Source organism: Carex rostrata, chromosome 11 (genome assembly GCF_964058835.1).
Source record: "Carex rostrata chromosome 11, lpCarRost1.2, whole genome shotgun sequence".
NCBI lineage: Eukaryota > Viridiplantae > Streptophyta > Magnoliopsida > Poales > Cyperaceae > Carex > Carex rostrata.
The window spans coordinates 3,586,671-3,658,759 of NC_135928.1; the positions used below are offsets into that span (position 1 = coordinate 3,586,671).

Sequence of the window (72,089 nt, forward strand, 5' to 3'; positions counted from 1 at the left end):
AAAAGTTAAAACCATAAATACCAAATGCACTTTTGAAGAAATCCAAAAACAACATTAGCATCTGCATCTGCATCATTAAATCTCAAAAGATTTTAGTAATAGTACGTGTCAATCCACAAAATGAAATACATCGCTATCGCAATTAATTCAAAAAGTTTTGGGGCGGCAAGTGAAATGATGCACTCAAAGGTCCAAAAATGCCAACTGTTGCTCATTTCTTGGCATTTTGCTTCCCCCGAAATTGACATATTTTACCCCTCCAGATAAAAAATCACAATTCACTATCCCAATGTATGTAGAGGATAATTTGATTTTTTTTTTTTTTAAAGAAACATATATCATAATTATCTCTTTTTAGAGGATAATTTGAGCATTTTTTTAAGAAGTCTCGATATATTGAAAATAAACTACTTGAATAAATAGGAAGGAGGTGCCAACTTAAATATATAGACTTGAAGGACTTCTTTTTATCATCCTATTTTGATTTTTCTCAAGTGCAATTTTACTATTTTTGTGTATTAAGTTGTATCTATCAGTCCCTTTTATTGATTTGGCCTGTGGGTTGAAGCCCTCCACATGTCCTTCTCAAGCAAAGGAAAATTAATTTCTCAACTTGTAAAATATTTTCAATTGTTGTTGTACTAGAATCGTACAGGGTCACGCTCAAAACCAAAGCTCTTTACCTATATATACACCTCCAACAATTGAGGGATGCTATGCTTATTCATACCAAAAAAAATTATCACATGCACCACAGTCATCTGTGTTTGTAGAAGGAAAAATGGCTTCCAACGCAACGAGAAAGGCAGCGCGAATCATAACAGAGGTTGCGCCGTCACAATTCACCTCGATCATGAGGAGCAGAAAGGTGAAAACAGTGCTTGATACAATCAAAGAGGAGGAGAAAGATGCTAAATTAGAGATCCAGAGCAAGTCATTTTTTAACAGCTCATCGGCAGCTGTTGTATACATGAGAGATCTAAACTAGAGAGAGAGAGAGAGAGAGATTCATTATTGTAAAATAATGCCATGAGCAAATCCTGTTGTATTAACAATATTATACTGATAAAAGACATGGTAATAATCATCTGGAGCAAAATTATTTGAGTTTATCTACCAACAAAATACCATGGCACGTCCCGAAGTAGTTAGTGTAGTTGTATTCATGAAAGATCTAAACTAGTGAGATACAGAGAGGTGGGAGGGAGAGAGGTTCATTATTGTAAAACAATGCCATGAGCAGATCCTGCAGTTGTAATTACAGTATTATATTTGATAAAAGGCATGCTAAAAATTATCTGAGTTCGCCCACCAAAGTGGAGCTTACACATTCCGAGCAACGAATCCGAATTTCGAAGCAATCTCAAGTAACAAATTCGAATTGGATAGTCCCGATCCAAAACCCAAAATTTGGGTTACTTTAGGGGATCCGGACCCCAAAATGCAGCATGTGCATGAACCCTGTCACAAAATATTGAATTCAGGATTCACACTTTTCATATTTTATACATAGTTCACACACGTGTCACCATGCTATTGATGAACAGCTGAAGACAATTGCCACAAGTGAAAAAATCAATCCACTGTTGATAAAGCCCATAAATGTAAAGCTAATTATCTACTGGAGGAAAATCTATTGTTTATCTGTTAAATTATTTTCATTTAGATACATACATGCTGTCAAGTTTCGCTTCAAACAGGAAATTCAAAAGGCCTTGTTAGATATAGCCAAGTTTATAAGAATTTGAAATTTTCTTAACGACCATTTAGAGTGATCCCTCGTATAATCATAAATCAAAGAGACCAAGAAGTCGCTAGCTATTTGTTCAAATTGGCCTAAAGCTATCTGGCTTGTACAAAAATTTAATGCCAAAAGGAGATGCTTTAGCACATTATAAATTCACCAATTAAGTGGATACGTTCCGAGTAAAGAATCTAGGAGCAATTCACCCTTAAAAAATCTAGTGGACAGGTTCCGAGCATACAAGGCACCTACACTTGTAACTATAAAATGGTATTACATAAGCAACACAGATGTCAAAATTTTGTAACAAAATTTTCAAAGACTAAAGAATAACATGAATCATCCCTAATAGTTGAGCTCATGGCCAGGATACAATTTTCACTAGCAGATATACAATAAAGAACAACTTGTGCAAGGAAACAAAATTGGTATACATGGTAACACGACTCGTTATATTTGTTTAATCAGGACCGGCCATCCTCTACCTGCCTAACAAAATCAAAATCATGGAATTAGTCCCAAGGAGAAACACTATTTGCCAATTTAACAAAAATGCAGCTACAATAAATCAAAGATAACTACAAAGTGCACCAGAGCTAGCAGTGCCTGCACTCTTAATAGCGGGTGCTACCACGACCACCATGACCACCACGACCACGGCCACCGCCACGTCCCCTGTCGCCACCGTGTCCACGGCCACCGCCACGTCCCCTGTCGCCACCGCCACGTCCCCTGTCGCCGCCGCCATGTTTTCTGCGGTTGCCCTGGCCACTGCAGTGAAAACGTATAAAAAAAATTAAAAATGATGTATAAAAAGGTTAAGAGTTAAGAGCCATTCTTACTACAGATCCTCTCAACACAAGATTTTTGGTAGACGCAAGGAAACAATATATGCTCAGACAGGTACAAAGATAAGATATTTTATTTGATATTGAAATATCAAGCAAAGTATGTCAAAGGACTCAAAACGAAAGGATTGGCATACCATAGACTGTAAAATCAGATCCATGTTAAACAGGTAATATAAAGAACTTTCTAGTGTGCAGTACTATAACACAATAATAGTACCTCCTGTGAGTAGAGGAGACTTTTCGGGTGCCCATGTCAAGTTTTATTTCACGGCCCATGAATTCATGCTTCATTTCAAGCGCCTACAAGCAATTTAGAGCAAACCTATTCATCATTTGCAAATTAATTATAAAGTTAATCAAATTTGCAAATTAATTATAAAGTAATCAAATTTGCAAATTACAAGCAACGGCCTGCAACTTGCAACAATCACCTTTTCAGTCATTTAACACCAAAAGAAAACAGTGTGTAACTGGCCTGATTTCAATTTTTAAGTTTGTACTTCTAAATTACATGTTAGCATAAGTCAGGCAGAACCGGTCAATATATAACAGAATATATGCCTAATAGATACACATGCCTCCACCCTGATATAAAGTTTTGAGAAGTTGGGAAATGGAGAAATATTAGGTTCTATTGGCAACATGAGAGAACATAGTAGATGGTTGATGACTACCCAAAATTCATTGTACCTTTTGCTCCAGGCTAGTTTTATTTCTCATAAGATTATTGTATAAAATTATACAGGTCAAGTTTCTATAACAAGTAAACGAGTTAATTAGATTACTCTTTTAGCAGCTTCTTCAGTGGCAAATTTCACATGACAATATCCTCTGGACTTGTCTTTATTTTTAGGCAATCTCACTTCAATGACCTCTCCTGCCTCTTTAAAGAAAGCAGCTCTACATTTTCCACAAGAGAAAGTCCATAATAGAGTTATTATTGTGTATCAATCAATCACAAATTACGCACACACATTCCTCAGTACACCAACAACAACAAAAAATGATCATATATGCAACAAAAATGGAAAGTTGGAACTACCAATTGCGCCCTCCTTTCCAATAGAACAAGTGAAATATCCACTTTTTTGTTTTCTTTTCAATTAACTATTGAAGGATTATGGGGGATAATAAAGAAAATTAAGAAATTCACTTCAAAATTGCAAGTGCCCAAATGACACTAAAAAATTCAAGTTGACACAAAACTACTAATTTGCTTCACTTGAATGGATTGGTCGCATGTGAGTTGCTTATTATGTTGATAGGTTGACACTCCACTGTACTAAGCTATGCCATCAGCCTAAAATTGGGTCTAAGAGGTCAACACTTCTTCAAATTTTGCGTGATCTCAACAGGACAACATTTTCAAAACCTTAACAAAATTTTGCAGTGACATATATGGGAAAATTTCTAGGTTTGTAATGTTGCATTATATATTTTTAGTCAAATAAAAACATACATGTCATGTTCGATAGCTATAGACGGTAAGTTTGTGACACGGATCGTAGCCATTCCATCCTCATTTTGATTCCCAACAAGTGTTTTAGGCTGCAAATTTATGTTATATTTAAAATGAGAATTTCCAGGTTCACATTTTAAGGTCAGAAAAAATGGGGAATACTGTAGGGGAGCAAGGGGAGCATTACCTCATTCTCATTAGATTTGGCTTTACCATAGGATTTATCCAGTGAAGGTGTATCTTTCATCATCACAGCAGTATTCTTTATTTTTCAAATAAAAAAAAAATAACAATAGACTGCCCTGATTAGAAATTTTGTAGTGGTTATAAAGAGAGACATTAAAATTTAAGATTTTTTAAGTATAGCCAGGTTACACACTAAATAGTTTTTTCATTACATATTTTAAGACTTGAGAATAACTAAAAGAACACAAAAACTACCTCATCTTCTCCCATGTGGATTCTTGATTTTTTTTCCCTGTTTCATAAACATATCTTATCAATTTAGCAGATGTATAAAGACATTGTAGTTAAGACCCTTTTCTGCAACACCAAATCCCCTTGTCATGAGATTATTGGTAGATGAAAGGAAACAAGATACACATGGACAGGTGTACAGGAAGAAAATATTTTATCCGACATTGAAACAATTTGTCAAAAGCAAGGATTGTCATACCATAGACTGTGATATCAGGTCCAGGATAAACTGGTAATATGAAAGAACCTTTTATTGTGCAGTAGGATAAGAAAAATAGTAGTACCTCCTGCAAGTAGAGGAGAAATTTGGGATGCCCATGTCAAGTATTAGTTCACGGCCCATGAATTCATGCTTCATTTCAAGTGCCTACAAGCAATTTAGGGCAAACTTATTCAAGTCATTTGCAAATTAATTATATAGTCAATCAAATTTGCAAATTACATGCAATGGCCTGCAACTTGCAACAACCACCTTTTCAGTCATTTAACACCAAAAGAAAACAATGTGTAACTGGCCTGATTTCAGTTTTTAAGTTTGTGCTTCTAAATACATGTTTGCAAAGTTAGGCAGAACCGGTCAATATATAATAGAATATATGCCTAATAGATACACGTGCCTCCACCCTGATACAAAGTTTGGAGAAGTTGGAAAATGGAGAAATATTAGGTGCTATAGGCAACATGAGAGAACATAGTAGTTTTGCTGACTACCCAAAATTCATTGTATCTTTTGTCCCAGGCTTGTTTTATTAATCATAAGATTATTGTATAAAATTATACAAGTCATGTTTTTTATAATAATTAAATAAGTTAGTTAGATTACTCTTTTAGCAGCTTCTTCAGTGGCAAATTCCACATGACAATATCCTCTGGACAATCTCACTTCAATGACCTCTCCTGCCTCTTTAAAGAAAGCAGCTCTACAATTTCCACAAGAGAGGAAGTTCATAATAGAGCTATTGTGTATCAATCAATCAATCAATCACAAATTACGCACACACATTCCTCAATATACCAACAACAAAAAATTCAACAACACACTGATGGAAACTACAATTTCCACAAGAGAGGAAGTTCATAATAGAGTTATTATTGTGTATCAATCAATTAATCACAAATTACGCACACACATTCCTCAGTATACCAACAACAACAAAATTGACCATATATGCAACAAAAAATTCAACAAAACACCAATGGAAACTACCTCACACATCAAATCCTGTAAAACATTTTTTTTTGGTAAAATATTCTGTAAAACTTATTTGTACCCTCCTTCCATAGAATAAGTAAATATCCACTTATTTGTTTTCTTTTCAATAAACTATTGAAGGATTATGGGGGAAATAAAGAAATTTAAGAAATTCACTTCAAAATTGCGAAGTGCCCAGATGACACTAAAAAATTCAAGTTGACAGAAAACTACTAATCAGCTTCAATAGAATGGATTAGTCGACACGTAAGTTGCTTATTATGTTGATAGGTTGACACTCCACTGTACTAGGCTAGGCCATCAGCCTATCACATAATTAGCTCTACAGGTCAACACTTCAAATTTTGGGTGCTCTCAACAGGACAGCACTTTCAAAACCTCAACAAAATTTTGCAGTGACGTACATGTGAAAATTCCTAGGTTTGTAATGTTGCATTATAATATTTTTAGTCAAATAAAAACATACATTTCATCTTCGTTAGCTGTAAACGGTAAGTTCGCGACGAAGATCGTAGCCATTCCATGCTCATGCTGATTCCCAACATGTGTTTTAGGCTGCAATTTTATGTTATATTTAAAATGAGAATTTCCAGGTACACATTTTAAGGTCAGAAAAAGATGGGGGAATGCTGCCGGGGCGCATTACCTTTCTCATTAGATTTGGCTTTACCATAGGATTTATCCGGTGAAGGTGTATCTTTCATCATCACAGTGTATTCTTTATTTTTAAAATAAAAAATTAACAATAGACTACCCTGATTAGAAAATTTTGTAATGGTTATAAAGAGAGAGACATTAAAGTTTAACATTTTCAAGTATAGTCAGGTTACACACTAAATAGTTTAAAGTATTACATTTTAAGAAGTAAGATTAACTAAAAGAACACAAAACTACCTCATCTTCTTCCTTGTGGATGCTTGAGTTATCCTTCCTGTTTCATACACATATCTTATCAAACTAGCAGATGTACAAAAACATTGTAGTTAAGAACCTTTTCTGTAACACCAAATCCCCTTGTCATGAGATTATTGGTAGACAAAAGGAAACGAGATACACTTGGACAGGTGTACAGGAAGAAAATATTTTATCCAATATTGAAAGAATGTCAAAAGCAAGGATTGTCATACCATAGACTGTAATATCAGGTTCAGGATAAACAGGTAATATGAAAGAATTTTTACTATGCAGGAGTATAAGAGAAAAGAAGAGAACCTTCTCTTTTCTGGCTTGGCCAACTGAACTCTTAGTTCACAACCCATGAACTCTTGCTGATTCATTTCAAGTGCCTACAAGCAGTTCAGGGCAAACATATTTAGCAACAATTACCACTTCGGTCATTTACTTCAACAAAAAAATCACGTGCCAATTTTACTTTACTTTGTGCTCACTAATATGGGTTAACAGAATCGATTGGAAAATTGGAAACAGCCAATATCTAACAAAATATATGCCTATTATATACCAGTTACCCTGATATTACGTGAATGTAGTTGGAAACTGATGAAATATATGCCTAATAGATAAATGTGCCTCCACCCTGACATACCATTTGGAGAAGTTGGAAAATTGAGAAATATTAGGTGCTATTGGCAACATGAGAAAACATAGTAGTTGGTTGCTGACCATCCAAAATTCATTGTACCTTTTGTTCCAGGCTGTTTTATTTCTCATAAGATTATTGTATAAATTATAAAAGTCAAGTTTTCTATAATAATTAAACAAGTTAATTAGATTACTCTTTTAGCAGCTTCTTCAGTGGCAAATTCCACATGACAAAATCCTTTGGATTTGTCATCCTTTAGCTGCTTCCATCTAGCCAATCTCACTTCAATGACCTCTCCTGCCTCTTTAAATAAAGCAGCTCTACAATTTCCATAAGAGAGAAAATTCATAAAAATAATTATTGTGTATCGATCAATCAAACTATGCATAAATTCCTCTGTATACCAACAAAAAACAAATTGACCCTCCGCAAAAGAAGATCAATGCAACACCAATGGAAACTATGGCACACATTGAACCGTAAAAACCAATTTTTGTTTTATTTTCATTGAATAAGTGAAATTAGACTGGTGTTAACTATTTCTTTTCCTTTTGTAAATATGATCAATGAATAACGGAAAAAATAAAGAAAATTTACTGTAAAAATTACAATTACCCACATAGGTTAACACTTGACTCTACATAGGTTGATGCTTTAATAGAATGGATTGGTTGACATGTGAGTTGCATTATTTTATTCACAGGTCGACACTCCACTTCACTAGGTTGACATGTGAGTTGCATTATTTAGAGGCAGACAATTCTCCAATTGGGTGATTCTTACAGGGAATGCCTTGAAGAGCTCGACAAAATTTGCAATGACTTACAGGGCAGAATTTCTAGGTACACGATATTGCATTACAATACTCTTACTTAAATAAGAACATACATATCATCTTCATCAACTTTGGACGGCAAGTTTCCAACAAATATCCTAGTCACTCCATGCTCACTTTGATTCCCAATAGGTGTTTTAGGCTGCATTGATACCTCTTCTTCCTTAGACTCTGAGTATGTATCTTCCTTTGTGCTAGTAGATTCTTCCTCCTTAGAAGGTGGCGCCTGCACCTTTTTAACCTCTGCTTCAACCTTCTGCATTGACAAAAACACAAACCACAAATTAAGTTTGCCCCAAATGGAACACTCGGTGTGGTTTTTCGTTCACAAAATTAGGATTTGGCATTTATACCTCTTCTTCCTCAGATTCTGAATATGCATCCTCTGTGCTAGTAGATTCTTCCTCCTTAGGAGGTGGAGTCTGGACGTTTTTAACCTCCGCTTCAACCTTCTGCATTGACAAAAACACAAATGACAGATTAAGTTTGACCCAAATGGAACACTCGGTGTGGTTTTTAGTACACAAAAAAAGGATTTGGCATTGATACCTCTTCTTCCTCAGATTCTGAGTATGTATCTTCCTCTGTGCTAGTATGTTCTTCCTCCTTAGGAGGTGGCGCCTGCACCTTTTTAACCTCTGCGTCAACCTTCTGCATTGACAAAAACACATATCACAGATTAAGTTTGACCCAAATGGAACACTCAGTGCAGTTTTTAGTAAACAAAATTAGGATTTGGCATTGATACCTCTTCTTCCTCAGATTCTGAGTATGTATCTTCCTCTGTGCTAGTATCTTCTTTCTCCTTGGGAGGTGGCGCCTGCACCATTTTAACCTCTGCTTCAACCTTCTGCATTTACAAAAACACAAATCACAGATTAAGTTTGACCCAAATGAACACTCGGTGTGGTTTTTAGTACACAAAATTAGGATTTGGCATTGATACCTCTTCTTCCTCAGATTCTGAGTATGTATCTTCCTCTGTGCTAGTAGATTCTTCCTCCTTAGGAGGTGGCGCCTGCACCTTTTTAACATCTGCGTCAACCTTCTTCCTTTTAGCACTTATCGTTTTTTCAAGTGCTTCTGCTGCTTTCCTCTTTTCTATTTATTTAGTACATAATAACAAAAGGGTCATTTAAAAATTCTAGTAAGGTTAATGCATTTAGCAAAATTCAACACTTGGTGAGTTGTAACTTATAACACATTTTTTGTTACATACGCCTTCCCGAATAGGAGCTTTTGTACGCAAACTGATTCTATGAACTGCTTAGAATTAAAATGTGGGGCATAGAATGCTGGAAAAAAATCTTTACAATGTAAATGTATTAAACAGAAAGGCATTTATTTTGATTGATAAACCCATCACGTATGTTGAAAGGAATGTTTCAAATAAATGTGTAAAAAACAAAAAAAAAATGGTGCCAATTTTATGAGGAACTAGAGAAATCAAACCATTATTTCCAGACTTCTCTTTACGCCTCACAACAGGTGCAACTGCAACCTAAAATACAACAAAATAACAATATTGTAGATGAACAAAGAACTGATTATAGTAAAACAAAATAACAACATTGTAGATAAATCCATCCAAGCACCTGTTCGTTGGCGGTTTTGCTTCCCTTGCCCATTTTTACACTTTAAATTGCAAAAATAAAAGAATCTGGCAATAAAATTATAAAAAAGTTAAGATTTCAATATCATAATTTGACAATTAATCGGTTAATAAATAAAAAAATATATCAACAGCTTTAAAAATATTGATCAGATAATTAAAATGGACAACTAATAACTAGCAACTCTGCCTTTGAAGTTAGAAGCGAACTATATTCTTAAGAGTTGGTACCAATTGCAACCAAGAAACAAACTAAGTTATCTTGAGAAATAGAGATACTTCTGAGAGATTTTTTTTTTTGCCCTTTGAGGGATTAATAACTGAACAAAATATGATCATGAAAATCCTCAACCGGACAACTAAATCAGTAACCCAGAAACTCAAAACAAAACACCGATACCCGGTGTGCGCGTGTGAGGAGAGAAAGAGCCTCTGCCAAGGTTTCAGAGAGAGAGAGAGAGAGAGTCTTACACGGTGAAGTTCGAGATGCACAGGAGATGGAGGGCGCGGCGGGGGGCTAGGGTTTTAGAAGGTTACTTCCTCTCCAATATCTAGCTCGTAGGTGATTTATGTTTTCATTGGATGAAGCAATGTCAGCCGTCAGATCGAAACCTACGGTCCCAAAGAATTCGCATCCCCTCAGGTTACCTGACTGAGTAGAATTGAATCGGACGGTCCGAAAATGAAAATTTTAACTCGGCACGCATCTCAAAGCACAAATAATACTCCCCCCTAATGCTATCCCGATCACCCACCGGCAGAAATTAAATCTACACCGTCCATTTCAATTCTGTTGAGTCAGGTACCTGGGAGGATACGGATCCGGTCCCAGAATTTCACCGGACTACTCTTTTGTCGTATTAGTCATTTGATTTGTTCCACTGAGTTACTCAACTTTTTATTTATTTTCCAATTAAATCATTCTATTATTTATTTTATCTAAGATGTTAACGAAATATATTTATGTTGTTATGATTTTTGCCTGAATATGTTTATTTGGTTAGTATTTTAGATAGAATGAACATATTTTGTTAGCATTTTGAATGGAATTGACATATTATGTTAGTATTTTGAATGGAAAAAATATAGAGTGACTTGATTAGAATAAACGAAAAGTTAGTGACTTAATTAAAATAAATCAAATTTAAATAACTAATTCGTAACAAAGAACAAAGTTTAGTGATTTTCAGCAAAATTTATCTGTCTCAACAACAATATCGGTCAATTTTACAACTTTGTCATCCTAAGTCACAACCCGAACATCTATTTGGATCGGATCTATATCCTCTCAAGTATTGTACGAAAATGTCCCTCACTTTATGGTTTGAGATTAACTGTCAAATGCTTTGGAATTCGAGCTAGCGCAAAGGGCAACCTTTTTTTTTTATAAACATGAAAAACAAAAACAAAATATCAATAATGAGGAACAATTTCACAATATTTTGAAAAATAGGAAGAACCTTATGATTTGTAACGTCCAGAACACTGTAGCTGGACGTTATAAACCATAACATTCAGTTAATCTGATTGCTAATGATCTCTAATTAACTAAAACACTGTAGCTGGGTGTTATGGTCTATAATGTCCAACTACAGTGTTTTTGGTTAATTAGTGATCATTAACGATTGAACTAATTGAATGTTATGAACTATAACGTTGTTTCTATTTTTCGAAATTGTACCCTATTATAAATATTTATTTTTTATTTTTCCTATTAATAAAAAAAAAGCAGAAAGGGCAGTATTATTGGGATTTGAGATTCGTACAAAGTTAAAAAGAACGGTCTGAATCCACTAATTGTAAAAAATTCCCTCGGACACTTGAGAGGATGTGAATTAGTTTGGATCATTGACTAAGTGAAAGAGAACGAGAGAATAAACAGGAAAGGGGAAGAGGTTATTATATTTATTTTTTATATAATTAATTTTACTTTCTTCTATTATATTTAAATTTTATTCGTCAAATAAAATTACTGAGCAATAAAAGACAAGTTTAAATTTTAGAGGATGATAAAAAATTAATCTTTATTGTATTGACCATCCCATCAAATTTTCAATTAAATAAGAATTACTCATAAAATTTCATTTCTCTAACCTTCTCTTTTTCACGGCTCCCACACTCCTCTATCCAAATAAAATAAAATGTAAAGAAAATTTCCATCCAAAGTAATAAAAAGTGAAGGATTGAGAATTTCTACATTTTTCTGATAGTATAGTACTGTAGCTCAGCTAGTGGAATAGTCATAATTTTTTTTAAAAACAGACAAAAATCTTGATAAATTTGGTATTCCTTCAATTATGACCTCTATAATAAAAGCTTAAAAAGTGAAGGATTGAGAATGTCTATATTCTTTTAGTTACATCTTTTATATTTCAACCATACTTCATATTTTTATTTTTATTTTTTAAATTTAAATAGTCGATCTGAATTGATTAATATGATCTCCATATTAAAATAATGTTGCGTGGTTATTTGCCGTGATTTTTATTAATATCCAACTTTAAATATAAATATTAATTTTTAATCAAGTTTTTGAACATTTTATAAAAATCCCCTATCTGCTATATTATATAGCGGGTTAGATTTTTATTCCGATCCGCTATATAATATAGCGGATTGGAAAAAAAATTTAACCAATTAGACTAATTGAAATGTTTTAGATATATATTAGAAAGTTTAAACGCCTATAGCCCTAAATTAATTTTCATTACAAAGAAGTTTAATTACATATATTTTATTTTATTTTGTGGTTATTTTTCACCGAAGACCCTAGAAATTTAATCGCCAATAGCCCTAAATTATTTTTTATTACAAAGAAGTCCAATTACATATATTTTATTTTATTTTGTGGTAGTTAAGAGTAATTTAGCGTAGTTAAGCGTAATTTAGTATAATTAGCGTAATTTAACGTAAATAGCGCAATTAGTGTAATTTAGCATAATTTAGAGTAATTAGCATAATTAGCGTAATTTAGCGTATTTTAGTGCAATTAAACCTATTTTAGTATATTTAGCATAATTTAGTATAATTAGCGTAATTTAGTGCAGTTAAGCATATTTTAGTATAATTAGCGTATTTTAGTGTAATTCAACGTATTTTAGTATAATTAGCGTCATTTAACATAATTAGTGTCATCTAACATAATTAGCACAATTTAGCGTAATTAGCGTGATTTAGGGATAACGGTGATTAAACTTTTAGGGTCTTCGGTAAAAAATAACCACAAAATAAAATAAAATAGAGGAGGGTTCCAATGCCTCATTTTTTTCATACTTCATCATATCTCATATTTTATAATTTTGTTTTCAAAGTCCAAATTGTCGATCCAAACCGTTCAACAAAATATTTATACTAAAATATGCATGGAGATGAAATTTTATATTTTTTGGAATTTTTTTCTATTTTTTAAGATAGGTACAAAATCACTGTTTTTGAACCGTTCAAAAAACAGTGATTTTCTACCCATCTTAAAAAATAGTAAAAAAATTTCAAAAATTATAAAATTTCATCTCTAACCATATTTTAGTATGGATATCATGTTGAACGGTTCAGATCGACAATTTAGACTTTGAATATGAAGAAAATGAAGATATAAAATATGAGGCATGATGAGGTATAAAAAAAATGAGGCATTGGAACCCTCCTCAATAAAATATATGTAATCGAACTTCTTTGTAATAAAAATAATTTAGGGCTATCAGAGATTAAACTTTCAGAGTCTTCGGTGAAAAACCATAAAATAAAATAATATATATATAAAAAAAATTCCAATCCGCTGCATTATATTGGATTGGGAATTTTATTTTATTTTTTATTTTTTAGAAAAATCCCGATATCTGATCTGCTATATAATACAGCGAATTGAATATTTTTATAAAAAGCTCAAAACTTGGTTAAAAGTGGATATTAATGAAAAAAAATGTCGGGGTTATTTGTGTGCTTTATTTCCGAGTATTTTGAATATAATTAGAATCGAAATAAGAGTAACCATCATAGATAAAACTTGGCAGAAAGAAAAGAACAAAAAATCAGCGTCCTTTTTACACTTTTTTTCGTATTTTTTGTATACAGGCATGTTTAAAAGACAAATATAAATTGTGATATCCAAAAGAATTAAAAATTATTAAAGGGTACAAATTATGAAATTTTATTCTACCATTAAGGTACTTCTTTACCCCCCAATAAAAAAATGTAAATAAAAAACAGAAACTAAAAAAAGGGCAAAAAAATCTACTTACATAACTACATCTGGATCCATCACTATAAATATCAGAACCAAAAATTTATGTTCAATTGTAAATCTCAACCACCTTGGAGTGTCATCTCAAAGCACTGACCAGAAAGAGGATCAATTCATTCTACACTCCGTGCAGATTTCGCAACCTGCGACTCTTCAGTCATTTCTTTGTTTAGATATTTCATTTCAGACCAGCTTGAACTAAAGCAGCTTCAACAGTTGCCGAAGCTTCCTCAAGAGTTCTGTTCTTTTTGACAGTGCTGAAGGCCTCAATTATATCTCCCTCTTCCCAGTTGTTAAAGTCATCAACTCCGATACCACATTCTAGTCCGACGCTCATCTATTGAAGAGAGAGAGAGAGGAGTCAAAATGTACCAATGATCAAGAAATGAGGTTCAGGCTCCTGGATAAAAGAAAGATACCAAAAAAAAAAAAAAATGGTTCTTCTAGGTGGTAAAAACATGCTGCATATTTATGAGGTACAATAACTTGTCTTTCATCAAAATCAATCATACAACACCAATTAGGTGGAAAACATATATTAAATGGCTCAAACACAAGTAGACACTTGAAAAAAAAGACTTTGAATGTGAGAAAAATACTAACCTCCTTCACATCCTCTTTAACCCGCCTCAACGAGTTGATCTTTCCTGTGTAAATTGTTTCCCCTTTTCGTATTACATGTATATCACAATCTTTGATGAGTTTTCCCTCAGTAATCATGCATCCTGCAGCCTTACCACTGCCTCTGGTAAATACTGCTTGCACCTCCGCCATACCTATCGGTATTTGCTCCTGATGACACAGCAAATTGTAAGAATAAGCTCCTCAAATATAGAATTACCAAAATAAAACTCCACCAACTTCAAATCCATGAAATAGAACACATAAACTATGCAAACCTCCGGGACACAAAAAACAAGAGACTAACTATGACCATGTAAATAAGTGAACCACTTGGTATGATAAAGCGATGGTATGTACTCCATGAATGAATAACTTGTGCAAAATGAAATGGTACAATTATAAGCAAATGAATGATAATACTAGTGCAAGAGTAATGACACAAATGGTCCTTTTACAGTATTCATTGTTTTCCATTTGGTCCTAAAAGATTCGGAAGTATCATATTGATCCTTGAAGTTTTCAATTTGTACAAAATCGAAGCTGCTGGTATTATAAAATAGTAAATGTTAATTCACATTAGCATATGTGACATGATAATATCCAAGGTGAGGATGCACATAAACACTCTTTTTAATTAATTTATAGTGACGCATGTCATAACTAGTATTCATTTGATTGATATGTAATGCCTAATTAATGTTAGTACCATATTTGCATTGTTGCTGTGACTACATCAACATTATTTGCAATGCTAAATAACACCGACATGACCAAAAAAAAAGTATTATTTTTGAAGGTAGGACCAATTTGGTACAACAAAAACTTTATGAATCAACAGTCCATTTGATACATTTAAGGATCATGGTGGAAAATGAGTGTTACTTTAAGGGCCATTTGTGTAATTTACTTGTTCTGCAAGTGAACACGTGTATTACAGACATCTTTGGCCATATTTTCCTACGAAATAACGATCCTTACTCAACAATATGATGTTTTTCAATTAAAGACAGAAAGGAGGACACAAAAAAAAAAAAAAAAAAACGAAATTTCAGGAATATACATTAAGTTTTGCAAATGAAAAAAGAAAATTTGCATCAGGTATAGCAAGTGCACTTTTTACCTCAGCAGGCTCTAAGAGACCTTCCATGGCATTTCGTAATCCATCTATCATATCATATATGACCCGATAGACCCGTATCTCCACATGGTTTTTCTCTGCGTAAGTTTTAACGGGTCCAGGCACCTTTACATTGAATCCTAATACGACCGACTCAGTGGCAAGCGCCAGGTCAACATCACTGGTTGCCACATCACCAGGTGCTTGGAGCACAAATTTTAAATCTACATTACTTTGAGGGAGGCCCCGAACTGCCTGCCTTATGGCCTCAATGGAACCCTAGAAATACAAAGCTTCATTAACGACCAATATAATTGTTCGAGAAAATTATTGGTGCATAGAGTGTGAAGAGGGAGTGATGAATTTATATCACCTAAAGTTAACTCAAATTTTGAATTAAGATCTGGACCGTCGGATCTGCTTTGGGACGAATATTAAAGAGGCCCCGTGCATACCACCTCAAGCCGGATTGGTCAGAATTCTAATCAGACGGTATGGATCTAAACTCAAAATTTGAGTCGCTTCAGAGGACCTGGACTCGGGAGTGACAGGGGCAGTGGGGCATTTTTACACACACACATACCTGAACATCTACTTTGAGAACAATATTGAGTTGGTGTCTATCGAGCCCCTGTTGCTTGCCACCCAAAACTCGGGAGGCGAATGCTGAGAGGCTGCCCTTGACTTCCCCAATCTTAGCGTTCATCCGTTGGATCCTCAATACCTCGGCTGACTCCTTGGCCCTGTCCTGCGCGACATCCAGCGAATTCACCACCTCAAATTCATCTCCAGCTACTGGTACATGACTCAGACCAATTACCTAACAAACAAATAAAGAAGAAAAATGGCATAATTATGTTTTAGCAATACATCATGTTTACCTTAGAGAACCTTCGTATGCATCATTTTATGTATGTCATGTGCTCTTTTGACATAATCTTATAAAACATAAAAATACCATGATTTCCTCGCAAGTCCTAATCTTTGGAAATTTTACCAACACTAGCCTCCTCTTTACTTGCCAATGTAGAGAGGGGACATGGAGGAACGAGGAGTAGATAAAATACTAGCAACTTATAGAAGTGCTTTTACTTTTTTCTTCTTTTTTCAAAATAGATAAAATACTAGAAACTTTTAGGTTTCAGAGGGGTACAGACTAGAAACCAGTCATAAACTAAATTCAAAAACATCCTCATGACACCCAGACCTTCCAAAACTGGGAGTTGCTCTTGTGCATTTTATAACAAAATAAGGTACAAATGCTATTTTATTTTTTTACAATCCCATTGAAGAGACTCAGTCTGAGTACCTGAACAGCATAAGATGGTCCTGCCTCGTCAACTCGGTTTCCTCTGTCGTCAAACATAGCCCGTACCTGTTCATTTCAAAATCTTCATATGATCTCTGAATAAACCTCCTTTCACTTCTCTTCTTCTTCATATTCTTTGAGAATTAAAAATTTTAACACGAGGCATTAAACAAACCTTTCCAAAGGCTTCTCCACAAACAACAAGATTTCCTCTTTTAAGAGTGCCATTTTGCACAATTAGTGTGGCAACAGGTCCCTTCGCCTTATCAAGCCTAGCCTCTATCACAGTCCCTTTTGCATTTCTATGAGGATTTGCTTTTAGCTCTTGTAACTTCAAACAAGATTTAAAAAAAAAAAACAAAAAAATGTCATGCAATAGCTTTGAGTGTCTTAAATAATAAATGAGCAAAATAGGGAACCTTTTCCAATTAATATCTTAAGAAGTTCCTTGCAGTCGAATGAAAAAAGCTCATGGGGTAATTATACAAGATACAATCACCAAGATATTTATTTAAAACATTATCTCTTCATTTTATCTGAAATATTGTGATAAAATCTATCACTTGATTTATTTTATACTACAGTACAATGATTTAAGGCCTCAGCACTGCATGGTTCTTGAAAAGAAGCAAAGTGCGGTAACTATATACCTCAGCAACTAGCATGACAGTCTCTAATAATTCGTCAATGTTCTCCCCCTTGAGAGCGCTAATCTGAATTTTAAATTGTTAAACACCACATGAATTAGTCGATGATTTACAAACTTCCAACACAATAATTTTTTTTCAAAATATTTTGACTAAACCAAACCTTAACCATAGGCACATCTCCACCCCAAGCTTCCGGTACTACTTCAAAGTTTGCAAGCTCTTGCATTACCTTGTCAGCACTAGCCCCTTCTTTATCAATCTGAAAAGTAAAATTGAAATATGAGTACTTTGGCAATAGATAACACATAATAACTGTTTCTAAAGTAGCAATAATTCAACTGTGGTTTTTGTAATTTGTTTTTTGAGTCAATAGACTTTTCTATTGTAATTTATTTATCTTGTTTTTGACGTGATTAAGATACAAGCTGGTGAAATATCAGGATACCTTATTAATAGCAATGATAATTGGTACTTTAGCAGCTTTGGCGTGAGCAATGGCCTCTTGAGTCTGCGGCTGGACCCCATCGTCAGCAGCAACGACTATTATTGCAATATCTGTCACCCTTGCTCCCCTAGCTCTCATTGCCCCAAAAGCCTGTCAGAGAAAAAAGACAAAACTACTATAACTTTTGCTACTAAATAAACAATGAAAAAATGTAGAAAAAATTCACCATTACAAATAAACATGTAATCCTACCAATTCTTCAGATAAAAATAGTATTAACAATAGCCATCATCATTTACACAGTTTAGCTTTTGATACTAAACACGTTTTCTTTATGACATATTATCAGCCCACTACATCTAGAAGCTGATTAGGATTAAGCTTGCAGAAGAACAACAGTACTTGCTCCTCCTTTTCTTAGCATGTTCTTTAAGTTGGGTCAATTTAGGAGTATATCTAAAATCTCATCTGCTTAATAATTTATGTTCATTGAAACCCATGGGTAATAAACTTTTCATATGCTTTAGTCTTTTTGTCCTAGTTGGTAGTTGTCAATACACCACATTATTTAACAATAGACATCAAATGTAGTTTTGGAGGTACCTATAATTTAAAAAAATAAGGTGTAAAAAGAAAGAAGGATATAAATATAAGGTTCTGTGGTATGTACCGCATGGCCTGGTGTGTCAAGAAATACACAAGGCTGTTGTTGACCATCAACTGGTACAATAACTGTATATGCACCAATACCCTGTGTAATTCCACCTGCCTCAGATGCCACCACCTACAAATCTCTACTTTCAGCATAAATGTTCTCTTAAATGAATGAAATATTAATAAAGAAAAGAATAAATTTTCTGTCATGTTGAGTAGACAGAAGTACCTTGCTCTTGCGGATATAATCCAAGAGAGTGGTCTGCACAAAAAAAAAAAATAGAAGAAGCAAAAAAAATTATTAGACTAAGTTAACAGCTATATATATCCTCAGTGTGAATGCTCAACCGTGCAAAGTTAAAAGCTGGGCATAGATACCACATCAATTGTTTTTCGGACTCAAACTGGTCTTACTAGAGATGCATGTTGAACTTCTCATGACCAAAAAATTTGTTCCTAATCAGAGCATGCATGCATAGACTAGGTCCAAAGGGTCGTCAACACAACACCTTTTTAGGTACTGTACCAAGAATTACCATACTACCCTGACGCCAGCATATAGCAGCAGTTACAACAGGCACCTGAACCGACAGAAGTATAAGCACTCCTGCTCCCTGTCACCTATATTACCTTCCTTATTAGGGTAATTCGGAGATACCTTTGCTTTCCTGAGCCTCAATTAAATCTCACATCCCTAAATCATAGTCGACAAACTATACTAAATCCACAAAAAAAAAAAAGATACAATGTTGTCAGCATATCACACCATGACCCACCTTGCCATGATCAACATGACCCATGATGGTAACAACCGGCGGTCGCGTCTCCAACGAATCCAAATCCTCTTCATCCAACACCTCCTTCTTCTTGGCCATCTCCGTCAATCTTGATCCTGCATCCAAAACCTCCACCCCATACTCCCTGCACAGCAACTTCACCGCGTCCTTGCCCAAAACCTCACCCTTGATATTCCGAACATACATAAAATGCTTCAAATCCGACCTTGTCACTGCTAAGCTCTCTGCCAACTGATCCAATGGCATCCCCTCCTCTCCTACCTCTATTATCTCAGCCCTGACTGGCTCCTCCTCCTCTTCCTCCTGCTCCCTAGCCTCCCTGTACATCGTCCTCCTTCTCCGGCGGCTCAGGCGCTTAGCTGGTGTTCCTTCATTTGTATCTATGTTGTCCTGGAATTGCCTGCGGCCCCCGCGACCTTTCTCATCTGATTTTCGGCGGGTTTGTTCAGCTGGAGCCCGTCTGAATTTCTGAGGCCCCTTTGCTGGTTTGGTTGAAAGTACCGACTGTTCTTCATCTGAATCGAGGGGATCAGCCACTGGTCTTTTGGCTGCATACTTGTCAATGAGTATTGGGCCCTTGTGCTCTTTCGGGACATCTGGTTTTTGTACCTGTATTGGTGCCACTGGGGGAGCAGGGGGAGCAGGGCGAGCAGGGGAGACAGGGGGAACGACTGATGGTCTTGATTGTAATTTTGGTATGGCTTGAGGTCGCATTGGAGAAACCATGGGTGGTAGTTTTGCCGAAGAGGAAGAGGTGGTGGCAGAAATATGTTCAGGTTTTGGGATCTGCATCATAGTAGTTTTTTTCTCTTTCTCTTCCTCTTCCTCTTCCTCTTCGTCTTCGTCTTTCTCTTTTTCTGGTACTTGTTCTATCTGAACCTCTCTCCTGATCTCAACTTTCGGAACTTCCTTCACGACCTTTTGTTGCACAGGGGCAACTGATTCCCCCTTTTTCCACACGCTCTTAAACGCATTTGGGTTTTTCACAGGAGTATTGACAGCCCTTTGGCTGGAACCTGGTCGGTATGAAACATTGTTCCTTGAATTATTTCTGACTTCTCTCGTAACAGGCTGAACCGGGGGAGTATTCATTTCGAGCTTTTCAACCTTTTCCAGTGCCTCATCTAACGAGAGAGCCAATTTTTTTCGATCGACGGGCTGTCTTTGTGGTGGCACAGGAGCCGGAGTACTAGGCCGTATTAATGCTGGTTTAGGAACTGCCTTTAAGCCAAAGTCTGCATTAGTTAAACCACTACGGTTACTGCTACTGGTACTAGTACTAGTACTACCATTGCTAGTTTCTCTTAAATCAGAATTTGAAGAAACCTTAATTCCACTATCTTCAACCAAGCCAGTACTAACCATACAATTGCACACGCCGCCACGGGCATACGACCATCTCGCATATAGAGTAGTGAAACTGACCCGAGACACGAGCCGGTTTCTTGGTACAGCTCCATTCGAGGGTCCAACATCAAAAATTCCTGATGGGCTTGGCCTCACGCTTCCCAGTGAAGCGAGGGAAGCTGGAGACGCCATCAATTTTATATATCTTACAGGTTATTTCTTTGAACTTGCATAAAAAGGGTCAAAGAGATCAACTTCGCGCTCTTAATGGAGGAATGACTTGCACTAAATCATGCACCAAATTTTAAAATTTCATTCAGGGTTGGCGCAGATTGAGCAATTCGAACGAGAAGGGGTGGATATAGCTGTCAGTGCCTCTATTGCAATATGAGAAGTTAGCTCATTCCTGTTGCACGGGGAGAGAGAGAGAATGGTGGAAACTGGAGAAAATGACGGCCTTGTTAGAAACAGGGAAGTTGTGGATTAAAATTTTTCAAGAGAAAGATTTGAGTGCCTGGGCTTGATTCCTTCATGTTTCATTTCTGCGAAATTTAATTTATTTTGTTTTTGTTTTTGCGAGTAGTGTATGGTGGGAAAGAAGGGATGGGGTTTTAGGAGGTTGAGTACGCTACAATACTCCTCTAGAATTCTCGCTGGAATTCTTGATCAGTTTTGCAATTTGAGAGGATGTAACATTTTCTATTTGCTCAATAGAAAAGTCAGATTAAGGAAACAATAATGTGAATATTTTACAAGGTAATTTAACAAAAAAAAATCAGATTTGAACTTATACATACCAATCATAAAAACATCAATTCGGCATTCATACATATATATGGATTCAGATCATTTTTATCATCAATAATGATTTGTTTGCTATCTTCAATTTTCAGGAATATAAGTACACATAACTTATAAAAAAAATCATTCAGATATTTGTTAGCAATTTTTTGTGGCATAATTTTAAAAATTCTACTAACATTTTATTATTAGGTTCTATTGTGTGTTTGTGATTTTGAGATTAAATGTTATTTTTGTAGTACATACATGTTTTTATAGTTTTAACGATAGCATAACCACGACGTGTAATTTATTTTTTATTAATTGGATTAAAATGTCTATGACATGATGTGACTTTTTAAGAAGATTTTTAATAATCGTGTGAAATTGAACGGTATGGTTTAGATCGCATGTTATAATATAATATGATTGTAACTGTAGTAATGAATGTAAAGCCGATGATTGTTATGTTACATATATTTTTTTTTTTAAATGGTAGAATGTGTGGTTGTGTCGTTTATGTCTTTTATGAGGGGTTTGTTAGTTTTAACCAATAATTACATCATTAAAATCTACTTGTATAAATATTTTTTAATTTATAAATGAATCCTATTAGACTCATCCATTATTTTAAAAAATAGTATTTATTCAAATGATAATGCAAATTACACTAATTATATTAATTTCATTTTATAATCCTCAAAACCCAATTTAATTTATGGAAAACTTGAAAATTCTCAGCCATTTATTCTTACAGGAATTCTAGAGGAGAGTTGACGTCATTTGAGCAGCAACCCTTGAGGTCCACGTGGATCTCTTTGGGCTTGTCAAGTTAACGCGATAAGATTTCTGATTGGATGAGAAGAACTCCTTGAGATCTCCGTAGGACAATAGGTAGGATTTATACTGGGCCTATTTGGGCTGTATATTGGGCCGCGAAATTAAATAAAAAGTAATTGTTTTTGTACGTACCCGCCTATCCGCATTAAATTCATGGAGGAGGCAACTGACACGACGTCAGCAGGGCGCCGCCGTTTACACTCGACTTCTCTCCAGTTTAGAACAATGGAGGTGTCCGTTTCTAGTTGTGAACTAATCAAACGAAATTGGGGGCTCATGTAGTCATGTGGCGGTGGCGCGTCCACGAGCAATTGAATTTTGTATACATGTTTCGTTGCTACTCGATTTACTGATATCACCTTAAAAATTTCATATTTTACATTTTCACTATTTAATTTTATACATGTCTAAAATTTTGTGCTTTCAGCGATAATACTTGATATAATCAACGATCATTGACGCTCAACAGTATTTTTTTTTAAGTCGTGTTTAAATTAATAAATTTAAATTGTTAGATTTTTTTATTTTTTTTCAACTGCATACCTGTGAAAATTGTAAGATTTTGACCTTATTTCGATAGCCATTAAGAAAAGCAGTTAAATCACCAAAAAAAATGGTCCGTTAATTTTGATGGTTTTTGATGCATAACAAAATAAAATCAAAATAATGTAAATTATTATATGCATGTGATATATGATATGGATAGTATATCCAATCAATTAGTTTTATTATTTACAAAATTTAAAATAATTATTTGAGATTTGATTTAATTGACACCGATATGACATTGAAACAATTGGGATTAGATTCCTTCTCTTTCAGACCCCTTAATTATCCAGACTTAGATGTATTTATCCATTAAAACTCCTTGGTATACATTATAATCTAATTAAAACAGATTTGCCAGATTTGCCAGATACCCTCTGGGGGATCTTCTCACGAGAAATGTAATCTAAACTAATATCGTACATGTGCGTTGTAATAGACCAATGAAAAAAAAAGTATTCAATAATAAAAAAATAGACCAACATATTCTCATACAATAATTGTAAAAACTCATTTTTGAATAGCATACATGTGAGCTTTTAAACATTCTTTTTATATTTGCGGGGAAATAAGAGATAAATATATATATATAGTATGGCTAAATTGTTACCGGTAGCACTTCGACCTAAGTGCTTACGGGGTCATATTTTAGTACTTGATGTTCAAACAACAAATCCAAGCTGTTAGATGTTCAATCTATATTAAAATGTGCTTGGAGACCAAATTTTACATTTTTTGGAATTTTTTTACTATTTATTAAGATGGTTTGAAAATAGTTGTTTTTATTAAAATTCTGCACCATTAAAAAACAACGATTTCAAACCATCTTAATAAATAGTAAAAAAAATCCCAAAAATGTAAAATTTGGTCTCCAAGCACATTTTAATATAGATTGAACATCTAACGGTTTGGATTTGTTGTTTGAACATCAAATACGAAGATATGACCCCGTAAGAACTTAGGTCGAAGTGCTACCGGTAGCAATTTAACCATGCTATATATATATAGAGAGAGAGAGAGTAAGGCTATGTTACTTCGTGAATTAAATGAGTTGTTTTAATTCGCGCTCATATCTCTAGTTTTGAAGTCCAAATAGCCGATCCAAACCGTTAGATGTTTAATCTATATTAAAATGTGCTTGGAGACGAAATTTTATATTTTTTGGAATTTATTTACTATTTACTAAGATGGTTTGAAAATCGCTGTTTTTTAATGGTGCGTAATTTTAATAAAAACAGCGATTTTCAAACCATCTTAATAAATAGTAAATAAATTCCAAAAAATGTAAAATTTCATCTCCAAGCACATTTTAATATAGATTAAACATCTAACGGTTTGGATCGGCCATTTGGACTTCGAAACTAGAGATATGAGCGCGAATTAAAACAGCTCTTTAATTCGCAAAGTAACATAGCCTTACTCTCTGTGTGTGTGTGTGTGTGTGTGAGGCTACCATACATTGCAATGCATAAGCATTTTTCTACATTGGATCAAAGTCCAAATAACTGATTCAAACCGTTCATCTTGTACTCCATATTAATGTGTTTGGACACCAAATTTTATATTTTTTTGGAAATTTATTATTTTTTTAGATTTATTGAAAATCGTTGCTCTTCAAAACAAATCTGGACCATAAAAAATAGCGATTTTCAATAAATCTAAAAAAAAACTAAAAAAGTTTCCAAAAAATATCAAATTTGGTCTCCAAACACATATTAGTATGGAGAACAAGATGAACGGTTTGAATCGGTTATTTAGACTTTGAATCTAGTGATTTATAGTCCAGTCCAATGCACAAAAATGCCTATACATTGCATCATGTGTTATCATATTACGACTCTTGTTATTGTTACAAGGGTCATCATCCCCTCTCTCTATGATTTATCTTCATTCTTATATTATGCACGTAGTTGTTTTGATCCATCAACGACGGATATTGAAAGATAAATTTTCGAATTGAATATCAGCCCTCCAATCACATAACCTGTTTGTTTTTTTATTAAATACATCTATTTTATGTGTAGAAGTCTAAAATTTAGTTAAAAACATATTCGGCACACAAACTGTTACATAGTTTGTCACAATTAAAATTGAATGAATTCCTAGCGATCTGTTTCCTTATTTCTCCTTACAGCAGCTAGCTTCGATTCTTGCAATTAAATTATTTCTTTGTTTCCTCTGTTTCATTTCTCCTCTTCCTCTATAATTTCGACAATAAAAATATAAACAATCATATCTTTCTGAATTTTGTTTATGGCTATTATATCTTTGTTAATAGATGAATAGCAAATCTTGTGTTAATGGAAACAATCACACATTTCCGATTTGGAGAGAAGATGAAGAATATCTAGAACTTTCATGTAGAAAAATAATCTGTAGAGACATTTTCATTGTTAAAATAATTTCTATCGATAATATATATGTAGAGAAAATCTTTATTTGAATCATTTAATCATATTTTTTTTTTCAATTTTGTTTCTTTACATGTTATTTATCCTCTAAATCATTTAATAATATGTCCTGCTTGTGGAGAAAATTAGATATTAAATCACAATGATACTTCAAAAAGAAATTTCACGTTATATTTGATCCGTGTTTTTTCATTTGTAGTTGTTCTTTTATTGTTATTTATTATGTGGATTTTCTTTCATTTGTGTTTTTTATTTTCTTTTAAATATTTTTTTAATTTTGTATAAATGTCAAATAAAAGGGTCTATTCATGTTATATTTAATCTTATAATATGTCTCCGTTGTAACACACGAGAGCATTAAATGACAAATAACATTTCTTATATGGTGTAAAAAAATACAAATAAATAAAGACATGACCAATCAATTAATAAAAAAAATATTAAATGGCATTTAAAAAATGGCAAGAAATAAGAGCCAAAAAAAAGACATACTAAATAAAGTTGTGGCGAGTACATATCTAAATAAATTTAGATTTATGCACATAAATAACATCAAAATGATGCATATAATCGAAAGAAGTCAAGACTATTTGACCGAAGGGCTAATATTCAATCCGAAATTTCATCTTTTAATTATAAGGGATGTGATATGAGTACCCGCACTCTCATACCCCCATTATCCCCCCCAATTTTATTTGTTCAATCTCATCCACATTTCTCATGATCTATAAGAAATTTTGCGAATCTAAAACCACGAACGTCTTCTACGCAATTTTATCTTTCAAATGAGATCCATAATGACATACTTTCGAGCTCGTCATCACACAAGTATTTTTCACATATGACACTGCTGACATTTACAAGTATTTATACCTATGCACTGAAATATTTATACCTATGTGGTCAACTATTTTTGTTAGAGAAAGATTGACGCAGGGACGATTAGGGAAATGTGATGCGGAGATGCGGGGGCCACGATTGGGGATAAATACTTACAATTATACGTATAAATACTTGCACGATGAGGTATAAATACTTGTGTGACGATGAATCCGAAAGTACGTCATCATGGATCTCATTTGAAAGATAAAATTGCGTAGAATACATTCGTGGTTTTAGATTCGCAAAATTTCTCATAGAACGTGAGAAATGTGGAAGATATTGAAAAAAAAAAACCCACCTCTAAAAACGTGTATGATTCTTCTCCCCATGTAGTTTGAGTGGTCCCTCCATATAGTTATATCAAGTTAGACATGCAAGTATTAATATCTTAATTTATAAGTATTAATTTATTATCTTCCAAGTATTTATACTAGTGTTTTGAATAAATTTAATTAAACTAGTTAGTTAAGTTAGTTTATGAAAAATTAAAATCTGTTTAAGAGATGGGGGGTATAATGCGGGTACTGGAGTGTGGGGATTGAAATAATTATTCTAATTATAATTGTTGGCGGATTAGGACATCTACACACTTAATATATTTATATTAATAGAGATTCGTACTTTGTTATGATTTAATTGTTATGTGTGATGAGGTAAAGTGGAATTATTTTTAAAAACCATCACAAAAAATAAAAAAAAATAAAAAACCAACTAGATTACAAAGTTTTTTTTTAAAGAAACCATTTTTACCGAAGATGAAGTTCGATATTAAATTCTCATACCGAAATTGAAATTCGGTTTTAATTTCTGCACAAATGGTTACGCAGATCTATCTGTTTCAATTAAAAATAGTCAAAAAGATAAATCAAAGTTAAAATTCAGTTTTTTTTTTTTTTTTTTTTTTATAACTATATACTGAGTGGGTGTTCAATAATTCTCCTTAAAAATTTTAAAATTTTTTTTAGACTTTTTAGAACTTTAATTCGTCCAAACAACCTCTTCTAAGCGATGATTACCTTTTGCAAATTTCTACCTTAAGCTCTCTTGTTCCATTTCTTAAAACACATTCTTTTTAATTAAACTTTCTCAACATCATTTTACCTCCTTAATATTTTTTCTTAATCTGATTTGACTGAACGAAGTGTTCGTTAATCCCGCTTAAATTTAAGATCGCATTTCCTACGCTGGTCGAAAGGATCGCATGCATCGGAGCATTGTGCGTGAAAACAAAGTTCCCAAAAGCCGGTCAGAACTCGGAATGATCTAATGGCTGGACATGTCCAGTACGGTATGAATTGGAGTCGATCTGACAATAAAACCCTTTGGTGTTTTGCCTTCGCTCCTCTTTTGCGGTGGAGTTCGCAGACAACAGCGCAAAATATTTTTTTTGGAGAGACCAAGCACCGCTGCTGTCTCTCTCTGGCTTCTCTTCTCCCTCCCTCCATTTTCAAGTCAAAATCGCGTCGCGTGATCGATCCTTAGATCTAGGCGTTTCTCGGGTGGCTCGGAGGATGTACTCTAGGTGGAATCTAGCTAGGAAACTGGAAAGATTCTACGAGCATGGCCGCTGTGCGCAGAGGTTCTACTCTCAGGCTCTTGTCGGGATCAATCAATTGGAAACTCGACCTAAGGTGCATGCCTTTGAAATTTACTTGTTTTTGTTCACAAGATTCTTATAATATGTTATATGGATCGTCAATCAACTTGCGGCAGTACTTCATCTGCATTACTGATACTTGTTTTGGATTTTTGTATAGAAAGTTTGTATCAAACTATGGTTAAGCTGAATTAATAGTTTGCCGAGTACATAACTGATCTCTGATTAAAAAGTCAACTTAGCTGACTGTAGTTGTCTAGGTTTATGGTCAAATGGATGTGCTTGGATTGTTTTATCATTTTATTTAGTTACTCAAGTTTGGAAAAGAGGATGATTGTGTTGAATTCAAATGGTAATTACATCATATCATTAAATGGAAAATATGCTCAAAAGAAGCTCAGGTCAAATTAGTAGCTAATATATATATTTTTTTTATAAAAGTGGAAATTATCCACCGATTTCATTCATACAAATGAAACCATACAGAGTAGCTAATACTAATTACCTAGAAGAATCTGTCAATGAAGTCAAACTTTGCCTCCGTGAGCTGTACCAGTCCACATTCATAAACAAATCAACTAGGTAGCATTTCTGATTAATTTTCTTAAGATTCCTTCAGTATATGGTTATAGAGCAGAAATTTGTTAATTAATTGCACTTAATTGAGCTATCAGTTTTTTTATTCTATTTATCCACTAATTGCACTTAATTTGTGACAATGTCCACTGATTATGTCAGACATCTTTTGCTCATGTGAGTTGAATTGAAATTATAATTTTATGTTTAATATGTTTATGTGCTCTTTCATTTCTCTTTTATGCTTAGGTACATTATAACCGCCATATTTTGTGTGGATTGCATGACGTCAGTTATCAGGTTCGCCCACACAGGAGCTTCAGATCAGTGGTACATATTACTCTTAATTTACGTGTATTGTAGATATCTTTTCTCCATGAAATTTAGTGTTATACTTTAAATGACTGTCACAGGAGGATCCCTTCTCTCTAGTGGCTGATGAGTTATCTCTCATTGCAAAGAACCTTCGTGAACAGGTTGCTGAAGAAATTCACAAAAAGGTATGTTCGTCATACTGGAGTGTTAGCTGCTTAAATTTTGGTTTGTACTGGTTGGGTACTGTTGGATCCAGTTTTGTTTACATTGATTTTTCCACCTTGAATTGTTTACTTGAGGCTGCCCGGGCTTCTCTATATTATAAACAGTAACTTTTGATTCCAATTACACATAATTAAAAAAAAGTTAATCAGGCATTACAATACTGGTATATTGTGCTTATGACATTCAAACATTACACTTTCAGGCCCCCAAGCTAGCATCTGCCGCAAAATATTTTTTTGAGCGAGCTGAAGGAAAAAAATTCCGACCCACAGTAAGATTTTTTGGGACAGTTATTTTTCTATTTCTCACTGATGTTGTATTGAATTGCTATTTGGTTCATGTGTTTGTAATCTCAGTTTGTTGAAGAAGAATATTATTTTTGTTGTGATATATTGCATCTTAGAAAAACAACCTTACCTTATAACACACTTAATCAAAACTCATGCAGTGCATAAGTCAATTAGCTTATTTCTTACCCATAAACAATTCCCTTTAATAGTAATTGTTCGATAAAAATTTAGGTTTTGTTGCTCATGGCTTCAGCATTAAATATGCCGATATCTCAATCCACTGCTGAAGGAGTATTTAACACCCTATCAGAAGGGCTGCGAGCACGGCAGCAGAGTGTCGCCAAAATTACTGAAATGATCCATGTCAGTTTTGTCACGAGTAATTTTCAATTTTTCATTTTACCATGCAAAAACACTCCTTGATTTTCAGTATTTGCGAGCCACAGAGAAACCACCGACCTTAAGAGTAATTTCAATTTTTCATTTTACCATGCAAAAACACTCCTTGATTTTCAGTATTTGCGAGCCACAGAGAAACCACCGACCTTAAGAAATTATCAAACGGAATTATTCTGTTCAAGTACAGGATTGCTTTATATTGAATTTTGTATATGGGAATAATGGTAGTTCTTTATTGCTTTATACCAAGTTTATTCAATTCCTGATGTTAGATCTAGGGTTTTCATGCAAATAGTACAAATTGATCGTCCTTTTTTGCAAAAGATAGAAGAAAAAAGAAAAATAAAGAAAAAATTTATTTACTCCAAAGCATTTTTTGTGTCTCTGTTTCAGGTGGCAAGCCTACTTCACGATGATGTACTGGATGACGCTGATAAAAGACGTGGTGTTGAATCCTTGAACTTTTTCATGGGGAATAAGGTATTCACCTCCTATTTTTTCCATCGGTAGCATTAAAATAAAAATAAAAGAAAATTCCACCCATTAATTTCGCAAATTTAGATTTTATACCAGGACCGCTGAATTATGCAGCGGCCGAAACGGTTTGACCGCTGAATTATTCAGTTCTTGAAATCTGAGTTATGAGAGAGCTGGTATTTGTTAAAATGATAAAACAGATTTCAACCGCTGAATAATTCAGCGGTCCTGGTATAAATCAAAATTTGATTGTATGGGTGGAATTCTCTCTCTTTTTTTTATAGATAAAAAAATTGGTATTTACCTTGCTATTTCTACATTTTAGTCTTTTAAAAGCATCACAATATTTTTTTCCTATTATTATGCAGCTTGCAGTTCTGGCAGGTGATTTCCTCCTATCAAAGGCTTGTGTTGCGCTCGCTGATCTGAAAAATACTGAGGTACTCAATTATTTGTATACTTCAATATCTGAGAGATGCTGGTCCAAAACTCGGTTTCAGCTAAGGCTGACACGGGGGTAGAAAGGGAGTACCTAAAGGAGATAGAGCATCACTTCAATTGATATACTTTGAGAGATCAGAAATATGAACAAGTTTCTTCCTCAGATATTGTGTTCTTTTTTTACCATGACGTCTAGATTTATTGTCTTATGTCTTTTAACTATACTTAATTATAGGTTGTAGGGCTACTAGCGAAAGTAGTAGAAAACCTAGTCACTGGCGAAACTATGCAAATGGCAACAACTTCTGAGCAGCGCCGTAGGTAAACTATTGCTGAATCACTTCTCTCTCCTTCCCCTCTTTAAAGAGAAGAAAAAATAAATTCTGAAGTTGAATTTTATTACTTATTATTAATTAAAACAATCTCAAAGTCTCTAGGGTCTAATATCAAAATGGTTCCTGTGTTTGGTAGTATAGTATGGAATACTACATGGAGAAGACGTACTGCAAGACAGCTTCATTGATTTCAAACAGTTGCAAATCAGTTGCAATTCTTGCCGGTCAAACTGCTGAAGTATCTATGCTTGCTTATGAATATGGCCGTAATTTGGTTAGTGTGTCCACTTCTTCTCAATGCAAATATTTGTTGATATGCTTCGGCCCAACCCGAATAATTTGGTTAAGGCCTTATTAGATGAACTTCCCTTTGATGCACCCCATATGGCATATTATATGAATCAAAGAAGTACATGCTTTACTGCCTAAGGATGAAGAGGGCTTATTAAGTCAGCAATATGAAGTGAATGATTGATTTTGTTAAAATAGGGATATAAAGAAAGCATTGCTTCTAAGATGTACTCCATACATATATGTGTGTGTGTGCGCGCATAGTGTTGTCTATCTAATTGGGTTGAAGGCATAACAGGGACTGGCATACCAGTTAACTGACGATATACTAGACTTCACCGGCAACAAGGATGTGCTTGGAAAGGGTGTCTTGTCTGACATACGACATGTAAGCTCACTATTTTAGCTTAAGCATTATTAAGTTTTTAATATTAAAAAGAAAAATAACACTGTTACTCACTTTATAATCAGGGTTGCAAACCTTGCCAATTTTCACCTGTACCATACCAGAGTGAGACATGGTACAATTAAAGGATAACAATGAAGATGAAAAAATAGCAGCACAAAATTTGAACTAGGACCTGTATGCCTTACCATAGAATTAAAATTATACAGAAGCCTCATATTTAATTCCTTGTTGGGTAGAATGGGAGGCTATATCTTGGTATTTATGGAAGCCTGGGCAAATCAGTGAAAGGAAAAAAGAAGCTAAAATGCAAGACAGAAATAGAAAATAGAATAAAAGCTCTCTTAGCGGTGCTGACAAATGCAAAAAGCAGGTAGCATGTACCATTATGTACTGCTGCCTGACCTGACAGTTGGATACCATTATATTGCTATATCAAACTAAAGAACTCCTATAATATTAAGAAACTAACTAAAGAAATTTTGGTAAAGGGAATTGTAACTGCTCCTATACTATATGCAATGGAAGAATTCCCTCAACTTGTTGAAGTTGTTGATCGAGGCTTTGATGATCCTGCTGATGTTGACTTGGTGAGCATTATCACAATTCTCATTTCATCCCAAATTATTGCATATGCACAGCATACAATTTTTTTCCAAAAAATAAGTACTCAAGGATCAGATGATTTGGCTGTGAAAGTTATGTATGTTCTTTCAAACAATAAGACATGCATTTTTTTAAGGTCAGTGGGCGAAATGACCACTAGCAATTTTCATTAAAAATGTTAACTCAAATGATATTAATAGGCAAACCACAGGTATACTGTTTTTGTATAAATTAATACAAGCACTTGTTTAAAATATTTTTTGTAGATATTTTTATTGATGGATATCCTGTATTAGATCCAGCATGCTATGCTAACTCAAAAGATATACTATCACAGTGTATCTTATTTTACATTTTGATTTCTGTGTACCTCATATACCATGTAAATAACAAATGCCTGCCTTCATGTTTGAATCCGTGCCCCCTGGCTTGGTGTTCCTACATATGCTGATCTTATCAGGCTTGTATGTTGCATATGAATTTTGTTCAAGTAACATATCAAACATTGAATAGGCGTTATCTGGCCCTGGTTTGGTGTTCCCACATTTGTTGATCTTATCGAGCTTGTAATGGTTCGTATGAATTTTGTTCAAGTAACATATCAAACATTGAATAGGCCTTAGAATACTTGGGGAAGAGCAGAGGGATAGAGAAAGCTCGACAGCTGGCAGAGGAGCATGCCTATCGTGCCAAGGAAGCCATCGAGGCTCTCCCTGACAGTGATGACGAGGATGTCTTGCGGTCTCGGTCAGCACTCATTGACCTAACTGATCGAGCTATTAGGAGAAAAAAATAACCCCGAAAATGGAGAAATATTACTTTATTTATTATGATTTAGAAATTTCTTTCTTTTTTGGAATTGTGCAAGTTACACGGAAATTGAAAAATCTAGTTTTGTTAGCAACATCAAGTCTAGCTGAAGTTACTAGCTTCTCTTACCAGTCTGTTTTTATTCAAATTGAGATCAAAGATTGTGGCCTTTCTTTCCTGGGGCTGTATGCAATAAAAACTATGAATTGTGAGATATAGGCCTTTATATTTATTTATTTATTTAATTTCGTATGGTTAATTTTGTTTCAAAGTTCTTGGTCCATGAACTCAAATCCTTTACCACGTGTTTGTTCATTTGTTTTGTCAGCTGTTTTGTCAGCGTTGATTCGCTGGGTATTCGCATTTAGCATGTATTTTATACTGAAAAATATAGGATCCAGATCTCCCTGTTTGTTTGATAGGCTTTGTCACATTTTATTTTGGATAGTTAATCCTATGTTTCTGACGGGAGGATTTTAATGCAACTCAAAGGTGCACAGGCATCCTCATAAAATATCTCATGGTTTTAACATTTTTAATTGTATATATTAAATTTTTTTGAATTTTTTCTTTTAAGTTTTTATATACTTTTGTCATCTTCATAAAATGTCATATATGTGCTTGTAGTCTAGTGATTAGAATTCTACATTAATTATGGATGCGAAGACGGTTCAGATTTTACTTACCACATTATTTATTTATTTATTTTATATATTTTATGTTTCTCTCATCTAAATTTTCTAGTTCTGCCTCTCATTTATGATAATTAGGAAGAAAGCTTCATCTTCTGGTTTTAGATTATCATGGTGAAAATTTTGTACTAGTTATATGTTACACGACACAGGACAATTCGCACCTTTTTTTTTTACACAGCTTTCACAAAGAACAAGCTAAGAAAAGAAAGAGTACAGCAAAACAAGCACACAAAATTGTTTTACCATCCAACTCTTATACACACAGCAAGCAAAAGTTCAGTTGCAGCTCCTACCTCTCTTTGCAATCAGCAGAGTATTTTTCTTTTGTTGCATTCCAGTCCTTGAAATTAACAAAATCCTCACTCTTACCCTCAATCGTGTCATCTGGCTTCATGAACCTTTCTTTAGCCCATGCAATGGCTTCATCCAGAGCCGCGCTTACCTCCAATCCGAAGTTTTGTTCTTCCGTTTTCACATTGTCAGTTATCTCTAACACAACCTTCTTCTCGACCTTTTTGACCTTGTAAGGCACCGGCAATGAAATAACCGATGGAGGCGAGTTGTCCTCTGGAGAAGCCGGTTTCTTGAAGCTCATTCGAAAGCTCGGGTCCAGGCTGAGAGTCTCAGGTGGTGTGAAGCAGCAGAAGCTACTGGCAGTGCACCGGCTTTTATTTGTGGTATTAGGATGATTAAAATTGGTAGCAACTCTCCCTGGAATGTGTGACATGGAAGAGGGGCATGCCGGGCCCGCATATCGGAGAGCGTTGTGACTGTCTCCTTCCGAGATGGTTGAAGGAGGTGAGGAGTCATAGCGCTTTGATGGAATTGTGATTGGTCTGTTTTATGAGATAACAGCATATTAGTAATTAATCACAGTGATAGTGCATGGATCTAAACATGTACATCAATATATTTATAAGAAATAGTAAGAAAATAGACAAATTTGTACAAACGTACAAATAACTTGATAAGAATATTTTCACACATCCACAGTTCCACACACCAAGGACTTGATGTAATTAATTATGAAACACTATGCATGTACCAAGCCAATTTTATTATTGGTTTCCTTTTATTATACAAGTGTAAAGTCGCTTTTGTATGTTGGTAGTTGGGACTATCTGTTTAGAAAATAATATGGGGAACTTTTTAGAATCCCTTACCCTACCATGTTATTGCATGTTTTAAAGTATGTTATTTCCGGCTTTTATCATGGAGTACTAATTACTAAAAACCAATTTTATGAAGTTCAATAAAAGCAATTTCTCATATGCTCAAGTAGCACTACCAAAAGAGCTTATTCATCATAATAACCCGCTTTTGAAATCTGACTGGAGAATTTTTTTTAAATATTTGAAGTTGGAACGCTGAAGCCCATTTTAATCTAAAAAAACTTGGTAATCCATCCATCAAAATATATAAAACATTAATTGGAAATACTGTTGGGGCTTTCATAACAACAACAGCAGCAGCACTAGTAGTAGTAATAATTATTATTATCATCATCATTATCATCGTTCTCCTATCAAAATTTCTTCTTCCAATTTGTTGTTATGTTCTGAAATAAATACAAAACAATACAGTATTTTAGACATGTAACTGGCGTGCTTCACAAGAGGTGAAAAGGATGTGAGAGGAGGGAATTGAGTGGAGGGGACATTAATTAGGAAATGATGTTTTCATTCCATTGATTTATTGACTAATAACCTTTTGTTTTAAGTGGGAAAAAAAACTTTTTGTTATCCTTTTTAAATGAAAAACTTGAACTAAATCACATGATAACTTAATAAAATTTTAATACTTCCCACAAACAGAAACATATGTACTGTTTCAAAAGCTTGAACCTTACCTTTTTAAAGCTAGAATGGTTTCACACTCTCACTTGTGTTACTTTTATTTTCATTGATAAAAAAAAGGTCATCTTGAGGATCCTTGACATATCCTTAGTTGTGTTTTATATGTTGGTTGTCTCATCTCATGATTCAGTGGAGAACCTTCATCCAAAAAGGTACAGTCATGCAACTTGGCAAGAACATTTTTCTAAATAAGCCCTCCAATCCCCATCAAATTACATGAGATGCATAACCCTTCGCCTACCTCTAGATAACAAACAGCAAATGACTAAATTTGAATAGTAAAATTTGCATAAAAAGTAATCATTGTAATGTTTCCTTTCCTGTTTGGTCATTTAAGTTTGTAGAACATAGCAATATTATATGATGATTAAGTAAAACTAACCTTAGTTTAGAAGCAAAAGAAGCAAGTGCTGGATCGCCTTCATCACCATATCCAGCATTTGCGGCCAAGAATCCATCCTCGCAGCAGCTGACAGCTGTTGACTCGGATTCGGACTTGGAAATGGATCTCGACCTTGACCTCCTCAAACCCGCATTGCTATCCACACTAACCGACCCAAATATGTCGTCATAGAACCCCTCCTCACTGATCAGTGCCTGAAATTTATTATTACCACTCCAAGTCATTGAATGTTGACCGGATATCGGCCTATAAACAACACCGTCTTCAGAGAACATATCATCAACCTCACTTTTCATGACCCGAAACCCGTTACACGCATAATTTGTTGTTGGAGCATATAAATTTGACTTGGTGTTGTACAATGAATCATGTTCTCTTTCCATGACCCGAAAATCATTATGATCATCACGGACTGTAGATAGGTCGTCCCGCTTGTGAACAACTGGTATGGAAGAACACTCTCTTTTCATGACCTCGGATCTGCCATGCGGTGAACAGGTTGCTGACACGGGATCCAAGTTGTGCGAGACCTTGCCATAAGGCAGGTTTTCCTCTTTCTTCTTGACTTGAAATCCGTCGTTATCACCATAACGGGATGACGTTGCACTTGCAAGGTCAAGCTTATAAAAATCTGTCTTGTTAGCTGTTTCAACCTCTCTTTTAGTGACACGAAACCCGTTACGACCACAGCGGATTGTTGATACAAATTCCGGTTTACAAGTAGTAACTGTGTTGTAAGGTGAATTGTCCTCTCGTGTCATGATCCGGAACCCGCTATTAGCATGCTGAGCAGAAGGGGAGAAGTGGCGAAGAAGGACAGAGCGTGGTGGCCCACCAAACACGTCGCGAAAGTCGTGTGGCGCAAGGTAGTCAGCAACCTGGTGAGGCTGGATTGCGGGCTGCCTCCTGCGCCAGGACTCGTCCATTTCTTAGATATTGATCACTGGAAGATTAAATCCTTGATTATATATAATTTTCTAGTTCTGGCGCTCTCTCCAGCTTCTTTTGTGTGTGTGAGAGTGTGTGGGTGGGTGGGTTTGTGTGCACTGGTATGAGGGTTTGGGAATGTCTTCAAGTTTCGGTCAAGACTCAAAGACAATGGAAAACTTATATACTGTCTATTGGGTAATAAGAAGAAAAACAGGGTTCTCTTGCATATTTGTCATATCAACCTTCCAAATTTCCATATTAATCAATCATATACAAAAATTTGTATTTATATTTTTGCTGTATACGAAAACAGGGGCGGAGCTAAAATTTATAGAGTGGTAAAAAAATTAGGAGACAATTTTATAATTATTTTGAATATTAAGTATAATATTATAATTTTTATGAGAATAACATGGAACTAGAAGTATAATCTGAAAGAAAATTTTAAATGAGGCATTATATTTTTTTTTTGAATTTTTAAGTATTTTTATATAGTATTTTTTTTAGAAGAGCATAAAGTTAGAAATATGTTTTTGAAATTTTTTTTAGCGGAGAGGACCGACAAGTGCCTCATTCTGTCATTGTTTAAATATAATACGTATGTACGTAACGGTAGATCTATGCATAGCTATCTTCATTTTAAATTAGTTAATCATATGTACATATATTGAAATTTAATTGAATTTTCATTTTTTTTTAGTTTTTATACATATCAATACTCTTTATAAATTATCATATGTGCACTTGTAGTCTAGTCTCTAGTAGTTAGAATTTCGATTTTATTTTTAGAAAAAAATAAGAGTCATGTTTTATTTGATTTAAAAAAAAAAATCCAATCTATGAGATTTAAGTTCAAATAAATTTGTGAAATATATATTAGTTTCGAGTAAATTTGCCTCCGTTACCGTATAGAAACATCATCATCATATTAATGTCACACAAGCATATTCAAAAGTTCAATTATAAATTTATAATTTAAACTGTTGCTAAATGATCGATGATTGGCAAATTCGCAAGTAATCATATTCTATATATATGCATGTTCATATGGTCTAATGTGCTCTCTATAGCAAACATATACTGTATTTCCCAACATTATTGATCTAATTAAGGTGTTAAATGTAGTCTAAACATAAAACGATAGTTGACATATAACTTCTTATCCCGATAAGCGTATTAGGGTTGAAATATTTTAAATTTTTTTATTTAAAAAAAATTAAACTTAAATGTCAAAATAAAATTATTAAATATGATCTATACTATTTTATTTATGCACATGTAAGAGATTATGATATTTTAATTTCTGAACATTAAACATTCTAATTTAATTATTGACTCATATAGAAAATAAAATAAAATTGATAGTCTTGTATTAACATGTAGATTACACCATCTAATGATTTTATTTTGATATAAACAAATTTAAAATTTTATTATTAAAAATTAATAAGTAGACACATGTACAAAATATAGACACATTTGAACCCTTTCATCTAAAATAAATGTTTGCAGTTAGGAATTAGACCCATGTCTTACTTCCAAAAATGAAAATGTAGAATTTAGTTTACAAGTACATATTCATCATATAGAGACTATATTGAACGGATTGGATCGATCATTATAATTTTTAAATCAAAAATTTGAATTCATACCGCGGCCCAATATACGCTACCCTTCGTTATAGGAAATAAATCAGCTGAAATTCCGAGATCGGGTACTGTTCACCCTGAAATTCCTGCAATCCGAAATCCAGCCATCAATTTTTTTTTTAGTACGCATCTCAAAACAGCTGGTTTTTCTTGCACGTCTTTCGGAACAGTTTGACGGCTGGATTCGAATTGCAGGGATTTCAGAGTGAACAGTACTGACCTCGAATTTCAGCAGATTCGGATCCTTCGTTATAACCATTGTAATAATCAAGCAACCTGGATGTGTTGTTATGTTTCAAAAAGATGGATTTCTTCTAATCAAATGTCTTTGTCCCTTGATTCTGAAGGGAGCTTAATTATAAAACACTAGTAAACAAGAAGTACACACAACTTGGCATCATGATTTGAAAATAGAAAATTATATTTTTGAGAAAGAAACATGTGAGTGACATGATGGCAGCTAGGGTTGCCATCCTCTTTTTGGACATGGCATGATGTTGGTTGGAATTTACGCCACAATTTTTTATTTATAAAAAATAATTAAAAAAATAATATAGAAAATAGATAGATGGCAATGATATTTTGATATCATATAAATAATCAAATCATTAATTTGATTCTTTTAAGAAATTCTAAAATAACCAAATCAATGATCTCATTTCTTTGACATGATTTATATCACCTAAAGTAACTCAATTTTGAGTTTAGATCCAGACCGTCCGATCTGCTTTGGCACAAATATTAAAGGGACACGCCTTCCGCTTCGGACCGGATTAGTCCAGATTCTAATCAGACAATCAGGATCAAACTTAAAATTTGAAATACTTGAGAGGTCCACCAGACCACCTATACAATTGAAATTTTCAAGTAATTCATCTATTTTTTACGGAAACTTTTATGATATATATATCCCTCTTTTTCTAATCAATAAACAAAATATTTTTCATCATAATTATTAACAAAATATTCTTATGAGCTCAACTTTCCTTTCCCTTCCCCCCTGCCTTTGACTCCTCTCGGTTTACATTATTTTAATGAATTTTTATAACAAAAAATTCTAAATTTACGCAGTATATTTTCTAGTGTTATATATTTTCGTTTGAAATTCTGGTATAATTCACAAATCAATTAGATATCTTGCACAATTTTTTTTTTTTCAGCGTGTATGTACTCCCAGTTAGCTAGCCATAACATCTCTCATGCGTAATAACGCATACACATACCTCAGTACTAGGATTTTTTATTAACAGGATGCTAATAGTTTGCAAGGGTACAAGTAATTTTTGTAATTCAAGTTTCAATTGTGGACTCAGATTAAATTGATGTTGATATCGGTTCAACTATATGATTTTTTTTTTTTTAAATCTTGACAGCGACTGTCAAGTTGGAATTACATAAAGTAATAGAAAATATAGTACATCCTATTACAATCATGGGCAGATCCAAGAAGGGTCAGAGGTAGGCAAATGTCTATTTTTGGATTTGATTTTTTTTTAGACTTAATAGTATTTTATACTTGTGCCTACCACTGGATTTAACTCACGGTTCAGTAGAAGAAAATTACACAGAAAAGAAAGTCAACCTAAACTGATTCGCGTAAAAAAAAAAGAAAAAGAAAAAAGATGTAGTATGATTCGCTACTCCACTTAGAAGAATCGTTGATTTGTTAGGAGAAAAAAAAAGTCTGCTACTAAGGATATAAATATGTATTGTGTCATGATTAGTCACGTCGTAACTTGGATCACATGTCGTGTCGTGATCAAATTTGAAATGATAGTCATAGCATGTGAACGGTCACAACAAATTAATCACGCTGTGACCACACGTGATGTGTCCAAACATGACCAATCACGTTTAACTATTTTTTCATAATTTAGGTTAGTTTATTTAAGATTCACTATTCGATCAAGATCTAACGGTCCTAATTACATGTGACCATGTGTCGTGACCAAATCTTTTGTGTGATGTGCCTTGTCGTGTCAAATTTTTGAAAGATGGTCACGACACGTAACTGGCACACGTGCCGTGACGGAACCATATCGTGCCGTGTCTTTTTTTAGATTCTATCAAGTACTCTGCTCTGATTTGTCAGAAGAAAAAAAATTACACTATTATCAATATTTTATACCTACACCTGATCAAAATTCTGAATTTGTGTCTGATTACAGGAGACTGTTGATGATATTTTGTGATTTATGGGAAAAATACGTACAAGAGTTTATACAAACTTACGCCATTTTTTATGGTTTCTAGTTTTTTTTTTAAAATATCTACTCTATATATAATATATTTAAAAAAAAACACACACGCACTGTTGCCAGAGTTTTGAAAAACTGAGACATTTTCTTTTTTTTTTTTGGTTGAAAGCCCGTAGGCAATTGCATTGATCTAACGATTTACAAGATAGCTATTACATAGATTTTCTTTGTTTAAATAAAACCTATACATTGAGCTACTTGTAAAATCATCTAATTTGCTATGTTTTGAAATAACAAATATGTGAAGCCAGAGAATGTGAATTAGTCTATTCGCGCCCAATTAGCAAGTAGGTGGGCCTTTCGATTTTCTTCTCTGGGAATATAGACACAGCAGTAATTTTTTTGAGTTGCATGATTGGCGGACCATGCCGCATCGCATCCTTCCTTGGACGAAACGTCTTCTTCTTTCCAAAATCGACCCTGTCCAGAGGAATGCACAACCGAGAGGCACTGAATCAAATCGACCGGGACAGTCACCACTCAAAGAGCACCACTCAAAGAGGAGGAAGAAGAGGGCACTGAATCAAACCGAACCGGGACAGTCACCACTGAGCTGAGAAGGCACTGAATCAAACCGGACCGGGAACTAAATCAACCGGACCAGGACAGTCACCCCTCATAGAGAAGATAGAAGAAGGAAAAGAAGAAGGAAGAGAAGAGAAAGGAGACAACTCTTTCCATTCTCGTCATCGGGGTCAACCATAAAAGTGCATACCTTATTCATATATATATAGTAGTAGTAGAGTGAGATGAATTCACAATACCCTCAGCCGAATCCAAAAAATCGAGACAAATGAGCGAGACGACGAGAGACGAACTCTTAAACTGAGTCATCCGCTCAATGAGACGAAGCAAGATTAACTAATTGTGTACTCGATAAAAAAATAATGTTTTGACTTATATTTTTCAATATCCTAACTTATAATTCATGATCCTATAACTTATAATTAATATTATCAATCATAATTCAAGAAATTTATTTTTATTTTAACACTAAATTTTGACCCGAATTACAAATCAAACATCTAGAGAGAGACAAAAAAATTTCCAGGGAGGGGTAACTTCGATCGGTACCAATAAATCACCATTAAAACTCGAAATCCAGGGGGGCGGCTGCCCCTTGTGCTATAGTAGATCCGCCCCTGATGATGAGTGTTTCTATTGAGATTCTAAAATTATGTAGTTTGTCAGTGTTTTCTTATTTGAATTTAGACCTCTATTATGTTTTTAATAGGGTTCTTCTATTGTTTGAATATTTTGATGAGGAGGGTTCAAATGCCTCCATTTTTTGTGCCTCCATCATGCCTCCATTTTTTAAAACTTTAATAACTCAAGATTTAAAACTTAAAAGTCAAAATATAACCGTTGGATATGATCTACATCATTTTATTTATGTGCTCATAAAAAATTATCACATTTTAATTTTGTTTTTATGTGAATCAATAAGTTCAAAAATCAACGTCTAGAAATCATCCAAATTAGTGCATTTTTTACAAGCTCTTGATGACAATCAAAATAAAATTGAAATGTCATAATTTTTTACATGTGCATAGATAAAATGATGTAGATCATATCCGACGGTTTTATTTTGATTTTTAAGTTTTAAATTTTGAATTATTAAAGTTTTACAAAATTGAGGCATGGTAGAGGCACAAAAAATGGAGGCATTTGAACCCTCCTCTATTTTGATTGAGGCATTTTCAAGTTAGGCATATAAAATGTGCTTTTATTGAACGTGCAGAACAAAAAACAAAAACAATGCGTTATAAATTTTAGCTGTGCTTTTTTTTACTAATAGTTGATATCTATGATTGGAAACTATCCCATCTACCACCTCTCAATAAAAAAAAAATAATGCAAGTAATATTTTTGTGAAAGTTAATAATTTTGTGTACCTTTTATTTGAAAATTATATGACAATCATTTCATGTCACGCAAGTTTCACAATTAAAATGTAAATTATAAACCGATTCACACACTATCATACTTTTTGTTAAAACCGATCTATTTCACAAGTAATGCATTTACATATCAATTTTTTAAAATTTTAAATTAATTTAATATAAAGTGAAGTGATCAAAATATGATGAAAAATAAACACATTAAAATTAAATTATAAACCATCTTTTTTTTTACCGCTTGACTTTACACTAAATAATTAGTTTCAAATTTTATAAATTTGATATGTAAACACATCACTTGTGAAGTAGTTCTATTTTAATAATTTAAATTATTTGAAGCCAATCCGATATGAGCTTAAGAACACCCTAATTCTACTCACTAAATGATGTACAAATTGATGCTTAAATTAATCTAACTGTAAACATGTAAACATGATTCAGTGAGGAAAGGAGAAGGGACAGAAAGTGGGGTACACAAGATAAAAAGATCTTAGAAGAATGATATTTTATTTGATGATTCAATTAAAAAGGGTATTTTATAAAAAAATCAATTATTATACTTATACACGTCGATGTATACCTCAGTAATTCCCACTTTTGGCTGTCAGAATCATTTCTCAGGATAAAATATTGGGTTTGAGATATCTTTTTAAATCCTTGACATGCTTTTCCCAAACAAACTTAACTTTTCCCTTTTTCCTTTTCTTTCTCTTTCTATTCCGTAGTCCGTACAAACAAGTAGCATTTGGGAATTTGGTTCAAGTTTCATACAGTTGTGCTTTTCACATTTTTGCTTTAATTTTTTCTTCTTCTTAAATTACACGGTACCTTTTTTTACAAAATAAAAAGAAAAATAAATCAAAATGTTATTCTTTCGAACCCTTAATAAATTTTGTCTTCTTTAATTCCAACTTTTTCCTTGGCAAAGATAAATAATATATCAATAAAATTTCAAACCATTCTTTTTAGTGATAGTATAACACACATACTTAAAAAAGAAATGCTTTTCTCATCATTTTTCTACAAAGTGAAAACAAGCTGTAGATTGAGCGTGTCATATTGATATTTATAGTTGATTTTAATGAAAGATAAATCAATTCTGGTGAAATAAACCTCTTATGGCTTGTTCGGTAACTTCAATTCTCATGAGTTTTAATAGGAAAAATGGCTCTATGAGGCTCTGTTCGGCCGCGTTACTGTTCCCGTCAACTGAAAATTTTTTTCCCACGGAAACAGTACTTTTCAGTTCAATTCCTGTGCCCATACCCATTCCTAATTGGAGGCCGAACAGAGCCTGAGTTCTTTTGCCCTGCATTCGTTCGTAGCATGGTTTTATTCCTCGTTTCAATTCCCTAGAAAGTTTTATTACCCAACCAGCTTCAGTTTTTGCAGGAAAAATAACATTGAGTTAGGGCCTGTTCAGCAACAAAAATTTTTATGAAAATGGGTATTTTTACAAATAGAAATGGGAATTTCAATTTGTGAATACCAAGTCATTTAATCCATGGGAAATTCTTGAATATAGGTATTCGGCAAATGCATAGGAAATTTGGTAGGATGTTGTTTTTATTTTTATTTTATTTTATAGAAGATGTAATACTAAAATTAAACTTTATTAAAAATGTATTGAAATTAGTCACTAATTATGATCAGTATAATTGGACATTATGTTGCTAGTTATATCTATTAAAATTAGCTTAATTTATTAAAATTAAGTGTTGCTAGTTTAATTAATTTCTTATATTATTATTATGTTTTTTTTTAATTAATTTTACTCTTGTGCTTGTTTATATTGTGTTTGTTTAATTATGCTTGTTTAGTAAAATATATACATCACATATAGATATCACATATCACATATCACATAGTTATAACAATTATTGCAAGTAAAATATTAAACTAAATATTAGAGAAGTAAAAGTAAAGAACTTTGTGAACTCCAGCTTTTGAGAAAAAAAACAGAAGTTGGAGGTGGTTTTTATTTTCCCTCAAACAACAACATAACGAATAGGAAACAAGCCCTTGAGATTTTGAAAATAGATATTTTAACCATGTTTCCGAACACTACATTGATAATGTTACCTATATAATCATTTTTTCTAAGAATTCTCAAGAAAAATGTTGTTACCGAACAGGCCCTTACAACTCCGTTTTTTTTTCTCTATCAAATATCAAGTTTCTAAATGTGAAGCTTCAATTACTTTCGAGGCTATTCAAACCTGACAACTCAAAATATTCTTGCTTCTAATGCTCCAAAGACCAAATATGTAGGACAAAAAGGCTTTAAAAATTAACAATTGTAATGCTCCAATTATAAATTTATAATTACAATGACTGAAATCATAATCGTGAAACAAAACAAAATTTAATATCAAATATGAGTGTTTTGTTTTCCAATAATTATGTAATGCACCATCAGTTAATTTTGTTTTGTTTTCAATTAAATTCCTAATAGTTTTTTAATAATTAATATCAAACTGAGTGGTATAAACAAGACAAAAAAGTTTGTAGGTGTTCAAATATGCCTACGGGCATGAATCATGTAAATATAAAATTAATCAAGTAATAATAATTCATCAAAATAAGAATTAATGTAAAAATTGAAACACGTGTCTAAAAATAAGTTTAAATAGAATTTTAATAATATAATAATTGTTAAAATACAAAACTAAACATTATTAAAAAGAACATAATTTTAAAATACAAGAAATTTAATTTGTACAAAAAACAAGATTAGTTTTTAAGTTTCTATTTCGACAACTAATATAATTTTGCCATATAAGTTCAGTAACTTTTTGTGGAATATGATATATGTATAATTGTACTAATCTGAATCAGTGATTAGTATTAACGTATAAGTTCAGTAACTTTTAGCATTATATCTCTACAAGAAAAATGAATTGTAAAAAGAAAAGAAAAAAATATCAATCCTAACAAAATTTCTATGCATTTGTCGAATACCTATATTCTAAAATTTTCCATATGTTAAATGACTTTGGTATTCACAAATTGAAATTTTCAATCCCATTTTCAAAAATTCCTATTCCCATAAAAATTACAATTGCCGAACATGCCCTTAAGGTCTTTAGAGGAATCAGTTATCAAATCAGTATTCGCTGCAGTACTACAAAAAAATGAATAGTCTCAATGGAATCATAAATATCTCGGATATATATATACAGTGTTTTAAAATGCGGTTTTGTTCATGCATGCGGAAGGCCACTGCATACCGCATATGCGGTATGCGGATGCATATGCGGATTTTCATGCGGATTTATATATGCGGATTTTAAAATAAAAAGTCACGTATATATATATATAGAGAGAGAGAGAGAGTGTGTGTGTGTGACTAATGTGCATTCGTATGCATACGGTCCAAATTTAAAATTTTAAAATCCAAAACGTCGATCCGAACCGTTCATCTTGTTCTCCATATTAATATGTTCTTGGAGACCAAATTTTACATTTTTCTGAATTTTTTTACTATTTATTAAGCCACTTTGAAAATTGCTGATCCAACGGTGGCTGCTGATCCGCATGGGAGGACTGCATGGCCGCATATTCGGACCGCATGGCCGCATTTTTAATCCGCATATGCATTTTTTTTTCCGCATGGCCGCATATTCGGACCGCATATGCGGCCGCATGCTCAAAACCGCATGGGATGACTACATGGCCGTTCTGAGCGCGGCCCATGCGGCCGCATTTTAAAACACTGTATATATATATATATATTATAAAAGGTGGAGAGGTCTAGCCTACAAGTTTTCTTCAAACCCTTTTTTATACTATAAAAAATTTATTCACTTTGTGAGTTTCGAATCCATGACTTTATATAACAGCCATGTGATTTAGACACTAGATTAAAATATCAAAAATTCACTTTAAAGTTCATACAAAATTATGGGTATTTAATTTGGGCATGGTACATTGGTTGATAACTTGATAAGAGTACGAGATACCTTACCTGATCCGAATTCTCAGTTATTGGTGAGAGGCATAGGTGACATGCATCTATGCACATATCATTGGTTGGCGAGTCCCCAACTTGAGATTCTTTTTCTGATTCTGCTACTAATCTGTCATCTATCATTCTGAAATTCTAACTGTGATTATATATATGTGTTCGGTTTTTAAAGAAATTACGGGATAAAGATATCGCGTCATGAAGTTCAAGTTGGAACTTTGAATTATGTTTTATTCGAAACAAGTGGTCAAAAAGGAAAATGGGAGGACAATTTGTTTTGAAATTTTAAGGCATAATATCTATGTCTCTCTCGTAGGGCTGTAAACGAGCTGGTTTGGGCCGAGTTGGGCCTTGGCTCAGCTCGTTAATTCTGACTTGAGCTAGACCTAGGTCTCTCGAGTCAAAAGCCTTGGTTCAGCTTGTGACAAGCCAGTTCGAGCTAGCTCGCGAGCTGACGAACTGGCTCACTGGGCTTTATTGGGCTGCTATTATACAAATTCAAAAATATAAAATAAGAAAATTCATTCATACATGCAACAGCTAAGCCCACTAAATATTATAAATACATGCAACAGCCAAGTCAATTCATGCAACAACCCACTAAATATTATAAATTCATGCAACAACCAAGCCAATTCATACAACATATAAATCAACACAAAAATCAGCTAATGGGCCGAGCTGGCTCGGTCTGAGCTGACCTCTGACTCAGCTTGTTTATTTTGGCCCGAACTTGAGCCGAGCTGGCTCGTTAACAGCTCAGTCCACTATCGAACGAGCTGTTAGTGAGCGAGCTAGAAGCGAGCCACGAGCTTTTTTGACAGCCCTGATCTCTCTCGTGACTTTAACTTACACAGTTTCTTATTTAATTCTAAAGATTTAAATTTATCTTATCTACCTTTTAATTCTTGTAACTCTTTTTTATTAATCCCTCATATAATTAATCTCATGTAATTCTAATGAAATTATTAAAAAGATTTTAGTTTATCTCTAATTAAGAATTACAAAGTTAAAATTACGCACTTGATGTTTATAGTGCAATTTTTACTAAAAGTGTTCTGAAATTTGATATAGGATTCAGTGCTCCATGCAGAAATTTTCATTACTATTTATGTTTTCTTTTTAAAGTAGTATTTTGACTTTGTAATCATTAATTAGAGATAAACTAAGGTATGCTAGTGTTTAATTAGAGTTACACATGAGACTAATTACATGATGAGCAAATAAGAAATTGCTGCAAGAGTTAAGAGGTAAATAAGAAATTGCTGCAAGAGTTAAGAGGTAAATAAGAAAGATTTGCAAAAATTGAGAGTCAAATAAGATAAATTTAAATTTTTAGGGATAAGTAAGAAACTAAACAAGTCGCGAAGGGTCCATAAAAATTATCTCAAATTTTAATGATAGTTTTGTTAGCTTCAAATATACTATGGAGAATTATATAAATAGCAAATGTTTGATGAGTGTATGTTTGGTTTTACCCATGTTTTCATTAGCTTTATAGTGTTAATATTGGATTATAGTTGAGAATTAATCCTTGTTTTAGTAACAACGATAATGTTTTTTTATAACCAGAGGTTTATATTTAAAATATGAATAAATAATTTCTTGCGGATTGAATAACTTGAAAAATTAGGTTCTAAATGTGAACTTTTTTCTTGGCTCTGAGCTAAGATTCAAATATATTTCAGCAAAGTTTAGAATCAGAAAGAGCTCAATGCAATTTATTTAACCTATATAACACAAACTCTAAAACCTATCAAATCGACTTCAAACGGTGAATCCAAACCGTTCAAACCGATCTACTTCATTAGTTGTGCGTTTACATGCAAAATTTATAACTTTTTAAAAAAATTTAGTATTAAATTAAGCAGTCAAATGTGTGAGTTTTTAAGTTCATTTTTCAATATTTTTACCGTTTGATTTGATACTAAAATAACTCGAAAATATAAAAAAAAATTGTATGTAAACGCATCACTCATAATGTAAAACGGTTTAAAAGGTTTGAATTAGTTATTCGAAGTCAATTTAATAGATTTTAAAATTAATGTTATATAGACTGAAATGACACTAATGTTATACTAGCCAAACTCTTTATTAAATATAACGGTCGAACCATAAGTTGAGAGGCTTGTCAGACATTTGTCACGGCATGACATGACATGACATATGTACCGGTCATATACAGTGACTCGTTGTACACCGAATCTAAACTGTCATTTTGGAATTGGACAAGACATTTTGGGCTCTATTCTAAGCAATAAATATTGCTATAAACACCATTAAGGCCATTTATATCAGCAAAGAAAGCCCAAATATGGCCAGGAAGACTAATTGTTTGTGTACAGTTTACTCAATGATCATGAATAATAGTCTCATTTGACAGCGAGTGACAGTTAGCAAATTCATATAAAAAAAAATAGATATATTATCCTTGACGTAGATAGATCATGCATTAATTTGGTGCAATTTTTAAATAGATTGATCATCCGATGAAACAATTGAATGTTAGTGATCAGTTTTGCAAGAATTTGACTAGTGAGAAAAAAAATTATAATTGCACATATTTTGATATCCATTCTATGTTATATATAAACATATTTGTTATAGGCAAGCAAAAAGGAATTATTCTGTATGTGAATTTTAAAATCTTCCAAACAAATATTTTAAGATTTTTTTTTTTTGAAAGAAAGACTGAATAGCTCAGTTGTATTACCATTTTTTTTTTTTATTACAAAGACCTTATTTTTTAAATACCTGCTAGTTTATTTTTTGCCTTTTATGCTTCAGCAACTCCACCACACTTGCATGAACTTTTATGTTAATTTTGTAACAACATCCGAATTACACCGTATCTTTATTCAAATCTAATATTATTTAATTTTGTATTTGTATCCGTTTAATATTATTATATGGGGAGTGCTATACTGAGTGCAATTATTCGGATTTTGAGAGCTAACAGAATATTTTTCGACAAATACCGATTTTGCCCTTGACCACTCTCTTTCTCACTCATTCTTCTTCTGTGAGAATAAAACGCACATCCAAAAAATATTTCTCTTGTGGTACTAAATCCCCAAAAATCATTCCCTTCCGCTATTCTAGAACTTTGTTCTTTCTCCTCCAAACTTCTTTTAATTTGAAATCGTTCTTCAGGTGTACCAAAAATGGAAGTTAATTAATCAGTCCGTAGATTCAAAACAGTGTCTTGTTTCTTCAACAAAACAGCCTACTATAAGATGACCGAGTGATTCTTACAAAAAGTAAATTCTTTCTTTCAAGGATTTAAATGTATCACTTTAACTAAAGTAAAGAAAAAAATAATATAGTTTTGTTTTTTAAAATTTGAATAGTATATCATTTTAAATTGTTCTTACCACATTATTCTTATTATCTTTACGTGGATAACGACGATGGTGTTAGAGGCTAATAAAACAACTGCACTAAATTTTGGAGGGCTCTTCCTCATGCCCAAACTGATCTTTCTCCGTATGTGCATTGGATAATTCCAATGGCCATGTTTGTCAGGTTTTTTCTTAGCCGTGGATAATTGGCAGGGAACTTGTCACATACAAGTCAATTACACCAGCTCAAGGTTGCTGATCTTTTCAATTTACAAACAAGGGGGGTTGGTGTAATTATGTAAATTATGGGGGTATATTTGAAATTTCCACTTCAAGTCTGTTACATACTACTGGGTTATCAGACACTACTGCTTGGCATTTCCGATGGTTTTCTGTTCTTTTTGGCTCTTTGGTGGTTGCCAGACACTACTGTGCTGCATCATAGTTCATAGATTCATAGTATTATTGGTCCATCTGAAGGTGCCTTTTGTAAATTTCTTAAGTTAGACTGGTGTTCTGTAAATCTGGTAATCAAGGAGGCAAGGAGGGCTTATGTCATTCTGCTCCTACTGTACTTGGGACTTTATCTGGTTTTTCATGAATTTCTTCTCCTTTCGTATTTGATTTTGGTTCATGCTTTAATCTACAATGGGGCATCATGTCTACCTCATAAATACAAAGGTATCTCTTCTATCATGTTGTAAACTACATGTACAATTATCAACTGTTCTCAGAAATACCAGCAGCGTATACTGAACTGCTTCAAAGATCTATATGCTTCGATTGATGTGTATTTGTTGTTGTGCCTTTTTCTTTTTCTTTTTTCCATTTTCTTGTGCTCTAGATTTCATACACAATTAAGCTAGACTGTGTACTTGGGCATATTAGGCGTATAGTATTAGTTTTTCTCTCTTTCAACCATGGCATGCTAATTGTTGTATTATGTACTTTATATAGGAACGCCTATGGACACATTTCTACCAAAATTATAATTTTTCTTTCTGTCGGAGTAATTTCCTTTGTTAATTTTTTTTTATTAATTTTTGTATTAATTATGACAGATAAGGAAGAGAGAAGAAGGACAAAATTGGTATTTAGAGATAAAAGTTTCTCTTAGCTCTCAAAATTTCAAATGATACTCTCAATATAGCACTCTCCTAATTATATGTATCATTTGTATTGCTTATCTCCCAATATCATGCCAAGAAAGGCATAATAGTAAGAGGAGGGTTCAAATGCCTCCATTTTTTGTGCCTCCACTATGCCTCCATTTTTTAAAACATTAATAACTCAAAATTTAAAACTTAAAAGTTAAAATAAAACCGTTAGATGTGATCTATGTTATTTTCTCTATGTGCTCATAAAAAATTATGACATTTCAATTTTATTTTTATATGAATCAATAAGTTCAAAAATCAACGTCTAGAAATGATCCACATTAGTAAGTTTTTAACAAGCTCTTGATGACAACCCAAATAAAATTAAAATGTCATAATTTTTTACACGTGCATAGATAAAATGATGTAGATCATATCCAACGGTTTTATTTTGACTTTTAAGTTTTAAATTTTGAATTATTAAAGTTTTAAAAAATGAAGGCATGGTGAAGGCACAAAAAATGGAGGCATTTGAACTCTCCTCTAATAGTAATAGTAATAATAATAATAATAATAATAAATAATAAATAATAATGAGCACAAAAAAGTCACCAGGAATAGAAATTGTTTTGGGCCTTCTTTTGCCAATAATTTTTTCCTAAGGTGGATGAAAGTAAACAGTACATTATACGGCCCATTTTCAAAACAAACATGCTAATTACTTTTGGAGGGTTACTTGAATAGTTGAATGTAAACAAAAGAAACAAACAACAAAATCCAGCACATGCATTGCAATTAATTACACAGATAGATATTTAGCACATAAAAAAAAATATATATGTGCAGTATCTTGAAGCTGGATGCTTATTCAACGTTCAAATTTTATAGAATTATTGATCAAAGAGAGCGTGAATCTTAATGCAAAATAAGGTGTCGGTGCAGGAGAACGTTGTAATCTGTATACAGTATACATCTCTGTCAAATGTATTGGATTGGACCACATTTTTCTCAACTAACAGATAAATGTTTTTTTTTTTTTTTTTTATATAATTCATACCTTTTGAGCATAATGTGATTAATGTCTATTTCTTCACCATTGTTATTATGCAATCATAAGGGAGTGCTACTCCTCTGAAACGGAGTGGGGGCGATTCGATGGATATCATATCAAATTTGTCTAATCAGAGTTATATGACCCGTATCAAAATTTATGCGTACTTGACCTACACAAATCTTAAAATTAGTTGTGTAGATTTTAAAATTGATCAAACAACACTGATTGAGTATTGAATCAAATTTGATCTGATGTCTTTCAGACTGCCTCAATTCCCTGTAAGACGCCTTTTTTTCATATCAACATTGTGGATTTGTAGGGAGATTTTTTTTTAGATTTAAGTTTGCACGGATCTTAAAATAAACGGACAGAATAGAACTGCGTAGGAAATTTTTAAGCAGGATTAGATCTTAACTCACCATAAGATAGAAAAAAGAAACAAACAACTTCATTCTTATTCTTGATATGTGCTATAATTGAAATTGTTAAATGAAAAAAATAAAAGGAAAAATTTAATTTTTGGTGCAAAAACTTCTTCAAAGAAAAACACCTCAGTCCTTGGACATTCAGTCAAATTGATCTTTCTTTTTTGTTAAAAACTTGTAGGCTATTTTATTGATACACAGAGTTACAAACTAGTTGTATACATAAGATGAGATAACGAGTGTTTTTGATAGTATGCAGCTATAAGCAAACTAAAAATGCATAGGGAGTATGTGCATCATGTGGACACAAATTTGGTCATTCTTACTTGATTGTAATGATAGGAGTATAATGATTGTTTCCTTTGTGCACAAAGATTGTCTTATTCTTGCTGGCATACTACATCGTAGAGGTACTGAATCAAATCAGACTGGGAACTGAATCAACTGGACCAGAACAGTCACCACTTAGAAGTCCCAATGAAGGCCCTGAATCAAACCGGACCAGGATAGTCACTACTCAGAGGTCTCAATAAAGAGCCACCAGTGTAGAGAGAAAGAGAACAGAGAGGAGGAGGAGGAGAGGCAGAAAGAGAACAGAAGAGGCAGAAGGAGAAGAGCAGCAGCAACAACAAACAAATAAACAACAACAACAACAACAAAAGTACTATACAAATAAAAAAATGATATCTACAGTACGTACCGATGGCTCGTATTTCGCTCCACCATCGCCAGACAACAAAGAGGAGAAGAACTGACGCTCAGAACCGCAAACGACTTTCAAAACAGTAACTTTTTCTTTTCCTTTTGATTTTCGCCTGAATTTTCTCTTGAATTTTCCTAAGGCGGTTCTGTAGGTGTAGTCAAATTGATCTTTGAATTAAAAAAAAATAAAAACAAATTAGGCTTCATGCCATGTAGGAGTGTCAATGGTACCTTTTTAACCATTTACTCAACCCATATCGTATTCGATAAGGAGAGTATGAGTATTTTTTTTGTTAGCTTACTGGGTATTGGTATGGATAAGAATTTTTTTTCGTTAACCAAATAAGGGTACAGGTAATGACTATTTCATACCAGTTACCCTATAGGGTAATTATAAAATCTAAACATATATTCAATTCAATTTCCAACCCACTAAATATATTTTCGTGTTTTTAAATTTTCTTCCTTTATAAAAAATAATTTAATTGAAATTGATTGCACATTTATTTTGATTTCTTATTAGAAATGCAATTACATATGTGTGAAATCAATTAATGAGTTTTTGATGTTTAATTTGTAAAATATAATAAAACTAATTATTATAATAATATTATCCGTTATTCACCTACTACCGTTTTATTACCCAATAATATTAATGGATAAGGATAAGATAGAGTAAGATTAATTTGTAATAGATAGGGATAAGATATAATAAAATTAATTTTAATAGATATGAGCATGAAAATATCTCTATCCAACCCGCACTGTACCCATTAACACCCCTATTAATGCTATGCGTTTGAAGTTTGAACAGGTCCCATGGCAACGGACAAATTGGGCACCTGAGAAGTAGTCTTTAATCCAAGAGAGGAGTGTGTGTTTTTCTATGTGGGTTCTAAGTTCTAAAACAAAAGGAACTGTTCATAAAATGATGTGCAATTTTATAATTGGAATTTGCAGATGTGGACATTGTCTTCGCCATAACTCTTGTCTATATCCACAACAACCATTCATATTTATATACTCTTTTTGGTGCATTGCATATATTTTGCATGAGCCTTACATTTAATATCAGCAGCATTATATGTCTCCACCTTTTGAACCCTTTAAAAGGAGTCCGGCTAGTATGATATCGGTGTCATATGACACTAACTACAAAATTAATTGGATAGACTTCATACGATTAATTCAAACCGTTCAAACCGATTTACTTTATGAGTGATGCGTTTACATGCAATTTTTTTTATATTTTCTAGTTATTTTAGTATCAAATCAAGTGGTCAAAAATATTGAAAAATGAATGCATTAAAATTAACCTAAAAGCTCACACATTTGACCACTTGACTTGATACTAAATAAATTAGAAAAGTTATAAATTTTGCATGTAAACGTACAACTAATGAAATAGATGGGTTTTAACGGTTTGGATTCACCGTTTGAAGTCGATTCGATAGGTTTTGGAGTTGGTGTTATATAGGCTGAAATGACACTAATGTCATACTAGCCAGACTCCTTTAAAAGTTCCTGCCTAGCTATGTTATGACTCATGAATATGTTTCATGTTTCTTTATCAATTTGTAATGATTTTTTGTATTACATGCAGATTGACCAAACTAAAGGATTTTTTTCTTTTAAATGAGTGTAAAGATTTCATTTTGGAAACAAAAATAAAGCACTACACTCATATACATAAAGAGAATTTTTTTTTTTGTAAAAAAATAAGAAATAAAGTAATGTTTAGAATCACCATAAAGAAAGAATTTATAGTATTTTTCTTAAGATTAAAATTATGCATTTCTGAATATATTTCATGAGGTTGTAACTATATTTATATATCATATACTATAATTTATATCCCCGGATATCCATAATAGTAAATTTCATATCAGGTTTCAATTTCCTCATATTTTGTACCAATGCTAAATTGTACTTTTGTATACTTAGATTTTTTTTTTATGATGTTGCACAAACTATTCTTAAAGAATTTATTGCTTCCAGAATAATTGCCAAGAAGCTCAATAACAGAAAAACGAATCACACAATGGATAATTCTTACACATGCACGTAGATCACTACTTTATTTTCCTCCCTGACACACTTCTTATTTTATTTTCACACTTTTCATTGCCTCCTGAATAACTGCTATAAAAATCAAGTGAGAAAAATGAACCGTTTGTGGGTTTTTTAAAAAAAATAATTTTACAAAAGTAAAAAGTATATATTTGTTATTTAACGAAATATGAGTCCATATAATATTTAGACATTTGACATTAGAGAAAATCAAAACAACTCAAAATAGTAATTGCAATACTTTCATGCGATAACATTTAAATTAATGTACCACTTTAAGAAAGCTTTATTAAGCATGTTGTATTTAATATTGCAAAGTATATCTTGAGTCTTTTTTCTTTCATTATATATAACAGCTCTTTCATCAAACCAAACAGTTCATCTCTCTCAGTATAAATGTAGTCCAGTATCTCTTATGCTAGTTGAATATATCAGTATGTAATTTTGTGTGTTATACATTAAATATTAAGTCACAGAAACTTGATTATTTTTATATTTAAAATATTTGTAATATTTGATATGTTGTTAGGATGTAAAATGTTAGGAAAGTACCAAATAATTAAAAAGGTTTAAATGATGTACTATATATCCATGATGTGTTGATGTGTTATAGTATATCTTATATGTAAACTAAATAATTGACTTCAATAAATAATCAGTACCGTATAACAAGGATACAGTTGTGTGTAGTGACAACAATCTTTTAATTTATCAAAGAATGATATCCGAATTTTAAGGCACAAACCATGCTGTGACCGGGCCCGTTTAGGCGTGAGTATATATATAATTATAACCCTGTATGTTTCTCAGTTGATAATTTTAAAATTTGTGATCTAAGTGAGCCACATCATTCTCACTTGCCCATAATACCGGGTCAGAATTGTTTATTATATCAGACGAAAATATCATTTTTAATTGCAAGAAAATAGAGAGAACCACTTTGTATTTGATCAAACCAGCTGGTCATGCATGCATCTCAATTGAATTAGGTATATATAGGTGATTGACGGATTAGTTGTGTTAAAATATATTCATTTGATGTAAATAAATTAAGAAGATTTTTAGATGATAACATCTTATTATTTAGCTTTGAAATTTCATTCTAAATAATTTTATAAAGAAATCAAATTATTGATAAGTTTTATACGAAACTGCTGAAGTGGTCAATTTAATTAATTGTAAAGTTTTATTCGATCACTGCTTAATCCGACCAAGTCATCAGAAATATTTATCCGTCAGTTTTTAAAATAAAATAAGATAGGGTTGTGAATGTATAAAACGTTAAATGATATGTGTTATTTCCTTATTCGTCCACTTTATTTCACATTAATTAAAACATAGTTATCTTCACATTTAATTGACCTTTATTTTTCTCTTTTAAATTTTATATTTATATATAGTTGTCTATATAATTTATAATAAAATATGAGATGGGCTACGGTGAGTTGCGAAGTAAAACTCGTTTCTACTTCACGCCGTATTTTTATTTTGAAAGTCCAAACGACCGATCCGAACCGTTAGATGTTTAATCCATATTGAAATGTGCTTGGAGACCAAATTTTACATTTTTTGGAATTTTTTTACTATTTATTAAGCATTTTTGAAAATTGCTGTTTTGCTGTGAACAGTAAAAAACAGTAAAATTTTCTGGACCATCAGATCAGCGACTTTCAAAATTGCTTAATAAATAGTAAAAAAATTCCAAAAAATGTAAAATTTGGTCTCCAAGCACATTTCAATATAGAGAACAAGATGAACGGTTCGGATCGACGTTTTGAACTTAAAAATCGCAAAATATGAGTGTGAAGTAAAATAGTCGCTTTACTTCGCAACTCACCGTAGCCCATCTCATAAAATATTATAAGTATTATAAATTAATTCTTATTTTCTGCATAAAAATTTCAATAGTTCAAAAGTATGATTTCGCCATGGAATTGACTCATGTTGTGTGTTTGATACCAATAGTTCAAAAGTCTGACTCGTTCTTGATTAAAGGGATTTATATGAAAAATTGTTTCTCATTTTAATTATGGATCCTGATAATTGTCCCTTCACTTCTATTCTTCCATTTATCCTCGCACTTTTTCTATAATTGTTTTGGGAACCACAAAAGTTTCAGTATTGATTTTTTTTTCTAAAATATTAATCTTCATGCACGGAAGTATTGTCTCTCCAACTAAATCTCAAACTTCATGGAGGACTATACACGTTTTTAGTGGTGAGTTTTTTTTATTCATTCAATATCGTCCACATTTCTGACGATCTATAAGGAATTTTGCAAATCTAAAACCACGAACATCTTCTAAACAATTTTCTCTTTCAAATAAGATCCATGATGACATACTTTCGGATTTGTCGTCACAAATTATTTATACCTATACTTGCAAGTATTTTTTATATATGACACTGACTGACATCTGAAAGTATTAATATCGAGTATTACAATTATTTATACTTAAGTACTGGAGTATTTATACCTATGTTGTCAACTATTTTTGTTAGAGAAATTTTAATGCAGTGAAGGAAGGTTGATGCGGGGTCCCCACTACTTTATTTAATGAAGGTTGTTGCGGGACCATTGAGGCCTGAAAAAGGGTGGTCATATCGTTATGCATGCAAGTATTCATATTTTATTTTGCAATGATTAATTTATTATATTTTAGTATTTATACTTATGAAAGTTAATGCAAGATGAGTGTGTCAATTGAAAAGTGGATCTATATAATTAGTGGGGACCATAGAACAATTTTTCTTTAATGTTGTTGAGAGAATAGAGGGGAACAAGAGTGTGAGAATAATTATAATTATTCTTTAATTATTTTCATGGATATCATTATGTTCAAAGAAATGAAGATATGGGCTTTGTTTAAAAAAATGCAAATGCATACCCATACCTTTTATCCCAGATTTACAGCAGTTTGTACTCCTATTTAAACCTTTAATTTCTTTTATGTAGTTTGGACCTAGTCATACCTTGTTAGAAAAATTACTAGCATCAGAAAATATTTAATTGAAAATTTGAAGTCTAAATATAATATTATAATTTTTCTTAATCAAACACATTACTCTCTTTAATTTGAAAATAAGTAAAAATAAAAAATATTAGCCGTCTGACCTTTTATAAATTCATCATGATTTTCTTCTTCTAATATTATCTGTTATTAGTCTAAATATTACACTAGATTGACCAATTCGCAAATTTAAATTGACCGAGTTATAAAAAAAAAAGTTGGTTATGTTCAGCATCAAAAATCATATTTTTAAACACCTTTTTCGCTGAATATAAACTAAAGGAGGGCTAAAATGTCCATTGCTTCATGCTCTAATTGTACCCCCAATATTTTTATTTTCAATTTTAAAATTCAAACAAAAGATCCAATCTCTCAATATGATATCCACGTTAAAATGTGCTTAGAGATTAAATTTTACATTTTTTAAAAAAAAAATACTATTTTTTAAGATAGGCACAAAATCAATGTTTTCAGAAAATTATGGACCATCCAAAAACAGTGATTTTGTACCTATCCTAAAAAATAGTAATTTTTTTTTCAAAAAATATAAAATTTGATCTCGAAGTACATTTCAACGTCGATATCATGTTGAGCGATTCAGATCTTTTGTTTGGAACTTTAAAATTGAAAATAAAGATGTGGAATTACAATTGCAGCACAAAGTAATGAAGCATTTGAGTCCTCTATAAACTGTGGGTATCGCAAAAATTAAATTCCAAATATTTTGATTTCGCATGACTGTAAATTTACAAAAATTGAAGGGTTCAAATGAAATAGTAGCTCCAATTATTCTAGAGAAGTGGGGCCTCCTGAGCACCTACATTCTTTGTTTTATTAGTGGGGTCTCCAATTAAAGTATCAAAACCCAAAATCTCCCAAAGATCTTCCCCATGTTAGTGGAAAATTCAAGTGAAATCGGAAAAGAATAAAAAGTTGTCGCATTTGCATAATCTAATTCAAAATTGCTTCTTCCCACGTTCAAAATTTTCATCCTTGTGCTATAATGGGTTATAATTTTCATCCTTCTTTATTTTTTAATACTTTTTAAGATAAAAATAAGGTCAAAGTCTTCTAATTTTACATATTCACAGGCGAATTTTCAGTTAATTGCGTTTTATATTGTTTATATATACATAAACATTTTTTTAATCGATTTCCAAATATGTAACATTTTATTTTATACGGAGTGTTATCTTAGTTACTAGTTCGAAAGTTAGTTTTTTTATTTTTATTTGTTTTGTTAGAGCAACCTTATTGGTTAATTGTATTTTGTATTGTTTATTGAAATAATAAATTTGTCAGTTCAGAAAATTTAATTTCTGTTGACATGCCAGTTGAGGAACTCATTTTGGCTTCTTTTGAGCAATTTAAAAATAATAGATTTAAATGGTTTTTCTGTTTCTAGAAATTCTTATCTGCATGTATATTATTGCACAATAGATTGTTTCCATCAAAAAAAAAATCTTAAGATTTAAAAATTGGGGAAAATAAAAGTTTATTTATTTTGTTCAAGTCTCATATGTTTTTTCTCCTCTGAGAGAAATCATGACGGTTTATGACCATTTTTTTTGTTGTTGTCAATGTGGAGGTAGTGCATCTGACTGGATCATTATTTTGCTTTATCAAAATTTCAACCCAAAAATTTCTTTTTCTTAAAAGTTTCTGATTTTTTTTCCCTCTCCATATCAAAAAAGTTGATTTGTCCGACCGCCCCATTAATATTTACATTCTTTGCAAATTAAATGGTGAAATAAAAGCTTTATTATAAAGAAGATTTTGGATGAAGATTGTGACAGACTAGTTTTTAATTCATACAACGCACGAGCAATAAAATCAAAATAATATTATATATAACTTTGTGCGCAGCATAAATTAAATGAGGAGGGTTCAAATGCCTCCATGTTTTTGTGCCTCCATCATGCCTCCATTTCCCTCCATCATTTTCAAAGTTCAAACAGTCGATTCGAACCGCTCAACCTAAACTCCATACTAAAATATGTTTGGAGACCAAATTTTTTATTTTTAGAAAATTTTTTACTATTTTTTTAGATGGGTACAAAATCAGTAAATCTGAACCATCTAAAAACAGTATTTTTCTACCTATCTAAAAAAATAGTAAAAACATTCCTAAAAATGTAAAATTTGGTCTCCAAACATATTTTAGTATGGAGTTTAGGTTGAGCGGTTCGGATCGACTATTTGAACTTTGAAAATGATGGAGGGAGATGGAAGCATGATGGAGGCACAAAAACATGGAGGCATTTGAACCCTCCTCAAGTTAAATACTGCTTGGTCAAAATCTTTACCCAAAATATTTTGGTGCAAGTTTGAGATCCTCACTTAATTTGATAGCGAAAATAAATTGTAACTTATCATCTAATTAAATATTTAATCAAACAAAAATAAATTGTGACTTTTTTTTTTCCCTTCCTTCTACTCTCCATTCGAATAACTTGCAACTTTCATGTCCCTCGACTTTCTCAATCTCTCATTCTCTCTTGTCATTTTTTTTTTTTTTTTTGAGAATAGCTCTTAGGCGCGCGCACACACCCCCATACCTCAATCCTGCTCCACTGCAGAATCAAGCCCCTGCTCTCCCGTGGGAGAGCCAATGCCTTAACCAAATGTACTAGACAGTGTTGGCCTCTCTTGTCATTTCTAAAGCTTAGATAGTAGCCCACTCTGTTTCCGAAAGGATATACATTAAGGTACCGTATTATTATATGCAATCTCAATCGCACAATAACTTTTTCGGACCAATCGTAAGTGTAACAGGATCTTTAAAATTCGTATCAGGTTATTTAAAATTTGTAGTTTTACAGGATCTTTTTTGAATATTAGCTTATATATGGCAGTAATTCTTTTGCAAGAGTAGCCTTCCTGCCCGAGAGATTAGCAAGGAAAGCTAATCTCTCGGGCAGGAAGGCTACTCTTGCAAAATTCGTGTTACACTAAGGGGCACCTCTAATTGAACAAAAACTGAAAATAAATTGCAATTGAAAGTAAAAGAGATGAGTTTAGAGAAATTGACACGCGGGATGATAACGGAGTTCGGCAAAACAATGGCCTACGTCTCCGGGGCGTCGCAACCTCTTTCTAGGTGCGCCTTTCTATTACCCAATATGAAAAGATTACAATTGTGAACCGTGAGCCCTTACAAAACGGGAAGTCACGGCCAACGAGAGATGAGCGCCGGCGAGCCCTTACAACCAAGGGAAGTCACACGAGCAACTCGAGAACAAGAGAAACACTCAATAGATCACTCTAACCTAATCTAACTAGAGATTAGTGAAGTGGATTTGAGGTTGTTTGAGATTGATTGAGAGATATTGAAGTTTTAAGCTCAATCAACAATGGTGGAACCAAGCTCTCAGAAAATCGCCTCTTTTGAAGTTTAGGGACGGCTAGGTTAGATTTGAAAGTGATCCCTTCAGTCTATTTATAGTGGCAGCTCAAAAATGAGCTGATTGAGCTAAAACGTTACAACGTTTTCCAGAAACGTTGGTAACGTTTTATGAGCCTTCAAAAGTCCGAGAGCTGCACCAAAACGTTACACAAACGTTTCAAAAACGTTACAACGTTTATAAAACGTTACAACGTTTATAAAACGTTACATAACGTTTTGCACTGTAAAAAACTTGATCAAAATCAGGAATTTCTGAAGTTTGGAAATTAATTAAAACGTTACCAACGTTTTAAAACGTTCAGAAAACGTTATCAACGTTTTAAAACGTTCAGAAAACGTTACCAACGTTTTAAAACGTTCAGAAAACGTTACCAACGTTTTAAAACGTTACAGCACCGTTTTTTGACTTTTTTTTTACTTTTTTTGACTTTGATCGAGTTGTTTCACAGCGTTTTCTTAAGGTATAATCGTTATAACGTTTTACAAACGTTACCAACGTTTTTATCCTGTTGAAACAACATCAAAAACACTTTACCAAGTTTAGATTTTACAATTTACATTCTTGATAAGTCTTCATGATTTCTTCAGTTCAAGTATTCCATATTGCAATTCCATTTGACTTGAACCTGCATAATTCTAAAATAGAAGAAATCGTAAAATTCAATAATTGTATGTTTTTGCAAATTAGTCAAATAGACTAAAATGATTATTGCTAGAACAACAATCTCCCCCTTTTGACGATTTGCAAAAACATACAATGCGAGTAAGTGCATAAATGAGAATTTTTGCACGTTTAGCAATTTCTCCCCCTTTTGGAAATCGACGAAAGGGAGAAAAATTAGCACAAATTAAGAGTGCTCCCCCTCAAAATATGCACTCCCCCTCAATTTAGTAATATGATACCGATAATTCACAAATGAGATAAAATTGAGGAATTACTCTAATACTTCATGTCAAACATTTTACAAATCCATTTAAATGTCGCAATTTTAAAGCAATGATTATCAATCGACAAATCAATTCAATGCATATCAATATATCACACAACTTGTCAAGATTCTAAGATACACAATTCTACTCATTCAACAATTTTGCAATTTAACCCTTGACAAGTTATCAATTCACACAATTCAAATAATTCATACATCTCATACTAACAACAAATACCAAATTAACTAAGATATAGCAATTCAAGCAATTAACATTTTTGCATTCAAACCCTTAACAAGTTCACAATTCATGAGACTCAACAATTCAAGGATTTCGTGAAAATATTGACAATTTGGTTTTTGGTGTCGATATGTATGAGTCATAGCTAACACAAATATTTTTATTTTGCTTAGTTTTATGGCACTAGTGTTGTCACACATAATTGGTATGTAGCGGAAGCGAATTTCATAATTATGCAGAGTTTAGATTGCGCATAATATTTGTGTGTAACAACAACTATCAATGATCCAAACATTTTGTTTATGAGATGCAATCAATCACTCCTACAATAGTATATATTAGTTATTGTTGAGTTAGTAACTAACACATACGTTGTTTAATCTCCCCCTTGATTTTTGGCAAATTGAATAAATTAGGGGAGATTATGTATGAATCTAAGCTAATTTATCTTTAGGAACCCAAACAACATTTGAGTTGTTGTCTCCATTCCTAAACCTACACTCTAAGGAGGTATGGCCAATTTTGCAACAATAATTACAAAATGTAATTGATGGCTTTTGAGCAATAGAACCTTGCTTGAAAGCGGATTGATATTGATGCTTAATTTCATGCATGCTACACCTACGACTATCATGAGACCTATTTGCAACTTTAGATGTGACACTCTTAGTTTTGTTGAAATCAAATCGATTATGATGTTGGGGAACATCTCTAGCTACACCATTTCTTTGAGTTTGGTTTTGTAAAGCATTTTTATTTTTAAGTTCATAAAACCATCCATCGGGTCCTTTGAAATAAGTTTTGTTTGACCCCTTTGGATTAAACATGTTCTTATCACTATTTTGAAAAGTATTTTTGTTCTTGAAATTTCTTTTATTGTACTTATACCTAAATGCATAATTTGGTGACTTTTTATCTTGTTTAGCATTTGAGGCATGAGAAGACTTCAATTTGGATGACTCCTTGTTCAAGGGAGTTAAACCCTTTTTGGTAAAGAATTGATAAGTTGAGTATTGCTCACAATTAAACTTAAGTTTGGCATTTGGAATACTTGAAGTTTGAGAATGTTCCCCTTTTTCTTTTGGGCCTTTTATGTGATTGGATTTAAATGAGGATTTATCCTTCTCAAATCCAAGACCAACTCTATCTATTTTATGATAAGATTGATCATGTATCAAATTACTCACATAATAAGGATCTAGACTAGTGACATTTGAAGATTCACTAGGAGACCTTAATGCCCTATTTTCGGTCTCTAAGGTTTGAACTTTAACCTTTAATATGCCTATTTCACCTATGTGCGATGTTTTTAAATTCCTAACTTCGCATTCTAACATGTCATTTTTAGCAATCAATTTTTGAATAATACATTCCTTTTCAACCAAAATTCTATTGGACTCATCAAGGAGAGATTGTAATTTTGATTCATCATCATAGCATGATATACTCTCATTTTTGAAAATGCTTGACTCATTGATTTCTAACCGATTGGTGTACAAGTTATTTTCGGTCTCATCAATGGTACCATTGTATTCTTCACCACCTTCTTCCTCATCGGTCAATTCATCTTCGGACTCAATACCATCAAGACCCCAATTTAAATGTACCTCATTAGCGGAGCTAGTTGAGGCTTCGATTCCATCATCGCCCTTCTTGATGTTCCTTGATTTCACAAGGTCTATGAGAAATTCAATAGTGGTCTCGTCGGTGATGTTCTTGCTTGCAATAATTGAGTCCACATCAATTGCCGAGGGACCTTCATCTACATTTGCCGTCAACGCAAGATTGAGATCTTGTTCATCCATCTTTGTCTTACTCATTTTAATCTGGGCATTTACTTCAAATCGATTGGTTAGATCCTCCCATATTTCATGGGCACTACACGAATCATTAATTAATGATGAGATAGATTCACTAACCGAATTAATTATATAATTTATTGCAATTAGATTAATTTGCTTTTCAAGTTTGGATGTGGCGGTCACATTATTATTGTCATCAATTTTCGGTACATATCCATTTTCTACAATGTCCCAAACCTCATTGGTTTTAAAAAATTGAATCATAAGATTTTTCCAATGACTAAAATTGTTGGTTGTATTACCGAAAATTGGGGGTTCTCTCACACATCTATAAGGTGTCATTTCCCAAGTTGATCTAACTCAAACTAAGTGTGTCTTAATTTGAGTAACTTGCTCTGATACCACTTTGTTACACTAAGGGGCACCTCTAATTGAACAAAAACTGAAAATAAATTGCAATTGAAAGTAAAAGAGATGAGTTTAGAGAAATTGACACGCGGGATGATAACGGAGTTCGGCAAAACAATGGCCTACGTCTCCGGGGCGTCGCAACCTCTTTCTAGGTGCGCCTTTCTATTACCCAATATGAAAAGATTACAATTGTGAACCGTGAGCCCTTACAAAACGGGAAGTCACGGCCAACGAGAGATGAGCGCCGGCGAGCCCTTACAACCAAGGGAAGTCACACGAGCAACTCGAGAACAAGAGAAACACTCAATAGATCACTCTAACCTAATCTAACTAGAGATTAGTGAAGTGGATTTGAGGTTGTTTGAGATTGATTGAGAGATATTGAAGTTTTAAGCTCAATCAACAATGGTGGAACCAAGCTCTCAGAAAATCGCCTCTTTTGAAGTTTAGGGACGGCTAGGTTAGATTTGAAAGTGATCCCTTCAGTCTATTTATAGTGGCAGCTCAAAAATGAGCTGATTGAGCTAAAACGTTACAACGTTTTCCAGAAACGTTGGTAACGTTTTATGAGCCTTCAAAAGTCCGAGAGCTGCACCAAAACGTTACACAAACGTTTCAAAAACGTTACAACGTTTATAAAACGTTACAACGTTTATAAAACGTTACATAACGTTTTGCACTGTAAAAAACTTGATCAAAATCAGGAATTTCTGAAGTTTGGAAATTAATTAAAACGTTACCAACGTTTTAAAACGTTCAGAAAACGTTATCAACGTTTTAAAACGTTCAGAAAACGTTACCAACGTTTTAAAACGTTCAGAAAACGTTACCAACGTTTTAAAACGTTACAGCACCGTTTTTTGACTTTTTTTTTACTTTTTTTGACTTTGATCGAGTTGTTTCACAGCGTTTTCTTAAGGTATAATCGTTATAACGTTTTACAAACGTTACCAACGTTTTTATCCTGTTGAAACAACATCAAAAACACTTTACCAAGTTTAGATTTTACAATTTACATTCTTGATAAGTCTTCATGATTTCTTCAGTTCAAGTATTCCATATTGCAATTCCATTTGACTTGAACCTGCATAATTCTAAAATAGAAGAAATCGTAAAATTCAATAATTGTATGTTTTTGCAAATTAGTCAAATAGACTAAAATGATTATTGCTAGAACAACAATTCGGTCTTAGCTTCTATCCCTCTTCACTATATGACCTGCTTTGTGCTACCAAAATGGGTAATTAATAGAATCGATTTTGTTCGAAGAAGATTCTTATGGGGTAAGCCAATTGGCAATAAAAGGGGGGTCTCATTGCTAAATTGGGGATTAGTGTGTACCCCAAAGAGTTGTGGAGGTCTAGGAGCTGTTAATCTAGAATTGAGAAATCTCTCTTTAATTCTAAGATGGTGATGGAAAATCCAAACTGAAAAGGAAGGGTTGTGGGCAACAGTGGCTACCACCTTGAGAGTAATTCACACTCAAACTGATGGAGTACATATATGGAGTGTCAAAGGCTCTTTTTTGAGGGGTCAACTTGTTAAATGGAGACACCTTTATCAATGGAGTATACAAATTATCATAGGAAATGAAAATTCAATTTCCTTTTGGTATGATTCTTGGGGAGAGAAACCGTTAAGAAGTTTGAAAGATGGTATGCCTCGACCTCGTCTGCAAAACATTTCATTGTCCGAGGGATGGCCAATTGTTCGGAACCTGGCACCGGAATTATTGGAGCTTGATATTCAAGTCCTTTTCAACAGCTCCCAGGAAGATGGAATAGTTTGGAGATGGAGTGCCAATGGTGTTTATTCAACTGCTTCTATTTATAGAATCATGCAAGTAGCGGGTCGGGTTAGATGGAGGTTCGAGTTCATTTGGAAAATGGCGGTACCACCAAAGGTTAAAGTTTTTACCTTCCTCCTTTTGGAAAGAAGAATTCTCACTCATGATGTCATGATTAGAAGAGGCATGCAGTGCGAAACCCAATGCGTTATGTGCGAGTACAACTAGAGACAGCAGTACACTTGTTTTACCAGTGCCGGTATGCAAAGCAAGTGTGGGAGAAGGTTGCAAAGCGGCTGGGCAGAAGGATCATGGTAAGGGGCATTTCTGTCCAACAAACATGGGACAAGTCGTGGGATAGGATCAGCCATGAAGGTTCAATGCCAAAGAAGAGATGGGCTGTCTTATTCATGTGCGTTTCGTGGCCTCTCTGGAAACAGAGAAACGATAAAAATTTTAGAGGCAAGTTCAAACCACCATTTTTGGTGGCTGACTCAATTTTAGAAGACTCTGCCATGTGGTTCAAGTATTGTAGTGGAGCGGGTAATAAGCAGGGAATTGGCTAGGACTAATTGTGAGATACGGGTAAACAGAAGGGTGTTATGAAACTTTTGTAGGTGGCGGTATATTTATGGATCTGGATGTAAACATTGGTAGCATCTACCAATTATTTCAAAAATAAAGTTAGGAATTAGGATTAACTCAGAACAGACTATTCGACAACAATAAAAGTGATCTCTCAAATCAATCAAAAAATGTAGAAACAAACAGTTATAGATATATTTCTTTTCTTCTTAGCGATTGGCTGTGAATCAATTTTTATGCATTTTAAATAACATTCTGATATTTCATTAAATGCCGTTAAATAGAGATTGTTGAAAATTTTCAAGTCATTTGATGCACAACTACATGTTTTCATTTATACGATGGGTATAGATTACATTTTAATTGTTGGAATTCAAATCATAAGTTATTTATTATGAATGTAAATACCATCAAGTTACTTAATTCTCAAAGAATCACTATCCAGTAATTAAATAAAAAATATGGCTAGAAAATTAACAATATTCCAAAAAAAATATAACCAGTGAAAAAAAATGAAATCAATACAGCTTTGAGGCTGAAAAGCAGTGTTCTAAATAGCGCGCTATAGTATTTTCGGACCTTGAACGCTACACTATAGGAGAAAGTGCGCTATTTCAGCTACGACCACTATAGCGGTCCGCTATCTGCGCAACACGCTATGCTACATAGGTTTTTATATAAATACCCAAACTGAAAATTAATTTTAAAGATCATTTCTTTCAATGTCCAGATTGGTTTTACTTTTAAATAGAAAAATATAGATAGTTTATTCCATGATGTCTATGTTTTTGTTAATAGAAAAAAAAATAGTTTATGTCATGATGCGTAGGTTATTTTGAATGAAAATTAATAAAATATTGATAGTTTATGATATTATTAGGGATATTTTGAATAACAATTTGGATTTTGTACTGGTTTAATATAAATATTATAATTCCTTAATCAATTTTGTGTTACTTAATACTCTATGAGACTTTTGTTAATGTTGATAATTAGTAAAAATATAAAATATATATTTTTAAACAAAAAACGCTATGTATGATAGTTTTCGCTATAGCTACGCTATTTGCAATAGTTTTTTTTTGAAGCCTTGCGGCTATGACGCGATAATTGCTATTTAAAACTTTGCTAAAAAGTTATTTGCTGAATTTTTACTAAAAGGGATGATATCCATTTACTTAAAAAAATTTGAATTTACATTTTACAGTTCTCTATGCAAAAAGTAGAGATGACAGTTGATTCGATTAGGCAGGGTTCTGATTTGCAATGTCAGGTTGGGGTCATCTGAGTTATTTTAAATTTGGATCGATTTGGATTCAGATCGTTTGGTTCAAACTTCAAACTACATGTCACCCCAAATTCCTATTATTTTTAAAATTTTCAGGTTGTTTGATTTCAAGTCCTCTCAACAGTATAGATTTAATTTGACAAAATCAAAATTATGCAATCAATTCAAATTTGATTAAATCTGACAGATCTTTCAAATCAGATCATAATTCTCAAATCCTGTATAAGCTCTAGCAGGAGAAACTATTTTTTTTTTCTCAAATTAATGCCTGATTTTTGTAAGAGTGTTGCCACTTTTTGTGGAGCTTCTTCAAACAAAATTAAATTTAATTGAATACCTGGAGTCAAATATGTGCAGTGAAATGAAAACTAAATTGTAAATTATCATGATTTGGACACAAAATCATGTTTGATTATAAAGTAAGAGTTGGAATAAATCTATTATTCTACAATAAGTTGGTAAAGACAAGAGCGTAGTCAGAATTTTTACCACGGATAAATAAACAAATTTACTAATACAAGTGGCGGGTTATGGACTGCGTGAATTAACCAATTAGGATTGTGGGTTGTCCAGGGATAAGCAAAAGTTCTCCAAAAGTAAACAACCCGATTTTATTTAGCAAATATATCTAGTTTTCAATGTAGCTCTGCTACTGTAAAATAGAAATAACGGAGTTATGACGGAATAACTCATTTTTTCCAGTAAATTAACTTACTTCATATTTACTCTCTATGTAAAATCCGTTATCATAAACAAAAAGTTCATTCTCCAATTTTTTTCATCTTCCGAATAGATTAATTTAAAGCCATAACTGAAATTATCAAACGAGAAATAAAACAAATAAAATAAGATAAAGTATTTTAATCTTCCTTGAATTTAAGTACCAATCAAATATGGTCATATAGCCACTTAGGATACAAATAGGCTGGACTCATAAGAAAATAAGGCCATAAAATCCTAAACAATCAAACGGTACAATTCACAAAATTAAATTGTAATGGGCAGAGAATATTTTTCCCCTTTGCCTCCTTAGATGTGATCAGAGAATGAGAATAGGAAGCATAATTAACATTTGTTCCCTTTCCCCACAAACAATTAGTCAAAAACACATGGCTTGAACTTTGCTTTTAAAGCATGAACTTTGCCCTGTAATAATTGTTAAAAAAAGAAAGGGCTCCAAGGGACATTGATTCATCACTAATCATAATCTCTGTCCCTCTCTAATAGATTTTACTTGGTAGGTTTGCATCTTTAGGTTTAGGTATTAATTTAAGTGCCTTGATGCTTATCATTATGTTAAAGGGTTTGGATCTTCTGTGGCATAGAATTGTGCAATCTACTGAGAAATGTATTTGAATTTTTGTTGTTACTCTGACAACTGTACATACTATTGAAGGAATATACCCCTTTATTTAATTCTAGTCCCAACAAAAGAGGGGAAATATTTAATGCAAAACTACTTTAATAGACATAGACTGATAGTATGTGATGTACACTAGTTGTTCTGACATCTTTTGTAATTCTTAAAAAATATGTTATGGTTTTCTACTGCACTTTAATATGACTAAGCAATAAAGTACGAATATTAATAAATATTTTCAACTAAAAAACTATGTAACAAAATTTATAATTACTATGCATCATTTAAGCTTGTGCTGTTCTGGAAGCACCTTTTTTCATATTACAAGTTAACAATACTTTTATCTGAATATTGTTCTCTAAGCAATAGGTTTCTTTATATTAGAACATGTCTATTGTAATTAGTATTAATTAAAAAAAAATCAAAATTGTACATAAAATGTATTATGACACATAAAATGCCACAAAATAAATATTGCAAAAGGCTAAAGTTGGAGATTGCATCTATCAAACCTACCTTATATTTTTGGTATTTATCCAGTTGTGTTCATGCCAATCCTTTTCATTAATTGTGGTCCCAAGAATAACCCAAGATTAGACTCATATCTCATTATACAAAAACAAAGACAAGATTTGGAATGGAATGAGATTGTTACTGGATTCTAATACTAAGCATTCTTTTGTCTTATGCTGCATGATTAGTCATAAATAACCTTGATTAGTATCTGATACTGCTAAATTTAATTTCAAGGTTACCACATTTATCATACACTGTTAACCTTAGCAAAATGTTGCTATCCATACTATTTATAAGTTTGGATGTAGCGAGAATAGTGTTGTTCCGATCCATTCAGACATACTCAAGAACAGGGAGAATAGCAATGTTCTCGCTATTCCTACAAAAAGTTGGAATAGCAAGCATACTCTCTCAAATGTTCAATCGTTGTTCTCACTATTCTAAATGTTCAATCCAAAGAACATTCCAAATAGCGCTATTCTTAATCTACTATTCTCAACAGTAGTTATTCTCTAGTGCATCCAAACGTACTAGGGACTTCAAACCACGTAGAACAATATCAATTGTATTTCCTGTTTCTTGTAAAAAATATTGCAGCTGCTCTCCATTAATACTATAAAATATTGATATTCTTTTCTTGGCTTCCTGTGAAATAAATGACTTAAAATTCATGGAGTTAATTAATTGCTTCGAGAAAGAAGAAGTAATACAGTTGGTTAGAAAAAAATCGTAGAATTATTATACCAAAATGTTGAGAATTTGATTTCCCATCACCACTATGAATTTAAAAAAAAATAATTGCTTTGACTTCTGCCTCTGACAGCTTGACGTGATCATAAAGATGGGTAAAATTATTGACATAGCTATAGGCTTTAGGTAGCACACCAATTATATATGCATATTTTTTTTATCTTGTTTCTATTAATTGTGTGCCACGTGAAGTTAAAATAGCACCGTTAATAGATTAAATCATATGTTGAATTATTTATTTATTAAATAGGTATGAAAATGTAGTGTGCAAACGGATCGGATACAGATCGGACAGTGGTAAAACCATATCCGTATCCGTTTTTATTTTCCGGATACGGATACAGATCGGATATTAGACGGATACGGATTGGATATTAACCGGATACGGATACGGATATCCGCTTTTTATAATAGTGAATAACATAATTTTTTCATAATTCATATTAAATTATATAATATATATCTACTATTCGGATACGGATAATTAAAATTCAAAACTATATTCGTATCCG

General features: G+C 32.9%; 5 protein-coding genes across 13 annotated transcripts; 2 read left to right on the plus strand and 3 right to left on the minus strand.

Moving 5' to 3' along the window:
- Positions 1-1,993: 1,993 nt before the first annotated feature.
- Positions 1,994-10,279, minus strand: LOC144561725 (serine/arginine (SR)-type shuttling mRNA binding protein-like). Of its 8 annotated transcripts, none has more exons than XM_078310800.1 (21): positions 10,206-10,278; positions 9,718-9,782; positions 9,575-9,623; positions 9,069-9,223; positions 8,871-8,969; positions 8,672-8,773; positions 8,476-8,574; positions 8,176-8,378; positions 7,481-7,607; positions 6,957-7,030; positions 6,639-6,675; positions 6,211-6,299; positions 5,355-5,451; positions 4,816-4,898; positions 4,496-4,532; positions 4,242-4,316; positions 4,055-4,143; positions 3,381-3,495; positions 2,813-2,895; positions 2,336-2,515; positions 1,994-2,233 (listed from the first exon to the last, which is right to left on the minus strand). In XM_078310800.1, exons 2-20 carry the CDS (start codon positions 9,748-9,750, stop codon positions 2,359-2,361), a joined length of 1,803 nt encoding a protein of 600 aa, XP_078166926.1. In that variant the 5' UTR covers positions 9,751-9,782; positions 10,206-10,278; the 3' UTR covers positions 1,994-2,233; positions 2,336-2,358. The 8 variants fall into 8 exon arrangements, with proteins under 8 accessions (XP_078166926.1, XP_078166925.1, XP_078166921.1 ...); XM_078310799.1 differs by having other exon boundaries at positions 8,176-8,375; positions 8,871-8,972; positions 10,206-10,277; XM_078310795.1 differs by having other exon boundaries at positions 1,994-2,229; positions 8,871-8,972; positions 10,206-10,277.
- Positions 10,280-13,752: 3,473 nt separating this feature from the next.
- FUG1 (Translation initiation factor 2, small GTP-binding protein) lies at positions 13,753-21,503 on the minus strand. Its single transcript, XM_078310804.1, has 12 exons — positions 19,550-21,503; positions 19,003-19,035; positions 18,790-18,903; positions 18,120-18,269; positions 17,835-17,933; positions 17,675-17,737; positions 17,200-17,355; positions 17,025-17,090; positions 16,299-16,535; positions 15,719-15,994; positions 14,578-14,766; positions 13,753-14,311 (listed from the first exon to the last, which is right to left on the minus strand). The coding sequence occupies exons 1-12, from the start codon at positions 21,107-21,109 to the stop codon at positions 14,153-14,155; spliced, it is 3,102 nt and encodes a 1,033-aa protein (XP_078166930.1). The 5' UTR covers positions 21,110-21,503; the 3' UTR covers positions 13,753-14,152.
- Positions 21,504-27,610: 6,107 nt separating this feature from the next.
- On the plus strand, positions 27,611-33,358 carry GPS1 (geranyl diphosphate synthase 1). 2 transcript variants are annotated; one of them, XM_078310436.1, is made up of 12 exons: positions 27,611-28,007; positions 28,799-28,879; positions 28,963-29,049; positions 29,292-29,360; positions 29,611-29,742; positions 30,172-30,258; positions 30,624-30,695; positions 30,932-31,017; positions 31,173-31,305; positions 31,621-31,710; positions 32,220-32,318; positions 32,951-33,358. In XM_078310436.1, the coding sequence occupies exons 1-12, from the start codon at positions 27,888-27,890 to the stop codon at positions 33,128-33,130; spliced, it is 1,236 nt and encodes a 411-aa protein (XP_078166562.1). In that variant the 5' UTR covers positions 27,611-27,887; the 3' UTR covers positions 33,131-33,358. The 2 variants fall into 2 exon arrangements, with proteins under 2 accessions (XP_078166562.1, XP_078166563.1); XM_078310437.1 differs by lacking the exon at positions 32,951-33,358 and adding an exon at positions 32,546-32,686 and having other exon boundaries at positions 27,730-28,007; positions 32,220-32,431.
- Positions 33,359-33,919: 561 nt separating this feature from the next.
- Positions 33,920-37,165, minus strand: LOC144561471 (uncharacterized). The gene is made up of 2 exons (XM_078310435.1): positions 36,078-37,165; positions 33,920-34,675 (listed from the first exon to the last, which is right to left on the minus strand). Exons 1-2 carry the CDS (start codon positions 37,022-37,024, stop codon positions 34,129-34,131), a joined length of 1,494 nt encoding a protein of 497 aa, XP_078166561.1. The 5' UTR covers positions 37,025-37,165; the 3' UTR covers positions 33,920-34,128.
- Positions 37,166-67,281: 30,116 nt separating this feature from the next.
- On the plus strand, positions 67,282-67,644 carry LOC144561941 (uncharacterized). The gene has a single exon (XM_078311047.1). It carries the CDS (start codon positions 67,282-67,284, stop codon positions 67,642-67,644), a length of 363 nt encoding a protein of 120 aa, XP_078167173.1.
- The last annotated feature ends 4,445 nt before the right edge of the window (positions 67,645-72,089 follow it).

Bases quoted from the DNA above. Each gene is read 5' to 3' on its own strand.
- LOC144561941 (XM_078311047.1), top strand. From the start codon at position 67,282: ATGCGTTATGTGCGAGTACAACTAGAGACAGCAGTACACTTGTTTTAC.
- LOC144561725 (XM_078310795.1), bottom strand. From the start codon at position 9,750: ATGGGCAAGGGAAGCAAAACCGCCAACGAACAG. The intron at 9,624-9,717 runs GTGCTTGGATGG...GTTGTATTTTAG, and splicing joins GCAAAACCGCCAACGAACAG to GTTGCAGTTGCACCTGTTGT. The intron at 6,676-6,956 runs GTTCTCTTCTTT...TGTATGAAACAG, and splicing joins GCCAAGCCAGAAAAGAGAAG to GAAGGATAACTCAAGCATCC.
- LOC144561471 (XM_078310435.1), bottom strand. From the start codon at position 37,024: ATGGACGAGTCCTGGCGCAGGAGGCAGCCCGCAATCCAGCCTCACCAG. The intron at 34,676-36,077 runs GTTAGTTTTACT...CTCATAAAACAG, and splicing joins TCTTTTGCTTCTAAACTAAG to ACCAATCACAATTCCATCAA.
- FUG1 (XM_078310804.1), bottom strand. From the start codon at position 21,109: ATGGCGTCTCCAGCTTCCCTCGCTTCACTGGGAAGCGTGAGGCCAAGC. The intron at 17,356-17,674 runs GTATATAGTTAC...TCTTGTTTGAAG, and splicing joins CTGTCATGCTAGTTGCTGAG to TTACAAGAGCTAAAAGCAAA. The intron at 14,312-14,577 runs GTTAGTATTTTT...TCTCTTCAATAG, and splicing joins TTAAAGAGGATGTGAAGGAG to ATGAGCGTCGGACTAGAATG.
- GPS1 (XM_078310436.1), top strand. From the start codon at position 27,888: ATGTACTCTAGGTGGAATCTAGCTAGGAAACTGGAAAGATTCTACGAG. The intron at 30,696-30,931 runs GTACTCAATTAT...ACTTAATTATAG, and splicing joins CTGATCTGAAAAATACTGAG to GTTGTAGGGCTACTAGCGAA. The intron at 31,018-31,172 runs GTAAACTATTGC...TTGGTAGTATAG, and splicing joins ACTTCTGAGCAGCGCCGTAG to TATGGAATACTACATGGAGA.